Source organism: Amblyomma maculatum, chromosome 6, assembly GCF_055883805.1.
Source record: "Amblyomma maculatum isolate TAMU_Amacu chromosome 6, ASM5588380v1, whole genome shotgun sequence".
NCBI classification, from domain to species: Eukaryota; Metazoa; Arthropoda; class Arachnida; order Ixodida; family Ixodidae; genus Amblyomma; species Amblyomma maculatum.
Genome location: NC_139349.1, coordinates 141,600,396 through 141,672,484, shown reverse-complemented (window position 1 = coordinate 141,672,484; position 72,089 = coordinate 141,600,396). Strand labels below are relative to the sequence as shown.

The 72,089-nt window shown below is 44.5% G+C and overlaps 1 pseudogene; it reads right to left on the bottom strand.

Annotated features, from left to right (window-relative positions):
- Nucleotides 1–42,539: 42,539 nt before the first annotated feature.
- On the bottom strand, nt 42,540–45,055 carry LOC146186909 (uncharacterized; annotated as a pseudogene).
- Between the last annotated feature and the right edge of the window lie 27,034 nt (nt 45,056–72,089).

Below are 72,089 nucleotides of genomic sequence, written 5' to 3'. Positions count from 1 at the left end.
TACCAATACAAGTCTTCCATTGGAAACGTGCCTTGTATTTGAAATACATACCGCTAGACTTGGCGGGGGCCTTAATGTGGACGTGTTTACCATCCGCAGCCCCAATGCAGTTTGGAAACTGCCAAGTACGCCCAAATCCTTCTGCAACACGCAGCCAAGTAATGAGATCTGGATCCTGAAAAAAAAAAGTTAAAGTCCATAAAGAAAGGAAAACAGACACTGAGGCAAAAAGCAATAAGCAATATAGCAGGTATTGATTGAGAGGCCTTATTACTAATAGTAATATATGTTACTAATAGTTTTACGAAGCATTAGTCTTGAAATTATTCTTGAAAGCAAATGGGCAAGTATGAAACGCATGATGCCAGACCACCAAGTGTTTTTGCAGGTATTATGCAGGATTATATTATCTAATCATTAAAGCACACAGATAGGGCAACTTGATTCTGATCTTAGAAGTGGCACCTGTTCAACCTACACACTGAGTGCTTCATTCCACTGTGTGCACATGATAAATAAAGGAATACGTTACATAAACACTTCTATGATTACACATCCTTAAAGTTACCATGCAGAGACAGAGACAGGGATATATTTTAATGGCAACAGGAGATGTCTGCCTGGTGGTAAGCCTAGCATACTACTCCTGATGAGGGTTGAGGGATGAGGGTGACAGATTGTGGGAGGGGAAGGGGAAATAAATGAGAAAAAAAAAGAAAATCGGTGTCGCACACTTTCACACGCACATAAGCACACACAGATGAGTTTTAAAGGGTATTGATCAACCCTGTGTCCTTAAGAAAAGTTAACTTTCATACGCACATAATCACACACAGATGACTTTTAAAGAGTATTAATCAACCCTGTGTCCTTCAGAAAAGTTAGTAAGGCCTTGGTAGCTCGCGCAGCAGACGATCCGTCGCTCCAAGGACCCAGGACATGTTCAAGGCGCAAGGCTGTTTCTTTAGGTAAGCTTAAATTATTGCGCAGTGTCCTGCGATGTGCAGTAAACCGTTGACAGGAGGTTACCAAATGTTCAAAATTTTCACACACATCACAAGTAGAGCACAGAGGCCTGCTCGCTATGCCTATTTTATGTAGGAAGTAGTTTGTGTATGACACATTTAAGCGGATTCTGTGTAGACAGTTTCGATGCCACCTGTTCAAATTGTAAGGAATTCGAAAGACGCAAGTGGGATCTATTCGGTGTAGAGGTCGATATTGATGGTTCGGGTCACACCTCAGAGAGCGTTGCAATCGCCACGATTCAGTTGCTACAAGTCCTGCTGCATCTCTTCGTAAGAATGGTATTGAAATTGTCCTTGTGGAATCATTTAGTTCTTTTGCAGCGGCGTCTGCGAGGTCGTTGCCCGCGATGCCGCAGTGAGCAGGTAACCACTGTAGCACAATGCTGTGACTCAGGTCATAGGCCTCTGTGTGTAGCTTATTTATGTCAATGACGAGCTCTTCCTGAATTCTTGATGATTTAAGCAATTGTAGTGCAGCGCGACAATCGCTGAAGATAACCCATGCTGCAGGGCGTTGTTGTAGAATATATATAATTGCTTCTTTCAGAGCTGTTAACTCAGTAGCCACAGCTGAAGTGCGATGACTGAGTGTTGCCGAGATTGTGGTGTGCATTGATGGTATCCACACGCCGATGGATGAAGAAATAGCTGTGACAGAGCCATCAGTATAGATGTGGCAATGATGACTGTAGCGTGTGTAGAAGACCTTCACAAAGTGCTCCATAAAGCCGAAATAAGGAATCGGTAGAGCAGCCTCTTCTGGTCGTTGAGAGCATACGGAATATAGATACGTATGAAGAGAGTTTGGTCTTAAGTTGTTGAACGTGTGGTGACCATGAAAGGGACCTATCAAAGGTCACACCTAGAAATTTTTGATGGTTGACATACGGTATAGGAGTGCCAGCAACTTTCAGTACATAACGGGAGAGATCACGTCGTGAAAATGAAATTGCTGCGCACTTTTCTGGAGATATAACAAGACCTCGCTTGTTTAAAAATAATGCAATGCCAACTATTGCTTTTTGTAGCCGAGCATGCACAATGCGCCTGTTTCTTCCGGAGCACCATATGCAGATGTCATCTGCGTAGAGGGAGATTTGAACAGTAGGTGGCAAGGACCTGTCCAAAGCAAGAAGAGATATATTGAAGAGGGTTGGACTTAAAATCCCTCCCTGAGGAACGTCACGAGACACATGATGTAAGGACGTGTCACCTTGATCCGTTGACATGTAAATGGTCCTATCCCGAAGATAGTCATACCATGCAGAGAGTAATACCACTGTCACATGGGCATTTCGAAGGCCTCCAAACTGGCAGTCTATAGAATAAAAGTTTATGAGCAGGGCTACACAGGCGGTTTCAATGGCCATCAAGCAAGTAACAGTTTTAGAATAGGGTTGGAGTGCTTAGGCAGGCACTAGCCACACCCTTTGCACATTTAGCACAGCATTCCGTGTATGTGCACTGGTGCCCCGCTATTACCCTAGCCCCTAACCTATAATGCCATGATATTACGAACTTTCCAGCTATGGTGGCACCATAAAACCTTGGTCCGAGTGATGGATTCTCTTGATGGTGATCAAGCTTGCCATAAAGCAGTAGCACAACTCCTTCGAGTTTGGTAGCGATTGAGAATCTTGAAGGCTCTTGACTTAATAGCCTTTGTATCCTTACGACGGGTATAACACAGACTTCTGAATTTGAATCAGAGTGCCTGGCTGATATTCCTAGCTATGAGTGCAGCAAACTTCTTGAAATAGAATAACAAATGCAATGCACGAATACTAATATATGGCTGCAGTGTTCATGTTAAACTTTTTATAAAAAGTTTGAAAATGCTTTGTTTCAATAGGCACATTTTTGTTTGAACCATAATTTCATGTTTATATCACATCTGGCCGCATGTAATGAAGGTCTACAAAATCCGAGTACTCATAGGCATGTACAAAGGCTGGATCCTAGCCCACAAAGCTCGACATGTCACGTGGACTGCGGCTCGTGCTGTAGAAATTCCCACCCGGAAGAACAGGGCTATGTTCCGCATGAGGTCGCCCGATGACAGGTACCTGTAAAATCGGTGTGCAGGCAGTTGATGTAGGGAAAGAATTGAGCGGACTAAGTTTCATGCATGAAACAAATTACTTAGAATGTGATCCCAATGCCTGCCAAAAATTGCAAGATTGATGGGAAATTCAGAAAAAAAAAGCTCCCAGCTGCTGCAGAAGAGTTAAGTGATGGAGTAGTTGGTTTGATGACAATATATTCTTCATTTAGCACAAACAAACGCAGGGCCAAAAAAACACAGCAATGGAGAAACACTGTTAAGCCAAGCGGTCAAAATATTTATGTGGCTTTGCATCCCCTTGGGACAAACTGTCGTATGGCATATGTGCCTCATGTGATGTTATTTTCGATATTATGTTTTCGTTAAGCCTTAAGCAAGCTGTTCGTGAATACACCAGAGAGTCATCTGTTCTTGACCTATTCTTTGACTGAAGATAAAGTGCACGGGATCTTTATCTTCAGTCGCTGCGCTTTATCTTCAGTCAAATTACAATGCACCATCTAGCCCAACTTCAAGTTTTGTTAAAAGACCTATTCTTTGTTAGCGAAATCTTTTTTGATGGAGTGCTTGACGTTGAACCGGGAATCTCAGATCATCGTCTATTACAGTTTTCTTGTACTTCGCCTGCTGCTACCGGGATGCGTCCAGTTAAATAGGTAAAGGACTACGCTCGTGCTGATGATAATGCAGTTATCGACGCCTTACAATCACTGTTGAACAGCTGTGGCGGGAATGACGTTCATAGCTTATGGCTGCATTTCAAGAATGCAGCGTAGTACTGTACTGAACACTTCGTTCCGCTTAGAAAGGTTCGCACCCACCGTCACAATCCTTGGGTAACTCGTGAAATTGATCAAATCAAGCGCAAAGTGAAGCGATGTAGGAAGAAAAAAACAGCTTCCTTACAGCACTTCCAAGTTCTGAAACAGAAACTTGCCTCACAATTAAAACTAGCGAGATCTCATTATTTCAATACGACGCTCCCAGAATTCATCAGAAGTGACCCCCAGAAATTTTGAAATTTTCTAGATCGAAAGGTTGAGCAGTTGAGTAAGGTTCGCATTGATAATGACATTGTCACCGACTGCACGAAAATAGCACAAGATTTTAACCAGTACTTTCAAAGCGTGTTTCTGACGGTGACGGCAACCACAGCTAGAGTTCGAATTAAAGACCAAGGTAACATACCAAATATTTCTGTAAATGGTGTTCTGTCTATGCTGCGTAAACTCGCCGATAAAAAATCTGCGGGCCCTGATGGGCTCTCAAATGTCTTTCTTAAACGTTTTGCGGCGCAATTATCCGAGTTTTTAGCAAAAATCTTTCAAGTTTCTTTACTTTCTGGTGAAGTGCCGGAAGACTGGAGAATGGCCCGTGTTGTTCCAATTCATAAGAAAGGCGATAAGCTAACCATTTCTAATTACCGTCCAATTTCTATCACTTCTTGTTGCACGTTATTAGAACACATAGTCTCTGGTTATCTTAACTCCTTTCTAGCTGAAAATAACATTTTATCCTCCTTGCAACACGGCTTCAGAAAGGGTATGTCCACTGTCACGCAGTTGGTAACTACAGTTAAGGAATTTCAAGTAGTTCTCGATAAATCTGGGCAGATTGATGTCCTCATTTTAGACTTCTGCAAGGCCTTTGACACAGCTCATATAGTAAACTCATTTATAAATTAGTAAGTATCGGCGTCCCTAACTACCTTGTTAATTGGATTAATGCTTATCTTACATACATAAATTATGTTGAGGCATGAAAAGGAAAGAAAAATAAAGAGCCCCTGCCCGTTACCTTACATACAGGAAACAATACGTAGAGGTTAATGGTTTCAAATCAAACGAGCTTCCAGTCACATCAGGTGTACCCCAAGGGAGCGTGTTAAGACCGCTGCTTTTCATAATTTATATTAATGATCTGTCTGTTTCTCTGCCTGATAATGTCTCCTTAAGGCTTTTTGCAGATGACTGCATACTTTTTAAGACCATAAATGAGCCTAACGATAACTACACCTTGCAAAATTCTCTATTAGCTGTTCACCAATGGTGTCTTAAATGGGACATGAAATTAAACCTCGACAAAACAGTCCTATTGCGAATTTAACGTAAAAAACATATCAGTCATTTCTCTTACAGCCTGCTTAATCATTTAATTGAGGAGACTACACATTATAAATATTTAGGGGTAACCTTAACTCATGATTTAACTTGGTCTTCTCATATTTTCGACATTTCTTCCTCCGCATTTTCCAAGCTGTGCTACTTGAGGCGGAAACTTAATGATGCTCCAAGTAAACTCAAACTTCTTGCATACACATCATTTATTAGGTATAAATTAGAGTATGCTTCAGTTTTATGGGATCCTTATTTAAAAAAAGACATACATAAAATAGAGATGGTGCAAAGGAAAGCGGTTAGGTTCATTTACAGTAAATACAAGAGGTCAGACTCACCTACTACACTAATGAAATCTAACCCTATTCCACTACTTGAACTACGCAGAAAAATGTCCCGTTTATTGTTTATGCACAACCTCTTAACACACAAATTAAACATACCTCGCCCTGAAATTCTTAACCAATTGTCGCGCAGGACACATCATTCAAGAAGTAACCTGCTCGAACCCATTTTTGCAAGGACTAACTCTTTCAAGCACAATTATTTTCCACGGACCATTTCCGACTGGAACTGTCTTCCTCAGGCCATTCTCCAGTCTTCCAATTTCATTAAAGCTCTAGAGTTGCATTTTTTTGAATGATAGAGTGTTGTATTTTGTTGACTTGTTCATTTACTCTAATCCCGTGTTTTCATTTTTATTTTTATTTGTTGTTTTAATGCCTTGTATATCCACTCCTGCCTGGGCCAAAATATTGGCCTGCAGTATTTAGAAATAAATAATAAATAAATAAATAAATAAATAAATAAATAAATAAATAAATAAATAAATAAATAAATAAAAGACCTTTTACCTTGCTTCACTAGAATAAAATTTATTTTCTGCATATCTAGTAACTTAGGAAAAGAAATGCACACAAATACATGGACAAGAAGGAAATAAGGACAGGCGCAACTATATGGCAAACGGTTCACGTGAATGGTTCACATATATTTCAAGTTTAGCAACAGCTGCAAGTTCGCAATGTGATGCTTGAAAATAATAAATGAGCCTAGCATTTAATGTACCTGAGCGTGATAGCCAGCCTTTCAGCTGGGCATATTGGTTCTCTGACTGCATGGTTCTTCACGAGGTCCTGCCTCACCAGGTCCAGCACAAAGTCGAATTCTTCACGAGACATGAGGCAATATTTTTGGAAATACCCCAAGTCCCCTTCTCTCATCTTTTTCATCTGAAATAAGAAAAGGGAACAGCGGTTACCCATGCTTCTCACTTCTGGGGAAAAAAATGCGAGGATGACGAGGCGTCATTCAAGTTTGTCCAGCCAGAATTCGTATAATTTTCACATTATTAAAACGCAACTGGTCAACACAGGCCCATGGTTTGAGCAGTAAACATGCATTGATAGCAGCACATCATGGGATGACTGTTCGTGCTCACATGGTTGTACTGAGTCGGATTTTCTGCTTTTATTGCAGTAGCTGACCATGAGCAGCCAGTTGCCTATCTTTGTATGATGCATACGTACGGCTCACGGCTGTGCAATATGCCATGCAGCAATCGAAAAACAAGGGAAATGGAGGGGGGGGGGGGCAACAAAAGCAGAGAAGCGTGAGCGCTCGAGCGGTGAGCTGCGGAGCAAATGAGTGAAAATTGAATGCACCTGCTTTGCTATGAAGAAGGTGCATGTGCATGAATGGTTTGTCATCTAACCGCGGATGTACAGGAGCGCAATTGTTTCTAAAACTCAGTAAATGCTTTCAATTTGCTCCGCAGAGTACCGCGAGCGCTCTAAATTTCCGCGCATCGCCTTTCTGTGAGCATATTGCAGCGTTGTGTGTAGGAAAGCAAGATGCGTTGCTTCGTATGCCAACGTCCTTGATTGATTACGTATAAAAAAATATCGAAGCTGCCCGAATGATTACAACGATTCTTACCGTAGTGAAGAATTCGCTGTCCGTGCGGAGAGCTCTCCAGGCTGGTCGTACCCACCACCTGCGCTTCACTTTTTCTTGTTTGTCTTTTAGGACCAGCAGCTTCTTCTTTAGAAGCAGCAGCTTCCTTCGCCGGGAAAGCTGCACGGACATGTTTTAAAAGACGGAACGAAGACGCCCGAAAATTTACGGCTCAGCTACGTTAGCTGCGTCCCTCAAACGAAACAAAATATAGAATATGATTGTTGCCAGCGACTTAACAAGAGTTACGCTAATGTTAAACATTTATTTTATACTTCCGACATCTTCAGTACCATAACATGTAATAACACCTTTATAAAGTACTAAAAGTGATAAACCAATACGATATATACAATGAATTCTTCGTTTATTTTTAATTACTTTTGTGTGAATGCAAAACAGTTCCCCAGCAATCCAGTAACCGACGCCGCTGACGTGCTGCTACCGTCTCCGCTCCCATGTGTCTCCATATGCAGTGCTGCGGCAGTTCAGAAGCGACGATCCGCGCGGCTCGCCGCTGAAGCTTTCGCACATGTCTCCCGCTTTATGAGCGTGATCCCATGACGGCGTACGAATTGGCTTCTGCAAGCCAAGGCGTGGAGGAATCCTGGAAATTTGAACAATTGTCCCCCGTCCTTAGCAAAATCGTTCTATTCAGCGACGACGGTAACTTACTGGGAAGGATGGGGGAGGCAAGGGGAATAAAGGCGCAGGCATGCGCGAGGACAAAAGAGGAGCTCTTGCTTTCCCGGAAACGAGTTTCGCATGTCGCGGAGAGGGCTGCAGCTGCCCACGCGTGGCTTTTCATTGGTCCCCACCTACGAATCATTTCCGGCATCGAGGCTGAGATGGGGCAATGCTTCAAGCGCAAGAATTGCGCCTTCGGCGACGCTCATTTCCGAGATGCTGACGCAGCTCCGAATAAAGGCTGCCACGTGGCTCGGCCTTTAGGGGACGAAAGAGCTGCTCGGTTTTTCAGCGAAATGCGTTACAGTTCGGGGAACGTCACGAGAAAAAAATAGCTATTTGGAGTACTTGCCAGAATGACAAACAAACAAAGGCTCCTACCCTTTCTCCCTTTCTAGTCTTGCTTTTGCTGCAGAGCCCCAGTAATTTGTCCCTAATGTCAACATAGCCAGGGAAGGGTTGTAAGTCGTCTCAGGACGCACATTTCTTTCACTCGTGGCATAAGCGCCTCCCAGCACACCATTTGTTGGCTCTGGTCGTTTGCAAAAGATTACCTTAGACACCCCCGCCCTTACATACTTGCTTAAAGGAAGGAAGGCAATGACAATTTGAATTTGCTATTTAAGCACATCTAACATGGACTAACACAATGGACTTCTTTCCAGTAGGGCACTCCTTTTGCGGCCACCAGGCGAAGTACGTTTGACGGGTTACCGAGAAATTTTCCAAACAGTATTTTAGTTCAGGGCTGGTCTGGCTTAGCCTTCGCAGAGACGCGTGACTGATGGGTGAGCACACCGTGGTACTCTCCCCAAGCCACACATGGGCTGCCTGGCGCTGGTGAACCTCACCCGGTCTTTTCTCTTCAGGCGAGCTAGGAAAGGCGGGGACAATGCAGTGCGCGCATTCCAAAGGCCTTGAAGGTGCTTGTCGCGGACATCGTTTCGAAGAAAAGCAGGTGCTTCGAACCAAGATACTTTGTTGGGCGAGTTGGTACTTATTCATTATTAATATAAACAGCGCGAACACGAAGACAAGGGACAAGAAACAAGAAAGCCACAGTACAAGCGCTGACTCACAACTAAGCCTAAGCCCTTTACTAAAAAGCCCAGAAAAACAAACATGAAGAAAACGAAAACAGTCACGTGAAACAACCCCTGGGTTCACCTGCTGCATAAAAAATTACTTTAAAAAATCACTTAAAAAAGACACCTCTTTGCTTGAAAGAGCAAGTCTTGCTGACACACTTATTGTCCGTTGAAATAAAATACGATTCCACTATCTCTCTCGTTATCTTCTCTTTGTGGCGATATAAAATCTTAACACTGTCAAACTTAGGAGTGCACTTCTTCTTCTCCTTCTTCATTATTTCACATGACTGGCAATGTGATACCCCCCTCCCCCCGTCTTTCCGTGTGGCATCCGGCCGAAAATGGCGGTCTGGAAGATTTCCCGCATGCGCAGTTGCAAAAAGGTCCATTTGTAAACTACGAATGTCCGATTGACATATTTTGTGCGGCAAGGTAAATAAGGGCCCACGAATCCCTACCTTAAGTGTAGCGGAGCGCATTTAACAAAATGATGTGAAAAAGAAACAATTTTTGATAAAATTTGTCCTCGAGCGTGGCATATATCTTTCACCTACCCATCAGCCTGCCTCTAGTTAAGGCTATAAAATAAATAATTCATAGCGAGGAGAACGCCAAAGTTTTGTCCTGAGAGTAGAAACAATAGCGCCTTTAAATCGCATTTCGATTCCTCGAATTTTTGGCATTAAGAGACGCAGAGTTTGGCAAGGTGATAAACGCTTTTAGTTGGCTTGGTTTTCGGAAAAGGAAGCAGCTGTATCTGTCTCAGTTCTCGGTGAACGCCAACCTTTAAAATGAAAGACATGCGATAGGAGGTACAGCTGTCCAAATCTAACTGACGTGCTCATGGCGGCCGTCTTTTCTGTGCTCCTGCGCCTTAGTGCGGATACAACTTGCCAGAAGGTCAAGGTAAAGCAAGGGCTTTGTAAACCTTTCATTATAATTGGACTTTGCGCAGAAAATGCGGACGCCACGCACACCAGTTAAAAATTGGGGGCTATACATATGTCGTCGGTTTGAACCTCAGTCGCCAACCAGCCTTCAACATGACTAGCAGATGGATGCTAAATGTGAAACGAAAAGGGTATGACACCACCTGCTATGTGAAGCAACGAAGCCACGAGAAGCCACGAAGTGTGTTCCCACCAAGATTCGAGTGTAGTTGCGAGCATACAACTACCCTGTAAGCTCGTAAAAAACAGTTGCATCAAGATTTTGATATAAATAAGAGCGCATATTTTCCCATGTGTTGCAAGTTTTGGCGAAGGCAATAGCGACGGCGATGCCTTTTCGATCGAACGAGTTGTATGCGCTTCGGGTGAAATAAAATATCTGCATAATTTTGTTGCTGACCAATACGGCACCCCTTTCTCTGTTCTTTTAATACCATCTTTCTTCCTTCCCCATGTGCTATGCGATGTCAGTGCACGTTAAAGAACCCCAGGTGGTCGAAATTTCCGGAGTCCTTCACTACGGCGTCTCTCATAGCCTGAGTCGCTTTGGGACGTTAAACCCCACAAACCAAAACAAACCTTACAATATGGTTCAGGTGTCAGGTGTCCGAAGTGTGACAGATACCGAGCCTTTCCTTACCTGTCAACCAACTATTATTATTAATAATAATAATTATTATTATTACTATTAAGCAGCTGAGGGAATAACTTTGCGCAATGGCCCATTACAGTTCGCTGTGCAGTTGCAGCGACTGGACTGCGCCTAAAACAGACCGTGTACTGCCCGAGCATTACTGCCACAAGCAGAAAAAAAAAGGAATCTGCTGTTTCATTACAACTTCGACACATTTTTGCAGTCACGAAGTCATCCCACAAAAATCATAGCACACCTACAGCATGCAGTTCCTGAGTGGGGAGAGGGACCCAACCCCGCGAGAGAAAGACGGGGGGCGGGTGGCACAAAAGGCGTCCTCACTCTGAACGCGACGGAGCGGGATCAAGACGTGGTGACAAAATGCTGCACGAGCTCTCCACCGTGACATGCGCACAAAATATTTACCCTGCCGTTTAAGGGACAGGAGCAGAAAAGCAGTTACAAACACTTGTAAAGAGGGTAAATAAGGTGCTAGTTTTCTAAGAGGGGGTAAGTAAAAAGAGACCTGCTTTCAGCAGGTGCAGAGTTACCCCCATGGCCTTCTAAAGAATGTAAATGTCCGTGCTATGCCCTTTTTACCCCTTCGCACTCTTTTTTCAAAGGTACCTGACCAGTATAAGGCGACGATTTTCCTCTTTCCAGCACTACGCTGCCTATCGCACCGTTCTACACTTCCTTGGCAGTTGAAAATTAGTTAACAAGCTTCCCCTCCCAACCTCGTGTTCTGACCGAGTGTTTATAGGCACGTCCCCATAAAATCGGAGGTTACTCAAAAGTTCACGATAGAACTTTTATCTCCTGCTCTTATCCCAATCCAGTCCTCTGAATGCATCCTGCAAACACGACGAACAGCCAAGAAAAATTTGTCACGTCGCTTTACTTTTCATTCGCGTTTTATCCCTTTTATTAAAGTAAAGAAATTTCTGCTTGTATTACCAATAGGAGTGAGGGCCTCCACAAGACTGAAAATTTTTAATGGGCTTTACGTGTTCATGATGTTTTCGTGATGCAGTTCTTGTAAAGTGGCCTACATCGTCCACAGCTGGAAGGCGGCAACGAAAGAAAAGAAAATACGCTTCAGTATGTGCGGAAAGATCTCCCATGGTCCCCTTCAAAGTCGGCTTTCCCCAGGCGGCAGTTACTCTAGCTATCGCGGAATGGCGTCAACATTGGCGGTTAACATTAACAATCGAGAGCTGGCGCCAGCGTCGCAGAAGCACAAGCGCCACCCCTGATCTTGTCACCGTGCACGCGGACAAAGCCAGCTCTCTTTGGCATCGGGAACTGGACGCGAGCGGACTTTTCCTCGCGGCACTCCGCAGTCGCCGGCGAGGTGAAGCCTCGCGGAACATTTCCCGCTTGCCCGTTTTGTCCGGCCTCGGAGTTTATCCCCTGCCCTAGAGTGGGCGAACATTCGCGCCTGTAGTCTTGATGGTGAGTCAGATGACCTGTATTCATTAGCGTGTTTTACTGCTAGCTGGCGTTGTTGTTACTGCAGCAATAAATGCCTGTTTGTTGTCAGCACCTGTTGTTCCTTTGTTCCCAAGGGCACGGCCCGCAGTGATCGGCGTGCGCTAGGTAGGGCACGCGATTACTGGGTAGGGTCGGCGGTTTGGACTGTCAGCCGCTATTAAGCGGGGAAAACGTATTTATCCCCTTATTACAACTACACATATGGCGCCCAACGTGGGGCCGCTCTTGTAACATTGGACGACTGCTTGTTCGTGGCAAGGGACGTTCTTTATCCGGACATGACAAGTGCTAGGCCTAGTGTGGATTTTGATCGCTAGACCCTCCGGCATTCGTTTTTGAGTACGAGGTGATTCCGCTGCAGCATTTTGAACTTTTCGACATGCTGAGCGCATATTTTGTGCCCTTTGGAGAAGTTTCTTCAGTTTTAAAACCACATGGACCCCACCGAGGAAGCGCGAGGCCTAGCGCCCGCGTAGTCACCCAGCCTGTAGCGAGTGAGTACGGAAACCACATGAGTGGTCCGAGTTTTCTGTACATAATTTCTCATCTGTCGCTTTTGCGACTCCGGCAGTCACGGGCTCTAGGAGCCGAGTGGCCTGGGACCACGGGTGCCACGATGCATGAGCTTGCTGGTATTGCAGCTCGGCACCGGGCGTTCCGTCACCGTCCGGGCGGTGGGCGCCGATCGCAAATCCGCTTCGTGCGGTGAGCGGAGTAGGACCAACCCATTATGCTGATGTCTCCTCGTGGCTGTGTACGCGTAACTCATTTTCTGGTTGTTTAATTTTTTATGGCGGTCTTTGTCATAGTGGAAGTTAGGCCTAAGCTTTCGTAGCTGCCTGCACCACGCCCGAAGAAACGACAGCTAGGAACGTGGTGTTGTAAAGCGGAGGTGCATTGCTGCCCACTTGGTTATTTTTTGGTTTTCTTGTATCCTCGGACGAACTGAGCAGTCTCGTTCAACTAAAAAAAAAGGGCTTTGTTCACTTGAGCTTTGCATTTTACAGCTGCATGACACGTTTTTGCTAGCGGGCTTAGTACGAAGCCATGAGGCCCGTGCGGACACCAGTGCTCCCTCCCACGACTTTCTTTAAAGGCATGTGGACACGTGGAGAGCGTTCTGTAAGTTATGCAGGTTCGCTGGAGCCACCCAGGCTTACTGGCCTCTGCACATTGTCTCGCTGCCGCCATGCTGCAACGGAGCTGCCTGTATCCTGTTCGGCACATCCACCTGGGACAGCGGCGGCACGGACTGCAGTCTCGACAGTGTATCGCCAAATTTCCTCTCCCCAGTGTTCAAGAAACAATACATTTTGGCTAAGAACAACAATCAATTACTTACCCGCGAAATCATTGAAGCCGCCGCTATCAACGAGCAAAAACATTAGTGCGTTCGGACTCCTTCACTTCCGTTGTTAGAAAAAGAATTTTCATTCCTTTCCGCCTAGTATCAGTTTTGTGCATTCTTTTAGCCTTCGCCTTTGTTGGTTAGTACCGCGTTCAGCCGTCGTAATTTTTAATCGAGCAATTCTGTCTTTGCCCCATCGTTTTATTGCCATAAGGTTTCGTGCACCTGTGGTATGTTTCTTTAGCCCGTCCTGTTTTTCAGTGTTCTAGGCGTATGATGTTTTTTTTTTCAGTGTCCTTTTACTTGCCTTTTTCGGTTTGTCTGATTAGATTTCTGAGTTTTCATTTATCGTCTTTTAGTTGTTACTCATGTTTTCCATCCTTTTTCCTACTTTATCGTCTTCACCTTCGCTGACTTATACAGCCTTGCCTTTTAGACTGAGCTTATGCCCGCGCTGTTTTGTTGTTTTTATTATTGTTCTCATGCTTCATTTTCGCTTTTAGCCATGTTATTTGTTGGTTCTGTTCAATTATCGTTTTATCTGGGCTTCACGTGCGCCCCAGTTCCGTTCTTTGCATCTGCCCCGCTCCATACTTTCCGTGTCACAGCGTTAATTTGTGTTCCATATCAAATGCCGTTCCTTGGATGCTTGAGCTCCGATAACCGTTCTCATGCGCAAATTTAGTCTTTGTATGTATATAAGGCGCGGATCGGCTGTTTTCCAAAATAAAATTGTTAGTGAGTGCATTTGTGTGTGTCCTCCTCTTCCCGGTCCGTCGTCTGCCAGTGTTCTTTCTCTGACCAAATGTGTTCCAGCTAATGTTGCTAAAACAACCGAGGGCTGTTGAGAGTCGCGTAGCCTAGACTGCGGCACGTATCGTTCTCGAACCTTTGCTCACTTTCAAATCATATGGTACCACAAAAAACTACTGCTAATGCTCTAGATCGTCTTCAGCTGAGAGAAGTTGTTGCATCTGCTGCCCTTTCTTTTACGTTAATATGCACTCCTGTGAGTTAAGATGTCTGCTATGTTAAGCGTATGTGAGGCGCGTTGTTTCGGACTCAACGTAAAAATAAAAATGCTTCGAATGAAACGCCGTCTATTTCGGTTAAGATAAATGTTCGCGCCGAATGCGAACCAGGGTAGCCCGCATTGCTCTCACGAGGTATACACAAGGAAATGGCCATGAGAGGTAAAAAAAATGCTGCGCGCCCCGGCGCATAAAGCCCCCCCCCCCCCCCCTTCTTTCCCCATCTAGCTTATTAATTTTTATTTTACTCCAGATAGCCCCCTTCTTACCCCAGATGGCTTCAATGCAAAGTCGCGCAGAACAGCGGGAGAGCTGTACAGCGGAAGAGCGTTTTCTCCTCGGCGTGGAAAGGGCAGGGCACTAGCTAGAGCCTACATTGCTATGAGATGAAATGAGCACAAATTTCTGCATCACGCGTGTGTCACATGCTGGTTGCAAAAGTATGCCGGCTCGTCGAAGTGAAGCTTCAAAACTGCGTCGCCACATTTTATATAGACGTGCATGTAACACGCGTCTTTGCGGTGGAAAGATATGGCCATATATTAGCGCTACGTGCTATGCCTGTGGCGTACGGAAATGCTTGTAGATTGCAACAACAGCTTCATTGTAAATGGAGCGAGATTACATGGCTAGACTGCTGGAGCCTTCTAAATACTTGGAGCAGCAGGGAAAGCAAACAAAGAAAAAAATGCTGCCGCTGTGAGATGAGGCGGCGAAAAAAGTATGCTGTGCCAACGCCATTTTTAAATGATACCCTTTGAACTAGTTTCATGCTGTCAATATGCAGCTTTATCCCTTCATGCATAGGGCAGTAATGGGGGCCCTGGACTGTACAGAGCAAACAAATCCCCCCCCCCCCCCCGCATAGCTATCCCTTCTCATAACACTTGCAATATGCCCTGTTTCAATTTAACTATAACGAACTAAAAGAATAAGAAGATGTGATCACTGTGTTTAGTGCAAGAGTGATGTATTAGTTTGGCAACACACATAAGAGCACAACCGTAGCTATGCATGAAAGCTCAAACAAGGAGGTAAATAATAATTAAGAGACTAGTCAGATATACCCTCTGACACGGCCTATTTTCCTCTCCCGCAGTGGGTAATTTCAGAGATGTAAGGCGATGGTAATGATGGAGGCGGAAAAAGATTTTCCTCCTTATGTCATCTATTGTTCCTGTTGCTCACTGTTCAAGGACGGAGGTGTTCACAATAGACCATAAAAAGTAATATTTTTTAATCCCTAAGCAAGTGCAGTGGGGAAGTATGGTTTCTTGCAGATCAAGCAGGTCTTCCCAAAACCTAATGAAGTCAGATTAGCCGGAGGTCCCGTCCATTAGTTCAGGTTTTCTCTCTTTCCGTTATTGGGGTTGCATATATGAAGCAAGTTGCAATAAATGGGCCCCCTCCTTATAGACTCGGCGACAAGGCTCTCGTCTGCAGCCTCCTTAGTGCTGACCTTAATCCAGCACTGCTTCCAGTTATCCTTTCTTTGGTAATGTGGGATCAGGCAATGCACAGATATTGCCGCGAAACCTTCAAAACTGTATTTGTTGTTTTTCAACAGCTGCCGGCATACAGGCTTATCACTCTGATTCTGGATCGCGTATCAGTTCCATAATCTTTGTTAATGCTCGATGTCGCGAGTCACACCTTTATCAGTTTCATTGTAGCGCAAGGTGCACCGAGATCTATCTCGAAGATTCCGGCCACTTGTGTGTCTTTCCACAATGTTCCAGCCCGTGCTGGTAGCTGTTTGCGACTTTATCTAGATTGCTCTGTGCAGCCTTTAAATTGAGCGTTGACGAGTGTGACGGGAATTCTTTGTCCGACGACCGACGAGCACGTTTGTTGCTATCGCCGCCGCCGAGTTGCTTAGTTGTTTTGCGGGCGCAATTCAGCCCTAATACAGAGTTATTTCAGTACCATCACGCCTCTGTCTTCTTTTGGCGTGTGCAGCCTTGTCACCACTACGTGACAATGTGATCTTGTCGTGGGGCCATAGAAAAATTGTGAACTGATATGTGCGCCAGAAAACCCAGTTAATCGCTGTACAAAGTGCACGCATGCTTTGAAGTTTGAGCAAACAGTTCCAGGTGTGAGGAAAATGCGTCAAGGACTAGAGACATGTGAAATGCATTCAACACTGCTTGAAGATGCAATGCTTGTGTATGCCCACTATCATTATCACCCAGCAAACAAGTAATCGTGGGAGTTACAGGTAGTCACATCAAAATGAAAGCAGCAAACAGTACGTTCATACCCATCGATGAACCTAATGGCATCGGAGATACCTCAATTGGAGCACCTTAGCAAAGAAACGCAGCTGAATAGCTACTTGATATCAATAAAGCCGAGTTGACATGGGGTCTGGTAAATGTAGAGGCATCGATGCTATAATTTTGAGAGGTAATGCATGCAACTCGATAACAGCATCATATCAGTATAAATCCTACATCATTTGTTCAAGTATTTGTGTAATATACACTTCAACTGCACAAAAGTATGCACACAAAAATTGGATTGTAAATAAAGTGGTTTGCTAAAATTTTTTTTCCCTTGGGTTTAACCAAGTATGTTTTTATGCACAACATATTTACATACACTTTACTAGGAACCAAAGCGTTCATATCATGAGGCACAATAGTGTGTGGTTTGCCTGCTTTCGCAAGTGTAGCCTCCCGGCATATAGTATTTTCTTGGGGGGGATCACGTCAAATGAAATCTTTACAAAAAACCCTTATGTGGTGACATGTTTAGTTTATCACATACAGAAGTTGTGCTCAGTCGTCTATCTAAGAAATATTTTTCGGCGTATATCCAGCAGGAAATAAAAAAAAGCTGCAGAAAGGTACTCTCAAAGTGACAGCTGAAGAAGGATGCTGTGACAGTTCAAGATAGAAACGAAAGGGCAACAAACACAATGTAGTCAAGCCTGAACCGGCCCAGATACAGCCGGGAAAGGTAGCAAGATATGGAGAGGGATCTACTGGTGAATAACCTCAAGTGTGAACAAGTGCAAACTCTCTTTCCCCCTTCCTTCCCCCTTCTTCTTCATGAGGACAAAGAGTACAATATGGAACAGGGATGTAAAAAGGAAATTGGCAGACCCAAAGACACTACCTGAAGAGCCAGCACGCATGGGCAAACAGCTTATTCCCAACTGACTGATTACTTGGATGCAGTTCATTTATGATACGTTCAAGCTAAAGATCAGAATTTCAGAAATATGTATAGCAATTACTATGTGGGAATAGAGGCTGGATACTTGCCAAGGCTGGCAATTAAGGTATATATACATCACCTGCAGTTTGCCCCTGTTGTTGCTGTATAATTGTTCCACAGGGCATTTGTGCTGCTTTACGAAAGCACTAGTTGTCGGGTGAATGCTTTATTTTCTGCTGAGAAATTACTGTGCAACTAAACACATTATTTTAATTAAAGAATTGCAGAAACGAAATCAAAGCATATTGTGTAATGTGTTTAAAACAGAAGCTGGCATGACATTAACAGAACCGAAGGAGAGCATTGGAGTGTTTTAACACCAGTTGTCCTAGCTTTCAAAAAAAGCTTGTGTGCCTATAGCTAGCCCACTAGCTAGGCGCACCAGCTATGGCTGTTGAGGGTTCCCTGGGAAGCAGTAAACAATCTAAAAAAAACAGCTGGCAGAAATGTTCGTACCCAGGTGCCCTTTATTTTGCACTTTTTTTTTCATAATCTTAAATAGGAACAAGCACAACACGAAAATTTCTGCATAACAGCAAATCCACCGCAATGTCCATACACTGAAATACTCTGCATGATGTTCTTCATGTGCCCTGTGTGATAGATATGCATGAGAAGCTAGTCAAATAATAGCTCTGTTTGGAGGTTAGTAAATAAAGTTATGTAAATCGTGCCTTGATGCAAACATTGCACTTAACTCTATTTCTAGACTACTTACAACTTTACAATTGATGCTTTGTTCCTCAGGCCAATAAATAAAAACTGCAGACTGTGTTTTTGCTAATAGGATAACTACGGCAAATGAAAAGCCACTGGAGGTATGACAGACTAAACCGCCTCTATCCTTAATTTGGACAGACAACTTAACAGTTTTCAGTTGCTTTCACTAGCCTAGGCCACTCTGTCTTAATTAAAGGTTTGATTGCATTTAAGCTTTCCTCTTGGGGTCACCTTCAAATGAAATGGTCATGACACAGTGGTGGTCCCATGAGACCGATGTCCCCCTCTTTTTTTCTCTTAAGCATTTTGTAACAAATAAAATTTCCTGCTGATTATATTTTGAAATCGAGACAATGACCTTGGAAGTAGCACAGTATTATTCAAGCTGTAATATTTTAAGATAAATATAAAAATGATTACATATATGAATATCGCTCATGTATGTATAGCAGTTGCATGAAAAGAATAAGTTAAAGTAAAAAATTTTGGTTGTTCACCATTTATTGTTTAAAAAGAGACCACAAGCATTTCACAGACAAAGGCAGTCTTTTCGCTTCCCCTAGAACCAAACCCTGAGGCTGCCGCTGCCATGACATGTAAGGGATTGATTACTCGTACATTTAAGATGTATGCACGACATGGACTATGTCATGCTTAGCCAGATCATAGTGACTAGCTTGAAGGTTACCGTGCAAAGAAAAGAGGCATCAGCTTTGGTCACGTTGCACATTGGAAATGCATACAATAGCATGTAACAGTGCTCTGCTGAACAAACAGGCAGAAATTCTGCAACCTTTTTACCAACAAAGACAGAGCCTTTGCTTCCGACATATGCTTGCACTCTAGAGATGTGCATAAAGAACTGGCCCCATGATTGCTATTTAGCATTCCACTAGTCAATATACCTTTTCATTGACATGTTGAAGAATGTGTATTACATTTGTTAGTGCTGTTAGATTCACGAGCTGTGCCAGTCGTAATTTTTATGTCTAGAAATCAGCTGGACAAAATACATGTCTTCAATATGAAGTGAAGTATCATTCTTGATTGCCAATACATTCTTTACAGGTCAGGCTATATTGAGACAAAGTACATAGACTGAGCCAGTATAAATAATGTCAGTGGCATATATGCAGTGCGCAATTCAGATGCATGATATTGGAGTTTGTATGCCCTTGGGATCATGATGAGGACAGGCAGCACGGAATGCTATATGCGCCATGGCTGTTTACTGTTTGCTTATGAGGCGTACGAAAAACCAAGTGGTTATGTGCCTTTGCTCTGGAGGGCCACAGTATAAGGTGGAACCGTTGGAGAGGCATACTCAATATTTTGGACCAAAATCTGTTGCATATGTCAGAGAACACTGTGAAGCACCCATACGAAAGTAAAACTGGTGCTTCGTGATTGTGACTTTACTAACATCTTGATATGTGTTCAGGCATTTCTTTCGTCTAAATTAACCCTCATAGACTGTCTTTACAATTGGCTCTATTTTCAGGTGCTCATTGGCTGAGACATAAGATTGGACGCTATGTTTCTACAAAGCCTGCAGGTGTTGACTGGTTGAGGCCTGACATTTGATGAAAAGTGTTTACAAAGCCGTTATTATTCAAATTTTCAGTCATATCTAGTTGCTACCGCAGGTTATCCACTTCTTCAAGTGAATAACAGGTTCCGCTTTCCAGTTCCACTTTGAGCACAGATTTTAACAATGCAAAAAAACCTCCCTTCCACTCTGTGCTCAGTGGCCTAAAAAATTCTTTCCATTGGTGCCTGTAAGCACAGAAACAAGGCTGCCATTGATATTCATTTTCCAGATACTATACTTATAAGTTATTCTATTGCAGTCAATTGAATTCAGTTTATTTCTTCTAGATGTGCGCACAATCTTCAATCGGCAAAGCAGGTGAAAACTACTACTTGAATAGGACTGTGCACCGAATTCACAGTTAATTTTTAAGTCCTTCTAATAAACCACAACAAGAAAAGCTGGCATAAAGAAGGACTAACTGTACGGAATAGTAAGCAATGTATGCAAACTGCAATGAAAAGAGGCAAAATACAGAAGCATCCTTAAGAAACTGCATGTAGACAGTCCAGTATAAAACAAAACTGTATACTGCATAGCTGCGATTGTAACTAAAAGCCCCGCTGGCAATATGAACGGCCTATGATAGGTATAGAACTACAGATTATGTGGCAATATTTGTTATCTAATTTTTTACACTGCACAGAAGGAAGTGAGTAATTTATAATGAAACAAAAGTTGAGTAGGTCAGCAACCTTTGCCTACACATAGTGGTCTGCGCTAACACTGGCAGCAATCACTGCAGCCATGGGAACGAGACACGACTAGCACAAGTTCGTTTTAGCACCAAGAAAATATCGCATATGGGTGACAAGCGTTTAGAATATACTGTAGCCGTGCTTTGTGGTTACTGCTAGCAAACCTGTAATCTCAAGCTGAATTTGCAAAAGCACATTTCCAGGAAAAAACCTATGATGCCACAAAATAAGATGAAATGGTAAGCCGTTTTAGTGTGTGCGCAGCATGCATGCGCATGTTCGCACATAGCTTTACAGTGATATTTCTGGCATTTTTCTGACAAGTAAAATAATGAGGGTGAATGTAATGGTGATTCTTTTTTAAAAATCACAAGGCAATAGATAACATTGCTAATTACTAAGTGGTGTTATTGTCTTTTGAAACTAAAACTTTCAGAAGTGATTTTGGTGGCCGACTAGTAACATTTTCAGCCTAATATAGCTTCTTTTGTTGTTAGTTTGCTTTTAGAAGAACAAAATGCAATTTATCAACAAGCATCAGAAACTTGGAAAAGGCCATGTTGAAGTTAGGCGAAAGAACACCGAGGAAAAAGAAAGGGCAGCTGTGGCTTGCATCTTTCACTGGCATCCTTTGCTGTGTACTGAAGCTTGTCTATTTTCATTTTATTTAACTCTGTATGCATTCTTGCCTGTGTTCAATTCGCCATGTAACTGGGGGACTATTAGCAAGACACACTTTGAGGCCAATGTATGATGATGCGGGTGATCATACAGTGTGCATTACAAGTATACATACACACTGCTTCCTGTACTTTGTCCTGTCATCACCTTGGTTAATATTCAAAGATCTTGATGCAAGTGCACTGTAGGGATACATGGTGGCTAAACAAAAAAGAAAACTGTGTGGGGAGAAAGAAAAATAACAAGAATTGCTTGCCTGTACAGTGGCATTTATTCTTTCCTACTGACCTTCTCCTTTAGCAGTATTTTTTTGCCAGCACCACAGGACATATGGTAATGTGTTGTGTAAAAGTATTCACGGCAGGTTAAGTCGAGTTATTTTGCAATCAACACTTTCTGTTCCATGCAACACAGTGTTGTAATCGTCTCGCAGACTTTCCAGAGAGAAATGCCCTTCTTGAGTCCCACAGTTTAAAAACACACAGCTTGACTGTTTGTCTCATTTCCATAACTAAATAAAAAGTTCACATATAAAGCTGTGCCTCGTTAACATACCCCCTGTTAATATAGACATGAATGACTCTTAATACGAGCAGTTTTCCTGCAGATGAAACTTTCAATGCATTTACGCTTCATTGACATGGAAGTTTGGTACTTGGACAATACACAAGAGCCTATTGGAGCCCTGTGACCCATGTATTCTTCATATATGTGCACGGCAATGCTTGCAAAGAAAATCGGCACTGTGGTAGCGAGGTTTATATTGTAGAGTGTGAGGTCTTTCAAGGCTCTTTCGTTTCATAGGAAAGTAAAACAATGAATCACATCGGCTGTTACTCTGTGAAACTTTCATCATACCGTTCCACTGTGCACAATATTTTCTGAACCCATGAACTGGGAGGCACATTGAATACTTCCGATCACACTGTCTGGCTCTCGAATTACTTTTAACCTAGGCACAGTTTGCTTGCCTCGGATCACCATGGCGTAGTGTTTTGTTGTGCTCATGGGGTCTCGTCAGCTACAAAATGAGTAGCGCTTCAGTAGAGTTCTTGAGTGCTTACATGGTCACCACCGTAAATTTGAATTGGTCTTTGCTCGCATGGTTCGTAGCTGCCGCCGCATTGTCTGTCCACTTTTCTGACTTTTTAGTATGCCTTCGCTGATTTATCTAGATGTTTCTACGCCGAATTTAAATTGAGCCCTGTCGAATCAACACGCATTCATATTTCGACGACCGATGAGCACGATTGCTACTATAGACGAAGCCGTTTTGCTTTATTGTTTTGTTTGCGCAAATCAGCCCAATAAATAGCTATTAGTTGCAAACGTAGCACGCACCGGTCCCATTGATGCCAATGTATATGAGTGCAGTGAGAATAAAAGACAAGAATCTGTATTGGCGACATTCACCAGGCGGTAATATTATGAATGCTGAAAGAAACATTAAAACAGGATTTATATGACGGTTCGGGCATGTATGCGATACAGAAAAGGGGTACAAAAAATCTAGTGGAGCCTCAACCAGCGCAACCCGGGAAAGATAATAATTATGGAAGAGGGTCTACCAATGATTAGCCTCAAACAAATGCAAGCTCTCTTTTGCCTTCCACCACATTCCCTTAAAGGAAAATATGAAATATGGGACAGATGTGTGAAAAAGAAATAGCGACTTAATGTGTTACCTGAAGAGAAAATCAGTTCACTCACAACTGATTGATTTCTTGGATACAGTTCAGAGCTGTAACATAACATGTATAGCTATTGGCAATTGCTATGTGGGAATAGAGCCATGGTAATTAGCGCCCAGGAAGGCAATTAAAGTATTTACATTAGCTGCAGTTTGCCATGTTGTTACTACATGTTTTTTTGCACAGGGCTCTCTTCATGCTGCTGCTTTGTGAAAGCATTGATGTCGGTTAAATGCACTTTATTCTCATTTGAGAAATGTTTCTGCAATAAAACACAATATTTTAATCCTAGAGTTCCTGAAATCAATACTTAACATATTGTGTGATGTACTTAAAACAGAAGGTGTCTATGACATTGAAACAACTAAGAGAAAAAAAGACCATGCAGTGTAATATATACCAGGTGTCCTAGCTTTCAGAAAATGGATGTGCCCTAGCCCAGTGAATTAATCCAGCTGCGGGCTGTTGAGAGTTGCCTGGCCTAGGCTGGTGTTTCATTATTTAACCTTAAAATGATTAGGGCTATATAGTCAACATTTAAATTATTGGCTTCAAGAACAATTAGTATCAATAAGCAAGTAGTAAACTGTCTTCCAAAACAGCTGACGGAAATGTTTGCACCAAGGTGCCTTCTACTTTGCATAATTTCTTTTTCTCTGTCTTGAACGGCAACAAACCCAATAAATAAAGTGTCTGCATGACAGCAATTCCTCTTCAATGTCCTGAAACGTGGCTCAGACACCAAAATTGGCTTTTGTCAGAAGTGCTCTCCATGATCTTGCTTCGCATAATGTGGGTGAGAGATATGTGCGAGCAGCTAGTCATATGGTAGCTCGATTTAGAAGCGAGCTATGGAAATCATACCATGAAGCAAACATTGCGGACAGCTGTTTTTCAGCACTATCGGCAACTTTAGCACTAAAGCTTTGCTCCTGAGGCCAATAAATAAGTCACTAATTAGTTTTTAGTACCTGCAGAAAAACCATGGCAAATGGAAAGCCACTGGAGACTAGGGCAATCAACTCTGAATAGTTCTCGGTTGGTTTCACTAGCCTAGACCAGTCAACCTAATTTAAGTTTTGATTAAGTTTAGCCGGGATACTTGGTATGCATGGTTTTTCTGGGATCTCTTGGGGTCAGCTTCAAGTGAAACGGTCATGACGCAGCGGTAGTCTTAACTGATATGGTGGAAGCTGTCCTGTAGTCTCTCATCAGATGCTTTATATTGTAAGGGGGTGCATGCTTCTGGGCTCATGATGAGAATAAGCCGCACTTTGAGTCCAATGGTTTGGTTTGGCTTGTGGGGTTTAACGTCCCAAAGCAACTCGGGCTATGAGAAACACCGTAGAGGTGGACTCCGGTAATTTAGACCACCTGGGGTTCTTTAACGTGCATTGATATCACACAGCACACGGGTGTCTTGCTTTTCGCCTCTATCTAAAAGCGGCCTAGGCCGGGATTCGATCGCGCATCCTTGGGAACAGCAGTCGAGCGCCGTAACCACTGCGCCAACCCAGCGGGGACTTTGAGGCCAGTGCATATGAGATAGCTAACTATAATGTGCATTACAAGTGCACATACACACTGCTTCCTGTAATTTATCCTGTCGTGATTTTGAGTAAATTCCAAAGGGCTTGATCCAAGTGCACTGTAGGGATAGCTCGTGGAAAAAAAAAAGAGGAAAGTGCATGAAGAAACAAGGAGAACAAGAATTGCTACATAGTACAGCTGCATTTATTCTTTCCTACTGTCCTTGACCTTTAGCAGTGTTTTTGCCAGCTCCACAAGACCCATTTTAATGCGTTGTGCAAAAGTTTTAAGAGCAAGTTAAGCCGACATATTTTCCACTGAACAAATTTTTGTTCCATGAAACACAGCGTTGTATATATCTTGCACACTTTCCAAAGAGAAATGTCCTTCTTGAGTCCCACAGTTCAAAAACACACAGCCTGGCTGTTTGTGTCATTACCGTAACTAAAAAAGAAATAAGTTCACATATATACAGCTGCGCCTCGTTAAAATGTGTTGTTGTCACCCATGTATTTTCCATTAATAAGCACAACAATTCTTGCAAACAAAACTGCCACTGTGGTATCGAGGTTTCTGTTATAGTGTGTGAGGGCTTTTAATGTTCTTTGTATTTGCGTAGGAAAGTAAAACAGACTGAATTACATGGCTGTTACTCTGTGAAACTGCCATCATACCGTTCATTGCACGGTGTACAATGTTTTTGTGAATTCATGAACTGTGAGGCACACTAAGACCTTCAGCTCACACACTCTGCTTCCGAAATCACTTTTTCTTATGTTAAAATAGTTAGTTGTAAGTCACCACTGCAATGCTTGGCAGCTCATTTGCTAGTCATTGTACAAAATGACTTACGCTGCCCGCTTAGATTGTAATCATTCTGTTATAACCTTATGCTGCAAAGCTAACACTCTACATAGGTGCAAAGCAGAGTAGTGAATCTGTGAATGCAAACAGCAAATCCAATCCAAGCAGAAAAGGAATGAATTCAGATTAAGTTACATGTGACCCTAGTGTCAACAAGTCAGGTGTAACATCCATGCCTCAGAGCTTTCATAGTGGATAACATCAGCATTATAGAACCAATACCTATGTGATAATGCTCAACACACGATGAAAAGATACGGTAATTAATCTTTGCAAATGTGGTATGAGACCATGCACAGTGGTGGTTATACACCAAATGTAAACTGATAAGTGAGAAAACCCAGTTGATCACTTTGCAAGGTGCAAAAAAGTTTAGGCGAGCCGCAAATGCAACAAGGACTAAAAAAGAACTATAATGCATTCTACATTGTTGTAAGGTTCGCACACGTACATCATCGATATCACTCAGTAGGCAAGTAATCATATGCGTCACAGCAAAATGAAAGCAGCAAATGGGCATGGACATGAGCATCGACAACATCTGATTTTGATGACATCGAAAATATGTATATTGGTACCTCTTAGCAAAGATATGCAGCAGAATAGCTGCTCAATACCAATGAAACTGAGTTGGCATGCAGTCTGGCGAGAGTAGAGCTGTAAAAACAACAAGTATGGAATGTGATGTGTGCAACTCCATAACAGCATCATGTCAGTATAAAGCGTACATTGCATCATTTGTCTAAACAGTTGTCCAATGAACTTAACTCATCCATGTTACGCAGGAAGAAAGCAAATTGCAATAATTTCTTCAATTGTTTTCTTTGTTTTTAACCAAATATGTTTTCATGCTCAACATGCCTTAGGTACACCAAAGTGTCCATATCATGAGGCACAAATGCATATGGTGTGCCTTTTTTCATAAGCATAACCTCCCGCCATACAGTACAATTTGTTCTGGTATCGCGTCTAAATAATGTTTTTTAAAGACCTGATATGCTTATAAAGTGTTTAGCCCATCACATACAGAAGTGTTCAGTCGACCGATTCATCGCACAGATATTTATTGCAGACATAGGTGCACATAGCTAGCAGGAAATGAAAATAAACCGGAAGGTACTCTCAAAGTGACAGCTGCCGTGAAAGTACACGATATTTTCACAGTGTACACAGTGCCGTCGAGTACCCATATCAGCACAAAGCGCAAACCGCGGAATAGTGGCATATTAGTAGCTCGAAAGCCGTCCAGCTAACGGGAAGGGCTCGGCAAGCGCAGCACATACACGGACGACGATCAACACAGGTGATCGACACGTCGCGGAAACAATGTCGTGCGCTCGTTTCTGTGGCGGTCACTGCGACCAACAGAAGGGGTGCCAGACTAGCTGTCACCAAGTTAATTTCAGCATTAGAAAAACACAGTGTGTGACTAATTTTGCAAACATGGACAGTACTCTTCCTTGCTAGGAGGCAGTCGCTCAAGTCGTAAAAACTTTCGCAAAACATGCACGGGCACTTTTCGATGCGCAGAGGAGCCAATTCGTGCGCATGAAAATCACCGTGCTGGCCATCGGCCGTGAAGATCCTCGCTGCTAGCGCTAATCATAAACACAACGTGACACCGGTGCGACCTAGTACACTTCGCCGGTTGGAAGATCACTGTCTTCAGCTCAGCGCAGATGACAGTGGCCCATAAGATCCGACTTGAGGGGAAATCACTATCGATAGGAACACTAGTATTAGCAGTGCGCGCTAAGTATATTGGTTTTTGCGGGAAAGCAACAACCACAATCTACGCTTTGCTTCGCACCACTGGCGGCCATGTTGCCCTGGCGAGATCGGGGAGGAGGAGCCGGGACGTCGCCTACACTGCAACCAATAGCTGCAATCCGGTCGCCTTGCTGATCATCACGTACGGGCAAAAAGTTCAGTTGAGTCAACGTTTCTGCGAACGAAGGATGCAGGTGTGCGCTATTGTATGCCCCTCCGGACCGGTCGTCTCGGCGCGCCCGCATATGTGCGGAGCGGGTCTAAAAAGCAACTGTACAGCGGCCTTTAAACCGGTACACGTGTACGTTTACACATCTCCCGCAAGCTAAATATCTCTGATGTCCGCGAGTTTTGGCGAATCTAGCCCAGCGAAACATACCCATCGGCCTATCGTAAACGAACCTTTTTTTTTCATCTGTACCCCTTATGCGACGTCGTCCTTTTGCAGTCGAGTTTTTAGTGGCGGTTGAGAAGCTATATTCAAAACGATGCTTTCCGGGAGGGCAGCTACAGGCGCACGTGTGCCGCTGCAAGCTCTAGGGAACAGAGCATGCACCAACGAAGATGTGAACGAGACAACCGCTGGATACCGCCGGCCGAAACTATTTCTTGACGTCCACTGGACTATTCCTTTTTCGACCAATATTTCAGAGTCGCATGACGTACACAACATCTAAACGATGGATCATATGCGTGGTACGCCAGCTGGCGTATCGTGATGTCACGTGCGAGCCTTTTGCCAGCACACCATGCAGCACAACGTGGCGACATTCGTAGCACTCGCTGTCAAACACAATCTCTAGATTTTGCGAGAAATACAACTAGCTACTAAGCGCACACAAATTAAGAACCTCACTTTATCAGCCAGACTGCAGGGCAGTGTTGTCCTACTGTTTGACTGTACGCATGTGAGATGAGCTCGCCTGAAAGATTTAGGTGCACTGGGAACATGTCGTCTAAGCAACCTGCAATCTGTCAAGGCATGTCTTCATTTTGATAAAAATGCAGCTTTGTCGCCAGCTGAAAAGAACGCCCGAGACATGTAAATTTACCGCAAGATTCTGCGCATTCTGTTCTGTTTTTGCTAGCCGTGTCACTTGCTGTGCGAGCCTGAAGCTCCCAGCGAAATATGAATGCATGAGGGAGAAAGTACAGGGCCAAAAGTATATTCAGAAAAGCACAAAACGGCGCGAAGCCCCCAGCTATTGCACGTGAAGGTTAGGGGCTTAGCACTACAGGCGAGCGTTCACTGTAGCACACAATGCAGGGGTACAAATGGTGATTCGATGACCATGTTCAGGACCTTAGTGCGCGCGAATAGCCCCCGCATAAACAACAGTGTACCTGGGCGTAAAACACATGCACGCATAAGCAGTGCTTGCACGAGCGTGCGTGTCACGTCTTGTCAACTAAAAAAAACAAACCGCTCAGAGCACTAAACACAGCAACCCTGGATGCCAGGAAGAGGGAGGGGGGTAATTGAATACATTCCTTGGTAACGCACGTGGGGCGGCACTACGCGGGACTATCTGGCAAGGAGCAGTCGGGGTATGATGTCATCTGCTCGAAATACAATCAAAGGCTCACCATCGTTCGCTCACGGGTGCACGCACTACCCCGTGGCCATAAGAACTTTGTAAGATTTGTCGGGATTACACCGAGCGCCTTATAGACCACGAGCACTGCACTGCAATGAGAAGACCTAGGTGGCAAAATATAGTAGAGAACACTGCACATATTGCCACACGATATTCACAGCTTAGCGTAGCCTAACAGTCGATCACACAGGATGAGAATTACGCCTGTCTCAACAAAGAACTGTGAAACAAATCCCAATTAAATTTATTCAGGAAAAGGACAGGAATCAGGACGTCATGAACTACCGCAATACATCGCATCTATTGTTTGCTCCGCTATGCACTCCGTCGACGCTTCGGCCCACGCCAATCCATGAGCAGCAATTGAGTGCAACAACAAATACTGTCGACGAGCCGCATCCCCTTCCGCTGCCGACGACGCCCCCTCCTTTCCCTCGCCGACCGTCCCATCGCATATCGCTCTCGTGAAACGCCGCACTGGGATTGGCGAGAATACCCACTGTGATGTACAGTGTCCACACGAGAAAGCGCTCGGAAAGAGCCTAGAAAATAGTCGAACGTTCAGTCGTCTTTCAAAGCGCCCTTTCTGTATTGTTGTCCACCCACCGGCTCTCACTGTTCCAAGGTCGCATAAGCCACGCGATATTCTTGGCTCGAGTCGGGTGTATCTGACCCCTAGCCAAAACAGATGCACATTGAAAAACACGCATACCACTTAGGATAGAAATAATTGACGCGTCCCCATCTCAAGCAAGATAATTTCGACTTCTCCACTTTTGTAGAGAAAACAATTACATTGAAAAAATTTCCCCGGTTATACACATCCTTGACAGTCCTCACTAGATATTTTCCGAATAAGGTAAGCCGTGGCAGTCAGAGAGCCCTATGCACGCATGTCAATATAGAACACGAATGTAGCACGTCAAGCGTTGCACGGCAATGACTCCCTCAGAATGACAGCTCTGCTTGCTTAGGAACTACGGCGTGAGACAACAATGCTTCCAAACAATACAATTTATTTAGTTGCTACTGTGACGAAAACATCGAAGACGGCGCCGATCCCTATGGCTTTACGATGAACGCCGTCAGTTCGCCTGTCGGCGCCGATCCTCCTGAAAAAAAAAGGTTATATATCAGAACACTGCAAAAAACATGGACAACAACCTGACTTCAACAACATGTACATGCATTTTGAAACGTGCGGAAAACCAAACGACAAAACAATTGCTGTGCAAATTGGAAAGCATGGCGACTCCCGTATTAGTAGTCCCTAGTTCAATTTCGTTATCAGCTCAGGAGCTGACATTTCATCGGTTCAGCGCAAGAACGGCAATAATATGGCATGTGTTCTCACGCGTTGTGCATAAGGCGAACGTTTTTTTTTTGTGTTTATCGCTTGGCCGAAGCGCCTTACATCCGTATTGTCCGCTTTTTTTTGCGCCAGTTGTTTGAAGAATGTCGAACCAATTACTCGCCCAACAGCACGCTATATAAACTCTTACATACCTCTCAAAAAACCAATAATTCACGCGCCGCTTGCCGCGCACAAAGTGGCGATGAATCTCCAACGCCAGCACGCTGCCTGCGAAGGAATGAAAGTGATCATTAACATTTGCTGGATTAAACGCTCATGATCCCGAGCTTACCTCTGCTTTGTTCTAGGATCCATCGATTGACAAAATTTAGAATTCGCCAGTGCATGGTATTGCGGGCTGCGCGGGCGACTGGCGGCAACGTCAACAACACGACGGCCGTACAGCGCCCACGCAGCCACTCCACAATAAGTGCCAGGCTTGCAACAAGCCTGTCGGCATCGCCCATGGTCCGCACCTGCAAGTAAATAAACACAGATATGAAAACGCGTGCACAAATGTTACTCATCCCCAAAAGCGTGCCCTGGTAAGGTCGTTAGTCCCGACCAGGACGACGATCATGGGCTTTATTGTGGCCACCCTGCGCAGCCGATTGGGGATCTGCTCTGCTCTGGCGCCCGAAATAAGAGTAGGACTTTCTGTGCGGTGCAAGTGTTAAGAAGACAATGCAGGTTCGGTACGTAGTGTGGGGCTCCGCAGCCCCTTGAGGTGTTTTAAACCGCGCGCGCGTCTTTCTATTTGTATTGTGTTTACACGGGCAGCGGGAGTGCGCGTGAGCAAGCAGATAATCTTGGGGGGCGTGATGTTAGAGGCGACAGATGAAGGGAAGATAAGAGCGTCGGAAGCGAGTCGCGGGGCTTCTCTGCCCCGGCGGAGGGTCCGGCGCGGGGTAACCGGCGAGCGTCATGGGCCAGCAGGGTGTGCACGGACGACTGAAAGAAGATCGCCGACTCGAAGATGGAAGCAGTGCCTGCACAAACAGCCTAGGCGTATTCCTGTGAGTTGCTGTCCCGCGAGGAGCAATCTTTCTTGTGCCGTCGTTAGCGCTTTGGCCCCATTGCTCGTTTGATTCGCTCCGCAGTGTGTCTTGTTTCGCCGCGGTAAGGCCCTGACATTCTTCCCGCTTTCCGTTGCTGTTCTATTGTCGCGCGCATGAACAGCCTGTTCTGAGCGAAGTAGTGCCTTATGTTTCTTTGTTCTGCTTTTTTTTTTGCTTATCCGGAATAAACCGGTGTTTTTTAGAGACTGGATTTGTCACTCGTCGGGCGAGACCATGGCTCGCGAACCTGTTTTTGGAAGGCGAGGCCTTCAGTAGGTAATAACCACAATTTACACTTCTGTACATGGAAGAAGTAAACAGAAAGCATTCTTACCGATGTTTCTGTGCCTCAGGCCAGAAACCTGCTTCGCTAAACGCATCAACATACTGTCTCCAATTAATTGGTGATGGTGTAGCGAAGCGGGATTGTTTTGAAACATCTGCATCAGAAAATTAAAAAAAAACTGACAATTTGTAACGTGGTTTCAACAGCAGGGAGCAGACGGAAAATGTTGATGAAAATAAGTGTACCGCGGGATCGAGGAAACATTGCCCAACTTAGGCGAATTCCACTTAAAACAGTGCTTTCGTGTGTCGCAGAGAACCTTTAAATACTTGGTGGAATCGTGCAGGCGTGACTCGTGTCAACAGGACACGAACATGCGGGCTGCAATCTCAGTCGAAAAGCGAGTAGCCATCGGACTGTACCGTCTGGGGTCAACCGCAGAAGATAGAACTATTTCGCATCTATTTGCTCTCGGCCGGTCAACCGTAAACGAGATCTACAGGGAGCTTTTCAAGGTCCTCCTCGAGAATCTGGAGGCTAAATGGCTTCGCATAGTACGTCGCGACGAGATGGCGGAGCACGTTCTACAGTTTCATGCTGTCCACGGTTTCCCGCCCGCCGTCGGTACCCTTGACGGCTGCCACTTCGCGATATCGCCACCAAAAGAGCATGTTGCCGACTACTTCAACTACAAGGGGTGGTAAGTTTTTTTTCAAATATGATCCCTTATTTTCAACCATTTCGATTTAGATTCTCAAAAAGATAAAAGAAGAGCCAGTTGCATGATTTTTCGTGTCAGGTTCTTCACTTCTGGAAAAAAATTTTACCTATGCAGTCCGTTCCCTAACTAGAGTTATTTTATTGAAATTTCATCAAAATGTAGGAATTCTCTCTGCAACATAAATTTCATGGTTATTGATTTAGTTGTAGAAAAGATGTCTGTGTACACGGTGAAGCTTATTTTATTTTATTTTATTTTTTATTTCCATTCAGGCACTCGTTGACCACCACTACCGCTTCCGTTACATAAATGTCGGAAGCCCAGGCAGGTGCCACGACGCCCATGTGTACGGCCGTTCGCAGTTCAGCAAAGTGGTTGAAGGGGAGCTGTTTCGTTCCCCTGTGGTGCTGATAAGAAACACCTGTGAAACCAATAATCTTGTGTGACTAGGCATTTCCGCTCACAACCAACTAGCTTAAGCCTTATGCAAATGCAGGAAACGGCACTCCTGAAGCAGCATTTAACTATAACCTCTCTAGAACTAGGACACTTGTAGAAAATGTTTTTGGACGGTTAAAAGCTCGTTCACGTTTTGTTCTCAGAAGAAAGGAATGTTGACTTCAAAACGCAAAGCAAAAAATCCGGGCTGCCTGCTTGCTTCACAATATTTGTGAAATCTTCAAGGACAGTGTTGAGCTGCTGTGGGAGCAGGAAGCGAGTGGACATGATGCCGCCAATGGGCAACAATCTCACATTACCACAGTAAGTGATGTGCAAGGCGAAGTGGTGCGAGATGCTCTGGCCAGTTTTTTCTGGAAGCAAGCGCAGTTCACAACTTAACGTGCTGGTAGTCAGTGATGCCTATGTGTGCTTCGGCGATGCACAGGTTTGCCTAAAGGCACATTCACGTTTTTGTGACTTTTCTACAGTCCGCACAAAATACCCCTGTAACTTGTCTGACCGTTCGTCGTTTTAGTGATGTGCAATACTGTTTTCTGTGTAGAAATGTATACTAGGCTAGAAGTCAAGGATGAAGGCCCATCGCTTCCTCTGTATTATGGCGAGCTGCCAGCGGCAAGAGCGACGATGCAGAATGTGTTCACTTGCAGTTGTTGCTCAATGTCGCTTATTCTGTCCGCTTGTTTGTCGACGGTTAACTGCAAGGCTCTGTGTTGAAAGTGACGATGCGCACGAATACACAAATATGCTGCGAGCACGCTTTTCCAAGGACCTCCTTCAGATAATGGTGTTGGCAGGTTCTCATGACTGCTTGCATGACAATTCAAGGGATGGCACATGCGAAGCTGCCTTAGGACAGTGCTCTCTGTGTAATGTCATGCCACTCCCTGCATTGTCCCGTTCGCAGGGTCATTAGAATCGGTCAAAGCCAGGAAAAGTAGCTTCATTCTTGAGCTGCATCCGAAAATAGTGGTGTGAAGCTCACTAGTGTAATAAACATTTGAAATGATTTGCTCCCTTACAGCTGGCTACATTTATTTATTTTATTTGTTTACAAGTTTTTCAAGGATATCGATGAGCCGGTTTTCACGAATGGCAGCCCGTTCTTCCAGAGCTAACTGCCCATACAAAAATTTCCTATGGTCAGCTATAGAAAATCTTTTGTATGGTCGGCTATAGAAAGTTGGCCCAAATTCTATAGCCGCTTCTATGGCTCTGTCTTTAGGTTTTTCTATAGTCTGTTCCATAGAAGTCTTTAACCTGTTCTATAGACTTATGGCTCCCTATGTACTGCAGTTTTTAGCGTTTTCTATGGTCGCATACAAACGTTTATGGCCAGCTATATAAAATCCTGTGTATCGTCGGCTATAGATATTTGGCCCAAAAAGGTACAGCCTGCTATAGAATTCTATAACCTATGGACTTATTCCGGTGTCCTAATTTAAGTATTTGCAGTCTTCAGTATTTTCTATGGTCAGCTATAGACAATTGCGCGCGCGTATGTATGTATGTGCGTGCGTGTGTTTGTGTATGCGCAAGTGTGTATGTGCATGTGTGTCATGCTCTATATCTTCGGTTTTATTTTCAATTGGATTAATATAGAACTAAAAATTGGCCAGCAGCCCCCATGACTAAAACCATCATGTGTCCGAGGTACTCACTGCAGGCGTATACTTCCATGCGGCGACATTGCTCCCACCAGTTATACCATGATTGTGACGTAATCCTTTTGTCGTACAGCGTTGTAGTTGATGACATACGGTTTCTCGTTGCATACAGCACACAACTCTTAATCAAGCTAGAGTACAGGTTGCGCGAGGGATTCGAACCGACGATATATGTAGTTTCATATAAGGGTGTACGCCTACTGGTCTATTTGTTTTGGTGTATACAATATTCTATAGCCAGCTAAAACAGGGTTTATGACTTGCAGTCTGTAGCTTTAGAAGCATTGACATTTGTATAGACTGCTAAAGATAAGCTACTAGTCTATAACTTCGAGAACATGCACTTTTCTATAGGCAGTTAAAGCAGCTTATATGAATTGCAGTCTGTAGCTTTAGAGGCATTGACATTTCTATAGAAAGCTAAAGATAACTGTATGACTACTAGTCTATAGCTTCAGGAGCATACACTTTTCTATAGCCAGGTAAGCAGCTTATATGGCTATGAGTCTGTAGCTTTAGAGCCATTAAAATTTCTGTAGACAGCTAAAGATAACTGTATGACAAATAGTATATAGCTTTAGGAGTATTGGCCTCGAGATCGAGCAGAGTCGCCACCTTGCGGCTCAGCGGCGAAACCTACTCAGTGTGGATGCGTTTTCGCGTCGCGTACCAGCCCGCAGTGATTTAAGCGCGCGCATGCGGCGTGTACAGGAGTGTTTTTATTTGTTTCGCAGTTCCTGTGAGATTTTGCTTACCTATATGCCACTTGAAAAATAAATATGAACACCCTACAACCCTACGCTTCATTAAAAAATATATATACTTGTCCGTATCGAGCATGTCATGCTTGGATAAGGACATCATCCATCGCGGTCTTGTTGTGGTCTTCGGCGTTTGAGATCCTTTGACATGCAATGTCTCAAACGAAGTGGTACTGTCGTTACCGCCGTGTCAAAGCAAAACAGGTCGCTGCCGTCAATAAAAGTTAATGCAAACGCTCAGAAATCGCATATTCCCGTTTCTGTTTGGAATACCGCAGCTACTAAAACATATGCCACCGCAGACTGCTTCATATAGCAGAATGCAGTTTGAACAGGCCACTCTATGCCTGCTATGCCTTCTGTATGCACGAAAGAGTTGTGTGAGTACTTTTTTGTTTTGCTTTTAAACCTCTGTCGCGGTGTCTCAATGGTAAGGGCTCTCGACTACTTATTTCGAGAACGGGGGATTCAATCACAGCCGTTTCGAAAGGCGCTCCTTTGCTGTGGGATTTGACTGCACAATAAACAATCCCACGAGGTAAATGTGGTGTTAATAATGAAAAAGAAAACGACACCAAAACCAGCATCTGCAATCATCCGTCATAGCCGATGCCGCTTGCATGCGTTACACCCGGGCCAATATGCATTTATTTTCTTTTTTTTTGTTGTTGTTGTTGTTGAAGGCTTCTGTGCATTCGAAAAAGTTTTAGTGAGCACATTTTGCTTTAGAGAAGTGCTCGAAGGTTTGGGAAACATTCCCTGCACCTAATTGTTACCCTAAATATTACATAATACACCTAGATTAATATACTTTACTGGTAGCCTATTATAATTATTATAATCCCTTTTCGTCCAAGTGCTGTCTTCTGAGCAAACTTGTCGTTTCTGACAAGGGGAGTAAAACAGCTTCATGCGGGCTTAAATATCAGTGTTTATATCGGGAATAAATACATCTTTATAGTCGCATGATAAGATGACCTCCATTTCTTTCGGAATAGTTTTATATCCGGCCTCTATTTTGGAAGCAACCCTAATATTTTACTTCGTATAAGATTCAGTCACTGGTAAATAATTAGTGAGAAAGAAATTTTCAGCCTGTAAATTGCTTCCCAGAGCATGACAGTGCCCATGCGCAGTTTATAACGATGTCTTCGCAGCGAGAAATTCGTAGCTTGCACTTTAACGTTACCGAAAATTAATCGCTGATTATTGTAAATTCTGTCAAGTGTGTAAAAGTTCTCTCACATGGTGTAATTTATTGGCATTGCAAAACAAAATAATTACGCTACTAATTTACCGTTATATATTAACGTCACACACATCAGAAATCCCTTATACTTTCGTCAGTTTCAGGAAAGCATTTATAGTTAGTGGCGCATGCAGTAATACGCTATCACATTCTATGACAGTGGCCACAAAAAGCATCTCGGCAAATTCAATCCACTCAGCGCTGTACACGTGAACAATCAGCTTTCCTGTGCGGCGAGGTTTCCTGTATAGTGTCGGTGTGATCTCATTTTTGGGGAATACTTGTGCGTGGCTGTCTGGGCCAGAGTTGATGTGCACTCAGTCCAAAGCAACTCGCCATGCAGTGCACTGCCAGTGCAACATCTAACCTGCTTAATCCTCGAGTCAAGTACGATATAATGAACCAGGCCTTCTCGATTCAATCTAAAGTACTGCAGGTATCTGCGTGGGCTTGACACTAAATTCGCCGGTCTCACTCGCATGATACACGCGCAAACTGTTTAAAAGTCGATAAGAAAAACAAAGCTGTCGTTAGGCACGTGTGCGCGGTACAGCGCAAGAAACGTGCAAAGTAAATCGAGAAGTCTGGTGGTTGCGTGCTTTGTTTTCCTAAAATCCGCTCTTCTTCTGCTGCATTGGCGAAATTCATCAATTTTTTTCTGCAATATTGCAGAAATACAGCAAAAGACACGTTTTCATCGCCAAAGAACCCGCCGTAAACTCGGAAGCAGACCTACGCATCGTGCGTTTCTGCGTGCGCCGCCGACCGCCGATCCACACTACCGGAGTGACGGTGGCGCCACCTCTAGTTCGATCTCGCGGCGAATACAATGTTCCATAGCCAGCTAGCAGCTTATATGGCTTGTAGTCTGTAGCTTTAGAGACATTCACATTTCTATAGACCGCTAAAGGTAACTGTATGACTAGTAGTCTATAGCCTCAAGAGCATAAACTTTTCTATAGGTTTGCTAAAACTGATTCTATGGCTTGCAGTCTGTAGCTTTAGAGGAGTTCAAATTTCTACAGACGGCTTAAGATAACTGTATGACTAAAAGTATATAGCTTCATGGACATATGGTTTTCTATAGTTAGCTAAAGAGGTTTTGTATGGTCCAGAAGCTATAGACAAAGTGGTATAGAATTTTCTATAGCTGCCTATAAATATTTTAATGGCACTTTATAGCCGACTATAAAAGTCCGTAGATAGACATAGCTGACCATAAACTTTACCATTGAAGTACATAGACCATTTTTATATGGGTGGCGATCCTTGAGCGCTCGATCCTTGGTTCTCTGTTTTTCTGCAGCACAGCGTAGCTGCCGTTGCTATTCAAGCAGCTGCTGCAGGGCAGTTTGGGCTGCCAGCCCCTTTGCAGCAGCTGCCCTCTACCTTTTAGGTGCATGAGGCAAGCTTGCCGCGTTGGGGCTCTCCACTGCTGAAGGCAGCGGCGAAGCCGTCGTGCATGGGAAGTTCTCAGGCTCTTCTGGAGTCGCAGCTGGAGAAGGAGCGTCTTCATTTTCATTACACACCGCATCTGGTTCCGCGGACTCCCTTTCTGCTCCCTCCAGCATGCTGTAGAAGATCTGAAACAGTACACATGTTCTGCGTTAAAGTAGCAGATATGGTTCTACATGCAGCTGAAGGGTACTGTAATTTCAAAAAAATTTGAATCACGGCGTAATGAGGTTTCCCCAAGTATTGCATGCTGTTACTTCAAACACGGGCCGCATACAGAGAAATCTGTTTTGTTAGCGATCTTTCACACTTACTACAAACAAAAAGTCACCACAACTACACACCAGCTCAGCAGATTCGTTCTCCTTCTGACTGCGCGGCCTGATTCCTCCATCAGGCTGCAGTCATTGACTGGCGAGGAACCCAGGAACCTGTGAATGTCCCAATAATAAGGCCAGGAAATACCTCCTGACCCTGTAGTTTTCCCACGGCTGAGAAACCTGTAAAGAAAAAAGCATTAACTGTGATCTACACCGCTTTACCTCATGGACTTTATTTTAAATGAAGTTTTAGAAAAATACGGAAATTTCGCAACTTTAATGCATGGACTGCTCTTATTGTTGGCTATTAATTTCTGAATTGAAGATATTGCTGCAACGTAACGTGTAAACACGGGAAGGAACATTTGCATGACAAAGGTTTCCAGCAGTTCCATGTGGAGGGAAATTTATGAATGCATATAGACGCAGAAACACCTTAGATAAGTTGTACATACAAGCAGGTGTGAAGCTCTTCTATTTGCCGCGGTCACTCGGTGCCTATAGCAGTGGGTTGCTAAGCCCAAGAGCAATGGAGCATTTTAAACCGTAATCGATGTAGAGTATACCTGAGGGTGATTATGACCATGACAGAATATAGAAAATAGGCTAGCTGACCACAGTCTGTGGTGTTCACCTGACATGCGAGGTGTGCAGCTTGTTCAAAATCACGCAAAAGAACACGCGGGAGCATTACATATCATGCCAATCTAGGCGAGAAAATAAGTTAGCTGACGCATATATCTGGCTTGCACGTGCAGCGCGCGAGGTTGCATCAACAAACATGGAGGCAAGACTGCTCAAAACAACACAGCAGTTTACGCGAGAGCGATCCAGGAATAGGGCTTAGTCGGGCTGGTTTGTTCATATTGAACGGAACGACGAAACTGCTGATAGACGGGATGCGAAAGGAGACAGACACATGTGCCTCTCTTCGCCCTCGTCCCCACCTGTCAGCGCCTTTTGGTCATTCCGTTCAGCAGAGGCGATGGAAATCATGCCATTTTATGAGAGCGTTTAAAATATAAAACTCACCTATATTTGTTGCTCAAGTTTTCAATTTTTTTCACTTCCTTTGTTGTTTTCACAATGCCGGCGGCTTGCAGTTTCTCGGCGATGGCCGCGTATACCTTTGCATTGCGCTTCGTGCGCCGGAGGTCGCCGAGGCTGTCTTCCCAAAGCCTTATCAAGACATATATGTCTCCGACTCCGACCATGATTTCCGCTTTCTGTTTCCCTCGGCCGCTGGGCGGAATGCCATCTTGTACACTGCTAGAAACACGCTGCCTGGACAGCAGACGGAGCAACACTGCCGCAACATAACCATTAACGGTCGCCGCCATGAGAGCAATCAGCCATCGTAGCAATGTCAATGCGGCTCCCCTCACGACTATTGCAGCTGAATGAACGAATATTGATTGCAATTTTTGCTATATATATATATATATATATATATGTAGATATATACATACATACCCTACAGTTAGCGTAAATTAAATTTAAAAGGTCAGAAAGGTAAAAACGTTAGACAAAGAAAGTTTTCTCGGCAACGTTGCATTTTATTTTTGGAAAGCTACTATCGGGACTACACACTCACCTGCCGGACAAAGTGTAGTGAGTTCCCCAAAATCACTCCGCGCTGAGTGCATTCAGCAGCGAGTGTCATTAAAGTTTGTCATCTGACACGATACGAATGACACTAAAGGCGAGTGCACTCGTTGAAAGTGACACGAAACTTTCTTATCTGACATGGGTAAGTCAGCTTCTCTTCAAGGCTTGTTTTCCAACTAAAATGTCTAGTTCCCAGACGCCGCACTCGCATTATTTGAAGAAGTGAGCAGAGGCAAACTTCGCCTTCTAAATAAACTGTGGAATGTGCAGTTGACTTCAAGATGACTCAGGGAGACGCACCAAAAAGGTACAATGGTTGAATGCCACCCTTTCATATGTAAAAAAGAGGATGAAAGGGGTGGAGATTGTCAAGCCCCTTGCTGCTCCAGTGTGAATGGTTTCGGCCCATTCGTCACACTCACTCCCTCCTCACTCCCTCCTTGTCTCACTTTCGCCAATCGCCAGCATGAATGCACCATTGAAAGGCGCATTCATGCTGGCGATTCATTGCTTCTTGAAACAACTTCTTTCGGTAGCAGATCCGGTTTCAAACACTCCACAGAGGAAGAATTTCGACAACTCTCATGCCTCTTTTCGTTTCAACAAAGACTGCGAGAGTGGCGTCTGGGAACAGGGCCTTTTGGTTGGAAAACAAGCCTTGCAGAGAAGCTGACTTACAGATTTCCGCAAATCGTCTATTGTCCAAAAAGGATGAATTTGAACTACTCCCTCACCCCATGTAAAAGCTACAATTGACATTATTGCAGTAGCGCAACTGTCTTGCGACCGCCAAGAAGAGTATGTTTGACAGGACGGGTTACCGAGAAAATGACACAAATTTGTTTTCCAAGCAGTGGTTCAGTGCATGGTTGGTCTCGCCTAGCCTCCAAAAATTTTACGGAAGGGGCTCGCGGGGGTAATGGAAACGCTGTACACACTTTTCGAAAATTCATTGCTTCTTGAAACAACTTCTTTCGGTAGCAGATCCGGTTTCAAACACTCCACAGAGGAAGAATTTCGACAACTCTCTCACCTGATGCAGAGGCTACAATTCATGATCTAGAGAAAAGCAGAGAGTGTCAGTCGAGTGAAAGGAATGAATGAATACCTGAAGGCACCACTCGATTGAGGACGTGGTGCGAAAACCCCGAGACACCACTGGTTCTTAGCACAAGGAGACGCATCCACATTAAGTGGAAACACAAACAGTTTATTAGGGAAGGACCGCGGAGTGAGTTTTTTTTAGGTGACAAGGCATGAAACGCACGCTGCGTGCGTGCACGTGTTTTGCGCGCATACACTGTGGTTTATGCGGGGTCTATTCGGGCGCACGAAGATCCTGAACATGGTCACCGCATCACCCTTTGCACCCCTGCATTGTGTGCGAACAGTGGACGCTCGCCTGCAGTGCTAAGCCGATAACCTTCAGCCCAATCACTGAGGGGCTTTGCGCTGTTTTGTGCTTTTCTAAATATACTTCTGGCCCAGTACTTTTTCCCTCACGCTTTCATATTTCGCTAGGCACTTCAGGCTCGGATGTTTAGGCCCAATGGCCTAAACAGCTGCTTTTCCCCATCCCGCCAGGTGCTTCTGGACAGTCTCTGCTGTGCAGGGTGCCTTCTCAACATTCCTAGTTGCGTCAAGTGTTTCTTCAAAAGTAGTTACTTTGGCAAAGTCACGTCATGTGTAACATTGTGCTTGGTTCCCCGCCTAAGTAGTAGGCCAGATTATACATCGTGTGATGCTTTTTGTTCAAGGTACTGTATTTGGCACAGTGAGAGTCCATACTTTGGTGATTATGTGTTCTTCCTTATTTATATTCTTACTAGGTATGGAAAAACTTCTGTTCACCCTATAATAGTCTGTGGTAACCCCATCGCTTATTAGCGGACTCGACGAGTTCACGGGAGAGTATGATGGCTGCATACAGTCAGCTGCCTACTACTGGACGTGTTTGCGCGCCAAGAGATCCGGAGGACCATTGCACTCTTTGGTGTGTTCCAGCAGGGTTTCCTTACTCACCCTTCGAAGAGATCCGCATTGCTGTTTGAGAGACGGACATTACTGTTTTGTTTCGCTGCAATGGATGACAAGAGCTATCTATGGCTATTTCTCCCACTTCCATTGCGTTCTGTACGCTGATTACTTCGCTTTTAATGAAAGAGCTTTATGGCATTGCCATCCTTATTGTGGCTATTTAATTCAGCATCTACGTGTAGTGTGTCCTAGAAACTGGATATATATTTTCTTTTTCTATCACTCCTTTGCACAGGACTGGGTGGATCTTTTTTGATACGCTGGAGCTTACAGGTCGTTCTTTCTTGCCAACTACTCGATATGATATGGCGATCTTTAGCCTTTGAAGGTTTTGACATAGGCAGCCTCATTATTTGGTTCATTCGGCACTCCTCGTTACGTTCTTCAAACATATTTTGAATGCCGAGTCACATGAGCCTGTTCATTGGCATGCAAAGTGGATGTCATAGTACCGCTTTGACTGCACTCCTGATGTCTAGCTGTCTTCCTCAGCTTTAGGTGTGGATAGCGAACGTGATAATACATCCATCCTTGCAGTGCCATAACCATCAAACTTCAGTCGTTTCCTCAATTACCTCAAACTCTCATTTATGTTTTCTACAGCGATTCACAGGCTGCTCTCCGTTATAATCGAAATAGTATGTTACCCTAGACTTAAGAGGGGTCTCTAAAAAGCACTGTCGGCTCTCCATTCATAACCCATCACTCTTAGGTGAATTCCTGGCCATAAGGTATTGTCGGAAATGATATGGGTAATCAGTTAGTCTGCAACATTCAATACTGGGCGTCGTCAATCCTCTGGGACAGCCCACCTACAAGTGTTGAAGCACTGGCCAATTTGGTCCTGCTTGGACCAAGTTGGTCCGATGATATGACAAATAAACAAAATGTATAAAGGTGCCTCTTTGTCTCAGGTTAATGGGTGTGAATTTCTGGTTGCATGCGTTTGATGGTCTTTCTGTTAGAGATGAAGTGTGATATAGTGACAACGCACATATTTCTACACAGTGATTACCGTGTTTATTTTTCAATGCAATTCTACGCGCTGTGGCAAATAATGTTTCAAATATACATACTGCAGTCTTGGAATTAATGCATCAATAAACTGCACACATTTCCTTACAGTTATTGCTAAGGATTCCACCTTGCGGTAGGCGATAAGGTGGACTTATTCCAAATGCAGGAGAAATAGTCCCAATTGGACTTGTGTGTAGTAGCAATGTGTGGGCCTCAAGGCATAATTTTCACCTTCAGGTAAAATATACGGCACTTTCTTTGCCTCACAAGGTCAGAATTTTTTTGTTTTGCCTAGAGTAGGACTTTTCACCTCTAGCAAGATGGCTGGCTTTCGATTTTTAAAGACAATGCTGTCTTGGCTGAAGCCCAGTCATGGAACTAGAGGGTTCACACAAGGCCCATTGATGACATTGCATTGCCTGTGTTCAACATATACTCCTCCATAGCTGGCTTTTCACGAGCCTTCCCATATCTCGTGGCGTCGTTGCCTGCAAAGTTCTGTGTCAGTATTTTTCTGACCTTGGCTTCCCAGCTCTGATCTGGTGATGGCACAAATCTGTAAAATGTGTGTGCCTTGCTTCCAGTTATCTGGAGCATTCGCTCCCTTTGGCATTTTGTGCTGTTCTGGCCAGCTGTCTGATCACAAATGTTTATTGCCTGTGCTGAACTCACAGCAACCATGTCGGCATAAAATTTTGACAGACGAGGACACAGGTCTGTCTTTAGCGCTCTATAAATTGTGCATTCATTTCAATCCTGAAATGCAATTTCGTGAAACTGAAGTTCCTCAAACATCTGGGCATGTTGGCTGGCAAGGATATGCTGCAATCATAAACTGGGCTCACATCTTGTGTTTGTGTCACACATGTCCGCAGCACTTTCTTCGACATTATAACTCTGAAGGCAGCGGCCCTTAACAAGCCTTGCTAGGGCGCTTCGTGGAGCAGCAGCAATACGCCGCTGTCGGATGTCAGCAAGTTTTTGAGGCCCCAACCGGATTCTTGCTTTGGAGACCACATGACACAAGTCCTTAACCTTTCTTGGCTGATTAATATTCTTTGCTTTCAGCTTCCCCCATGATTGCATCGTCTGTGGACGTTAGTACGTCCAAGTTCTGGATGCCAGTTCTGCAGCAGTGAACAGATGGCATTGCATAGTAATAAAGCATTTGCAACAGCAACTCTGGAATTTTGTTTGAAAAGAGTACTACATCCACACAGACAAGATACAGCCCACAAAACTGTGGCAAAAATGTTGGAAAATAACAACATAGGCAGATTTATGTGAAAAGATCCTATTCGGCTCTGGGATCATCGCTGCGCATCCTTACCTGTGTGTAAAAAGCAACAGTGCAATCATGTGCTTGCAGCAGGAAAAATTCCCTGCTTTGCACAAGCAGTCGCCCTGTAAAGAAACACCAAAACATTCACTCCCTGGATTTCAGGAAAAGCATTTTCATGTTATGATTCATTACTCTCCAGTATGCTTTCAGCAACGTGCATATATTTCATATTTGGAGTAAACAGCATAGCTAATCTCCACAATATGTGCTATTAAAGTATTCAAAAATGACTCAACGCCCGCGAGCCAATATTAAAACGACGAATTAGTAATGGAGGCAACATGTGCGCTAAGGGGCGTTTTGCAGATACGTTTCATCGAACGATGAGCAGACCAAAGCAATGCTCGCACTGCATTAAAATCTGCTTTCTATAATGCGTGCATGAGTGAACGTTCGACTTGTACTGTACGACAAATCCCGCTTTAGTGATCACATGCAAGCAAATGCATTTCTTTACAAGCGCATACAAACGGTGCCTGTTTTTGTTTGCAACGCGATGGAAGAGTTCGAACACCGTTCAGGTTGGCGTAGCTTAGCCTGCTGCCACACCTTGCATAACCTCAGGCGCACTTCTTTTGCAAGGCGTATTTCGGCCCACTGCCCTAAAGATATTTCTACACCTGAACAGCAGACGCGAAGAATGGCCTACTTTGTTGACGCAAGTAAACGGGAATTCCATTGTTGAACAACGGCGCGACATAGCAAACAAGGACAACAAATTCAGCTAGTAAATAGCGCAAGCACCCACCTTTATAGATTCGCCGCTTCCATACTCGAAGCACAGCCCGTGCGGGCTTCGCCGTACGTGTGATGTTTGCGGGCATAATCCTTGGACGGTATACGAGGAGGCTGTACATTCCTTCACAACGGCGCAAATAATATGCCCTGCATTTAAAACTTCTCCTTCAACAAGACACCAAACACGTGTTTCTGCTCATCCGATGTGGGACATAATGCATCCTAGTGTCAGTGGTCTTTTAAATAAAGACATGCCAACATTTAAGGCGTGGGTACCACGGCGGCCATCTTGGTATTAGTTCAGATTCTGACACCAGGCTACGCCACTGATTCACGACTGAGAAAGTGCCTACCGGTCTCGCCCGCAGTGGCTGAGCGACCCAACCTTGGCTATGTAGAGAAGCTTTCTTTTGTTGGAGGGTGGGTCTTCAAAGCCCCATTCTTCTCCTCGCCATGCGCAGGGGGAAGCTTTCACCTGTTCCTGTAAATATGAAAGCAATCTGCACTCATTTTTCTTTTCTAGGCTGATTTTTCTTGCACATTGTTTATATCAACGGGATACCAATGCAGATCAGGTAATAGACTTGTATCAGCTGCTATCAATTGATCTGAAAGTACCTCTTCGGGGGAGGCGTTGGTATCCGAAGGAGGCATAGATTCCTCATGAGCCTGGGATCATTTGCTGGCAGCGATCGGAGAAATCTGTGGATTTCCCAGTAAAACTTCCAGGGCATGCCCCCGGACCTCGTCTGAGTACCAGTCCTTGTCAGCAGCCTGAAATATTATAAAATAAGATTTGTAACAATACAATCGAAAGAACATAAATCGTGAAATTACTTAGCCGCTGCTTAAAAATAGCCATGAGGATATCTCCAAGCAGTGACTGTGTGAATGCTACGGCAGCGGAAAGTAGCTGACGACTAATGAATTAAAAAATAGATTTTCAGAAAACTTCAACCTGTATTTGTTTCCCAAGTTCTGGATTTTTTTTAAATCTCCCTTGTCGACCTATATATGCCAACGGCACGAAGCCGTTCGGCCATGATGAGATATAGGTTTCTTTCGGTTCGGCGGAGGTCCGATAAGAGGTCCTCCCAAATTCTATTTAACGCTCGCGTTTCTTCATCCGTCCATGTGGTCCTTTCTTTGCATTGGCCGTTCTTCTCAGCTGCCATATTTTCCCGGCGCGTTCACTGCAAAGGTTTTTACTGCCCACTGAGAAGACTGCACGGCAATTCCCGGCATAAAAGATCTGCCGGAAAGCTTTCTGCGACCAATAATGCAGAGTATACATGTGGAAAAACACATACCGGCGATGAAACACGATCACGGCAACGATCCCACGGTGAACAAAGAAGGGAACAGGGCGCAGGAGGATTTCGCACTTCGCACAACGCAAACTATACTGCAAACACAGGTAGCATACAGGCCAGCAACAAACCACCACTATCACCACAAGAAACTCTATGACCACCACCGCTGCCTAGCTGCAAATGGCTTCGCTGCAGTGGCGCGAACGCCGCGGTGGCTGCAACGCGACACGACACGTTCGCCGGGTACGCTATCCGGCAGCCGGTATCCCCTCAACGAGAGCCATATTGAATGAGTGCCGCCCCCTATAGGAGGTGAAAGTTGCGAATAGCTCCCCTCTGCACTTCCCCTCGCTATCCTCTACCCATGATTTTGCTTTCCCGCCAGCTGCAGCTCGGGTGCTTCAGATTTTAGATAGCAGTTGATGCGGCCGGCAGCACTCTTTTCCTTCATTTTGTTTAAATAATCACCACCCACACAACCTATAATAGGCAATTGTTCTCCCACTGTCATCCTTGTCGATTCGAGGTGTGCGTCGGAGCACAATTATCCATTACAGTTCGCATTTGAATGGGCCAGGGAGCCCCTGCCATTCGCAGGGGTGCAAATCTGTTGTGAGTCAAAGTATAGTATACAAGGGCCACATAAATATTTTACATCATGTCGCACCTTTCCATTTTTGGTATCCACTTGAGCTATCGTGAATGTATGTCGACCATGTATTATGAACTCGTTCAAGCTTCCACTCTATCAAGAACAGTGAACAACAACAAAACGAGGTGACGATTAACGTACTTTTCATTTACATTACGCACATTCGGTCATGGCCGAATCGAGCGGCGGCGGTGTGCGTCGTCGCTCAAGTTCAGCCGTGGTAAGCAAGCTAGCACCCCGTAGTCCTGATATCCGCTGTAGTTAAGCTAAGAACAGGTGAACGCTTTCCCCTGCGCACGGTGGGGAGAAGAATGGGGCTTTGAAAACCCACCCTCGAACAAAAGAAAGCTTCTCTACAAAGCCAAGGTTGGGTCGCTCGGCCAACTGGGGGCAAGGCCGGTAGGCACTTTCTCAGTCCTGAATATAGTGGCGTAGCCTGGTAGCAGAATTTGAACTAATACCAAGATGGCCACCGTGGGACCACGCACCACTTTGGCCCACGCTTCCCATAGACGGCACCTCCGTCCTGACCCAACCGGGGGAAACCGCGGCAGTCGCCCTTTCCTATCCTTCCCTACATCTTTCGCTTTCCTATCTTGTACTTTGCAATAGTCCTGTCTCCTCTTCCTTTCCTGCTTTTTCCATTTTTTTCTGGCAGCTCGGGTTAACCCTGTGTTGCTAACCATCCTGTGTTACGCCATATTTGGTTATAGTCAGGGTGTACGGCTGGTGTGGGCAAGAATGCCTTGCACGTTCATGTCCCATCCCCTCGTTGGGCTCCGTGGTGGGCGAACTCCACCCTGACCGAATAACAAACTTACCTTTATGGCTATAAATCCTCTAAACCTGATCGCCCCGACAAACGGAGGCGGACCAAAATTGCAGAGGAATTCCTCGGAAAACCAAAGAAAAGCTATGCCAAGTTCTCTTTCATTCACTCCAAACTTAAAGAAAAACCAGCCCGAACATTGTCCCCATTCTTAGTATCAAAATGTTTAACAAATGCCTTAGGCCCAAAGTATAAAGTGTCTAAAATAGCAAATGGAGACTTGCTTCTAGAGCTATGCCACGAAGTTCAACAAGAGAAACTGGCCAACATCCAATCTCTTGGGGATGTCCCGGGGACCGTGACCCCACATAGATCCCTAAACACCCTTCGGGGAGTAATATCTGATTCTGACTTCCTTGAAATAACTGAAGAAGAAATGCTAGATGACCTCACTGAACAAAATGTCGTGAATGTCCATAGAATCAAAATTAGAAAGGACAACAGGAAAATCGGAACAAAGCATCTGATCTTGACCTTCAATTCCAGCTCACTGCCAAAGACAATTGAAGTAGGATACCTTAAAGTCGAGGTTCTTCCATACATACCGAATCCCCGAAGATGCTTCAACTGCAGAAATATGGTCATGGATCACAAAGCTGTCGTGGACAGAAAACTTGTGCTTAATGTGCTTCTAAAGAACACCTTGCGGAAGACTGTGATGCTCCAGTGCCACACTGCATCCATCATATTCACGATCATGTCCAGCCTGGAAGAAAGAAAAAAAATTATCACGATAAAGACAAAAGAAAACATATCGTTCACAGAGGCAAGAAAACGGCTAGAAAGAAAAACAATCCATTCATCTTCACCGCTAAGACACACTACGCGGAAATGGCGCGCAGGGGCGGAGCGCCAGACCGCAACCTGGCACCTACCAAGGCGTCGTCGCACCCTATGGAAGGGCCATCCATGCCGCCCCAGGCAGATGCAGCCAAGGCTCCTCTGCCAGCTCCGAAAGAGGGTCTGGCAACCTTTGAGCCGGGAATCTACAAGGTTTCCCAATCCAGAGGGAGGCCGCTAGCTAGTTCGTCCGTGGGATTGCCGCGGGCCTCCAGCGCCTCCAGTGAGGCGATGGCGTCATCCCCAACACGGTTGTGTTGCAGGGAGGCGGAACTCGTTGGAAAAAAGGGAAAACCGAGGGTAACTCCTCCCGAACCTAAATAACTTTTATCCCCCAACACATCAAAATATGGCCTATATAGTACAATGGAATTCTAGGGGTTTACTCCGAAATAGTACAGACATCACAGATATACTTACAATAATGGCACCTACAGCTTTGGGCCGCCAAGAGACAAACCTTGATCCAAAGAACACAAATATCCTTAAGAAATGTAAAACCTTCCGAAGAGACCGAGAACAGGCAAAGAGACTCTCAGGGGGCGTTGCGATCATAGCACAAAGCGACGTCCCTACCACAGAAGTACCACTGAAGACTAAGTTTGAAGCAGTGGCAGTTAACATAATCAGCCACAAAACAATACCAATATGTTCTGTATACTTACCACCACACCTAACCTTTACAGTAAATGACCTAGAACTCATTCAACAGTTACCGGATCCATTCGTGGTAGTTGAGGATTTTAACGGGCACTCTTCCTTTTGGGGGAGTAAACGAACCGACCCGAGAGGGAAAATCATAGATTTTATTTTGTCTAATAACACAAGTCTATTGAACATTGGAAATCCGATATATTGCTGCCCCAGCTCAGGAAACATGAGCTGCCTTGATTTAGCTGTTTCATCATCATCCAATAATGATTTTAACAGGGATCTTTTAGTTGACCTTAGGGGGAGTGACCATTTACCCGCTATTTTAAAACTATCATCCTCTACCCCATCATCCAATCACGGCCACCGCGTTGGAAGCTTCACCTCGCTGACTGGTCAGTTTTTAAATCAAATGCCACATTAGAAAAATAATACTCTGAAGAAATAACTACAGACGAAATAAATGAAAGGTTCTCCACATGCATAATATCAGAAGCCTTATTAGCAATCCCGCAAACATCTGAATACGCAAGTAGAAAGCACAAAATATGGTGGACGGAGGAGTGCAAAGCAGAAAAAAAGAAACAAAAAAAGCTTGGGGCATCCTCCATCGATACCCGACTGCAGCGAACTTGATAACCTTTCAAAAGGTAAGAGCTAGAGCGTGATACGTCCGGCGAAATGCCGACAAAGCCTCTTGGCATAGTTATGTATTATTCATTAATATCTCAATCCCTGAAAAGAAAATGTGGGAACAGGTTCGAAAGTTCACCGGTGTTTGTGCCCTATTTCTTCTTTCAATGTTGACACCTGGAACACAAACAACACTCGAAGAACAGGCGAAAACTTCTCCAATCGAACCATCACCAACTCGCCTACGCTTCCACTCTTGCACTTCTCTAAAGTTGCGAGCTCTTCAAACTATATAGACACATTTCAACAACACAAGGTAATAACAGAGAAACAAAAATTTCCCTTTCGTACAGGCACAAATGAAGAATACAACAGGCCAATCACATTACAAGAACTAGAGACAATTTTATCCCACGGTAAAAGAACAGCACCAGGCCCAGACAACATACACTATACTATGTTTGCACACCTCTTTGAAGCTGCCATAGAGGCCCTGCTGCAATGTTTGAATAAAATTTGGGACACTGGAATAATACCTTAGGCGTGGAAAAAAGCAGTAATAGTACCGTTTTTGAAACCAGGAAAGCCCCCTACAAAACCTGCCAGTTACAATCCAGTAACCTCGACCAGCTGTATCGCAACATGGTTTGAAACTATAATAAAAAACCGACTCACTTTCGTTCTCCAGTCCCGGAAACTACTAAATATACATCAGTGCGGGTTTAGAGAGTCATCTTCTACAACTGATCACCTGGTCCGCTTTGAAAACACAGTCAGGGAAGCGTTCATCCACAAACAGCATTGTATCGGGGTCTTCTTCGACCTGGAGAAGGCCTACAATACAACGTGGGGGTTTTGCATCCTGCGTGACCTAGCCGAACTAGGTGTCCATGGCAGAATGCTAAGCTGCTGGAGTGACTTCCTTACCAACCGTAAATTCAATGTCCGCTTAGGCTCAACTTTTTCAACTAACTTTGTGCAGGAAAACGGTGTTCCCCATTGCTGTGTCTTAAGCACCATGCACACTCTTCATAATTAGGATAAATTCCTCAGCAAAACTGATCCCAAAGTTCGTAATGTATTCTCTTTATGTAGACGATGTCCAAATAGCATACACGTCGTCCAACATGTCAGTCTGCGAGATGCAAATACAAATCACTATAAACAAAATGTCCGCGTGGGCAGACAACAACGAATTTGTTCTCTCCAAAAAAAACGGTAGACGTTTTATTCTCGCTCAAACGAAGATTGCAAAGAAACCCTACACTTCACCTGAACTAGAATCCATTTCTCGTTAAACAAGAACATAAATTTTTAGGTGTCACCTTTGACAAAACCCAGCCTATCTTCCACACAGAAACAACTTAAAGAAAAAAGCATCCCAAGCCCTCAATGTGATGAAAGTACTAAGAAAACGCTGGGTGTCCGATGGCATGTCTTTTACATATTTACCGTTCTCTAATACGCTCTCAGACTATGGCTCAATATTATATGGCTCGGCCAGGCGATCCTACTTAAAACGGCTAGTCTAGTTCACAATCTTGGTTTACGTTAATCATTTGGTGCTTATAGAACTTCTCCAGTAGCTAGCCTCTATGTGGAAACTAATGAACCTGCTTTAAAAGATCGAAGAACTGCACTTACGTGTACATACGTCCACGAAATTCGTTCTATGCCTTAACATCTATGTCACTCTATTGTCACAAAATGCCCTTCCCGAATACTCTTCAACAACAAGCCTCAAGCAATTAAGCCTTTGCTCTTGCGCTTCGAAGAAAAATGCCGAGAGCTGGACATATTGAATGAAACTGAATGTATTGCACCAAGACACGAACCACTCCCTTCATGGTATACTCTCCCTGCAGTTGTTGACCTCACGCCACCACAGTTTCAAAAAATGCACACTCCAAATGCTTCGAAGAAAAATGCCGAGAGCTGGACATATTGAATGAAACTGAATGTATTGCACCAAGACACGAGCCACTCCCTTCATGGTATACTCTCCCTGCAGTTGTTGACCTCACGCCACCACAGTTTCAAAAAATGCACACTCCAAATGCTTCGAAGAAAAATGCCGAGAGCTGGACATATTGAATGAAACTGAATGTATTGCACCAAGACACGAACCACTCCCTTCATGGTATACTCTCCCTGCAGTTGTTGACCTCACGCCACCACAGTTTCAAAAAATGCACACTCCAAATGCTTCGAAGAAAAATGCCGAGAGCTGGACATATTGAATGAAACTGAATGTATTGCACCAAGACACGAACCACTCCCTCCATGGTATACTCTCCCTTCAGTTGTTGACCTCACGCCACCACAGTTTCAAAAAATGCACACTCCAAATGCTTCGAAGAAAAATGCCGAGAGCTGGACATATTGAATGAAACTGAATGTATTGCACCAAGACACGAACCACTCCCTTCATGGTATACTCTCCCTGCAGTTGTTGACCTCACGCCACCACAGTTTCAAAAAATGCACACTCCAAATGCTTCGAAGAAAAATGCCGAGAGCTGGAGATATTGAATGAAACTGAATGTATTGCACCAAGACACGAACCACTCCCTTCATGGTATACTCTCCCTGCAGTTGTTGACCTCACGCCACCACAGTTTCAAAAAATGCACACTCCAAATGCTTCGAAGAAAAATGCCGAGAGCTGGACATATTGAATGAAACTGAATGTATTGCACCAAGACACGAACCACTCCCTCCATGGTATACTCTCCCTGCAGTTGTTGACCTCAAGCCACCACAGTTTCAAAAAATGCACACTCCAAATGCTTCGAAGAAAAATGCCGAGAGCTGGACATATTGAATGAAACTGAATGTATTGCACCAAGACACGAACCACTCCCTCCATGGTATACTCTCCCTGCAGTTGTTGACCTCACGCCACCACAGTTTCAAAAAATGCACACTCCAAATGCTTCGAAGAAAAATGCCGAGAGCTGGACATATTGAATGAAACTGAATGTATTGCACCAAGACACGAACCACTCCCTTCATGGTATACTCTCCCTGCAGTTGTTGACCTCACGCCACCACAGTTTCAAAAAATGCACACTCCAAATGCTTCGAAGAAAAATGCCGAGAGCTGGACATATTGAATGAAACTGAATGTATTGCACCAAGACACGAACCACTCCCTTCATGGTATACTCTCCCTGCAGTTGTTGACCTCACGCCACCACAGTTTCAAAAAATGCACACTCCAAATGCTTCGAAGAAAAATGCCGAGAGCTGGACATATTGAATGAAACTGAATGTATTGCACCAAGACACGAACCACTCCCTCCATGGTATACTCTCCCTGCAGTTGTTGACCTCACGCCACCACAGTTTCAAAAAATGCACACTCCAAATGCTTCGAAGAAAAATGCCGAGAGCTGGACATATTGAATGAAACTAAATGTATTGCACCAAGACACGAACCACTCCCTCCATGGTATACTCTCCCTGCAGTTGCTGACCTCACGCCACCACAGTATCAAAAAATGCACACTCCAAATGCTTCGAAGAAAAATGTCGAGAGCTGGACATATTGAATGAAACTGAATGTATTGCACCAAGACACGAACCACTCCCTCCATGGTATACTCTCCCTGCAGTTGTTGACCTCACGCCAACACAGTTTTAAAAAATGCACACTCCAAATGAACAGGTATACTCTCCCTGCAGTTGTTGACCTCACGCCAACACAGTTTCAAAAAATGCACACTCCAAATGAACACATATTGCAGGCATTCCTGGCCCTAAAAGAAAATATATGAATTACATTGTATTTTACACAGATGATTCAAAAACAAGTAACTGTGTTGAAAGTGCAGTAGTACAAGATGAAACAAAAGCAATAACAATTCTACCTCCTTATACATCAGTTTTCACTGCACAGTGGTATGCTGTTTGTACTGCTGAAAAAAAATAATGAATGAAAACATTACAAATAGGATCATTTACTCAGACTCTAAGTGTCCTTACTGCATTAAACTCTAAAACTACAGTTGAAGCAATTGTTGGCAACATAATACACATGATAGTACAGCGTCCCAAAAACATGATATAACATTCTGCTGGGTCCCCAGTCATGTCGGGATTAAGGGTAATGAGAGGGCAGACGCATGTGCTGCACAAGCAAGATCCAGAGAAATGAAACGTGAGAACATACCACACAGGGGTTGTATAAAGTTGGTGCACAGGAAACTAAGAGCTAGATGGCAAGCTGATGGGGAACATTAAAAAAAGGAAGAAACTAAATCCTGTAAAGCCCTTTTTAGGGGAATGAAAATTGTGCCGATATCAGGAACCTTTTATTGAGGTTATTTTATGCAGTCTACGCATGGGACACACACACGTCACTCATAATTTTCTCTTCACAAATAAAGACCAACTAGTGTGTGAATTGTGCGGAGATGAGCTCAGATTCAATCACATTTTAAACTCATGCATGCAACTTAAGAATCTCACGAAAAATATTCTACTGTATTTTATAATGCACACATTCTATTTCATCCTACATTGCTTTTAGGGGAACAAGCATTCGTCGATTTCTCTCTAGTTTGTACATTTCTTAAGGAAGCCAATGTTTTAAATCGAACATGGAACCACAACACTTAAGCACTTCACATGACAAATCATCTAACCTTGTGTTTGGCGCAATATAGCCATAGCTGCTCTTGGGCCATAAACCCTCGTATAACTAACTAGCTAGCCATGAACTGCTGCACAATAATTGCATGCAGTGCTAGCATCTTCTAGGCCTTTGGAATGGATGAATTGTAAAGTGTCAGTCTCCCGCAGCCTGCCTAAAAAGAAAGACGTGACCAGGTTCACCAGCTTTCTATTATTGTAGTGGAGGGGGGTATGTTCACAGATGACTTACGTGTCTCCGCATAGGCTAGACAAGACCAGCCCTACGTACACTGTACTGTTGGGAAGATTGCACGAATTCTTGGCAACGCGACCCGTCAGTGTACTTTGCCTGACGCCCGTAAGAGGAGTGTGCTATTGGAAAAAGGTCGCGGTGGTCGCGAGACTCGATTCGTCATGGAGGTGGAGACCCAAACGATACCCTAGCCATTGTTTGGACGTCCTCCTCCATGACGAATCCGCCGCAAGACATTCCATTGTGTCCAGACTCACGACGACAGCGTTTATATGCTTTCTGCCGCGCGGTTAGGCAGAGTCAAACCCCCCCTGCACCGGAGTTCGACTCGACCACTCGACCCGACTCGCCAGTGTTTACGTCCCTCTCTCGATGGAAAGGAAACTGCAGAGTGAAAACGTTGAGAAAACATCATATCTTCTCGTAAATACCCCTTGATAAAGGTAAAGCCCTTTGATAATTTGAAAGTTACCGTATTGCAAAAGCCAGCGTCTTCCAGTGTCTTCCAGTGCGAAACCAGTAAGATTTTCGCACTGGTTTTCCACTGGATCAGCTGGGCACGCTGGAGGTCTGCGATATTCAATGGAGCAGTAACTGGAAGACACTGGTTGCACTGGTGCGATGGGAGAAAAACGTTGGGATTAGCTTTTTGACGCTGGGTGTGTCGCTGGCATCCGCGATGCACTGGGAGAAGCTCTGTATGTGCGCTGGAGCCGCACTGGTCCCAGTGCCCCAGTATAGCCGGTGCGGCCTGCGGCGTCAACCGGAGTAGCATCCCTCAGGGGCCAACATGGCAACAGCGTACACGCAATCGACCATCGTGGCGCATGTGAAAAATGTGGCTCAAGCAAGCGCTTTTTGCTGCGAAGTCATTGCGCACATGTATGAAAAAGGCAGTATTTTTTTTCTACAGTTTTCATGTTACAATAGGTCGTTTCGAGACAGACAACGACCCCCGCGTCTCTGATATCTCATAATTGTCACCTGACGCTGTGTTTTCTATTCCTCCTGCTTGCTCCTTAATATTTTTGCAGCGTTGCATAAATATAAGGTTGTTCTCTGCAGCATGCTGAATATTCTGCGAGGCTCCATCATTTCGTACGCTGCCGACATCTGTAGTCAGAAATACAGCACTGTAATCTGCCTTTTGCTGTCAGTGATAACTGGAAAAGTACAGCCTCTCGATTGCATTTGTCACGATTGTGCCAGGATCCCTGGCCTCCTTTGCTAAAAATCAAAATTGGGGCTTGTAGAGGAGCTAGTCTTTCCAGCTTGTATTTGTAGTGTGCGTCGGTTACTTGGGAGCAATGAATGCTAGCCCTGAAAATTTATTTGGCAAGTAAACCCGCGGTATTGTGGGTAATCAGCACTGGCTAGGTCGTACTGCATTTTTTTTTCAATTCTTGAATATGTCTTGTCATGCCTCCATGCATGCGTGGGTTAATAAGTATGTCTTCGTTTTATCAGGAATACCGCCAATGTGCAGGGGGTGTTCACATGATCACACACGTTTCACTTTGAGCATGACTACTAGGAGTTGGCAGGTTACCTTCACTTTGAAAGATGGAGCTCTTTAACCGCTATTCCGCGTATTCATTTACTGCGGGAAAAGTTTTCCCATCGATGTGAAATCAGCCGGAATCATTGCATCAATTTGCATTATTTACGAAACTTAAACAATCAATAATTAATATAGATATGATGTACACATAGGGAAAAATTTTGCGACCAACTATTCTTAGCACCGTAACATATTACTCATCTGTATACAAGATTTTTTTTTCATCTAGCCTGAGTGATTAATTCATCGCTCTATGCTCTAGCTACATTTCACTGAAGACCAGTTTGAGTCGCGAATATTACACGAACTCGAAAAAAAAAAAAAGCAGGAGCCCAGCGCAGTTACATCAATCTTCTCTGACCGACCTGTCCCGAAGCAAAGAAAGCCTCCTCGACAGCGACATGAACCTAGCACTGATAGTAGTCAGTTATTTCTGTGGCTTGCTGTTTCACACCTAAATTCATGAGAAAACAAGGAAGTATAAGCAATAAAAGTGAATGTATAGTTGTCTCGTCAGATATGATGAGATAATAGAGATATGACTGACAACGTAAGTCAATGAAAATTAAGTTATATCAATGGGTCATGCATGGGACGTCATCAGATTAAATAGTGATGGTTATGAATAGTGATAGCTAATGATGGTGTCTGTTAGAGATATTAACAGTAAATGATAGTAATAGCATCACTAGATATAGTGATAGATGGGGTTGCAATAGGTAACGATTTCGCAGTTATATGCTTTCGCATTTCCGCACGTTGGAGACTTATGTGCACCCTGTAATTTTTTTTATTTGATTGTTACGTTCAATGAAATTATTCTCTTTTAATAGCGCATGAGGCCACAGCATGCTTGCCACAGATCTGCAGTGTGTCGGCAACAGGGCCCGCCACTTCTCCCAGTGTATACTGATGTCTTTTACCCACACGCGAAGTCAGTGAGTGGCCGCGTACTCATACAATTATTTAATTCCTTCATCAGCATCATATCAAGACTGCCATGGCGAACCGGTTCTTTTCCCCGAAGCGGCAAGGAACAGCTCAAAGTTTGGTTTTATACAAAATAAACTAATTAACGCAGATTAATGCGAATCGCTAACTAGAAGAGTGCCATTACACTTGGCGTCAGCTTTCCAATAGTATACGGTTCGATGCTGCAGCTAAAATTGTGGTTTTAACTGCAATTTACTAAATATCAATTAGTTTGGCCCAGTAATTGATTAAAATACATGCACAATTAATTAATAATCCAAACTCGTTGTTGATCACGTGACATTTCCATTGCAGAAACCAGTGCCACTGAGTGCCAGCGCCCCAGCGCTATACCTGACTATGGTCCCAGTATGACACTGGAAACTGGGCGCACTGGCACGCGGCATACTGGCACGCTCCGCACTGGCGGCACTGTTCGCCCGAAAAAAAAAAAGCCTGGGATAAAAGTTAAAAGGTATAAAGTAACGAAGCAAGTTAGGTACATAAAAACACAAAAAAGTAATAAGTAAAGAATAGCACCTAGCGCAATTCGAACTCGGTACTTAGGCACCTATTCAATCCTTAACTCTCCACGCTAACCACTCGACCACGCCGAGAATTTTTTTTTCTTTATTGCATGGAAAAACTTCCGTAAAAAAGGAACAACTACACTTACTTAAACATGTCTATGTCTAAAGTTACCGGGCTGCTTAATACGAGCCCGTCATATCCCCAGCCCGACAATGCACAATCATCAGAACATCAAAAGTCAGGGAGACATACACATGCGTCTAGATACGGCATCCAGTTTGGAGGTCCTTCCCGTGCAGCATATACACTTCTCAGCAAAGCACACTGCTCCCGAAACACGGATTTGGACTATCTTGGTGGCTCTGCATGCCTGTCGTTCATGTGGCTTTTCCAAAGGCTGAACAGTCCCATCAACACAAATAGACCGTAAGGCACGACAAAGTTTTTGTCAGGAGGCAAAAATCTAATTGTATAAGGCGTAATTTCAATGTCCGTCTCAAGAGTTCTCTGTAGTATGTCCCAAAAGAACATAGCATCACGGCACAGAATAAAGCAATGGTCAATTGTCTCAGGCACGTTACAGAGACGACAATTTACCGACCAGGGCACAAACATCTTATTGTGAAGAAATGCCTTGACAGGCAACGTCGCTGTGTGTAATTTGAAAAAGAACGTTTTTGCAGCTGCCTCAATGCACATTTGCCTAACACGCTTTAGAACAGTGGTGTCCAAAACCCCTAGATAAGGCTGCCGATACAACGGTGTAGGGAACAAAGACTCAGTGAGAGCCTGGGTCATCTGCTTTCTCAAGAGGCTATACAGGTAATCTACAGAGAAACACACAGTGAGAAATTTGAAAGTGTCAGCAACCTCCTTAAGGAATCCCCATAAACGCCCCTCACGAGCTTGTCCAGTTGGTGCGAATAGGTAAGGCAAATGTGGACTAAGACGCCTAATGAGCACAGTTACAAGAAACAGATGGTTTGCCGATTTGAAAAAGAAAAAACGGGAAACAAGTTGATGCACAAACAAGTGAACAAGGCCCACTCCACCAGACTCTAAGGGAAGAAAGTTGTCACGCCTCATGGGCTCCCATTGAGAGCGCCACACAAATGTTGCAAATATTCTGTGTATAACTTGTACTTTCCTCCTCGCACAATGCAGGACTTGAAGGACATACGCAAGCTCCGCAAATAAAAATATGTTACAGACTTGTGCCCTAGCAAACACTGAGAGTTTCCTACCCATCCAAGCCTGCGTTTGTCTCCGCATAGGTACGATTTGTGAGTCCCAGTAGGCTGCGCTGTTACGAACTTGGTGCAGCGGAACCCCTAGGTACTCAAGAGGACTACAGTCCCAGCATATGCCTCCAAACTGGCTTGGTCTAGTGCCCCAGTGTCCCAACCAAAAACCTTTGGTTTTATCTAAATTAAGGGCCGCGCCTGATACATCGCAGAACTGTTCAATCAAGTGTAAAGCCTCAAGTACACTCTTTTTGTCAGAACAAAAGAGGGCGATATCGTCCGCGTAAGCTAAAATCTTAACTTCACATTGACCCAAAGAGAAACCACGGATGGCTGCACTTTTAATTATACTGAGACAGAAGGGTTCCAGATGTAAGGCAAACAGTGCAGACAGTGGACATCCTTGACGAACAGATGATTCCAGTGGTATTGGTTTCGTTAGCTCCTGATTAACAATTAGTCTTGTATACAAGTTCCTGTAGCACAGCCTTATGCCTTTGAGCAAAACGTCACCAATGTTTGCATTCTCCAAGACCGCGGACAAGAAATTGTGCCGAACTTTATCTAACGCCTTCGCCAGGTCAGTTTGAATCAGAGCTACTTGGCCTGTCTCATCTGATACTGTCTCGATTACTGAACGTGCAATATGGATGTGTGTTTGAATACTGCGCCCTCTGATACCACATACCTGATGCGAACCTATCAAGTCCAAGATAACCAGCAGCAAACGAGAACAAAGGACCTTGGCAAAAATTTTGTAATCAACATTACAGAGGGAAATTGGACGATCTCCTTCAACAGTTTTCAACCGATTAGTATCTTTGCTTTTGGGAATTATTATTGTGTGGCCTGAATAAAAAGTGGGAGGCAGAAAACCCACATCATAAGATGCTTGGAATACTTCCATCAAAACAGGCGTTAGGCAAGGCGAAAATGTTTTATAAAATTTGCTAGTAATACCATCTGTGCCAGGAGATTTCTGGTTCTGAAGGTCTGAAATGGCTGATTTAATTTCGTCCAATTTCGTCCAACTACAGCACACTTCTCATCGTCTAGTAGCGGAAAGTTCTCAAGTAAGGAAATATAATCGAAACCCTGATTTGGATCTTTACAACTGCCGAACAGCTTTCGATAATAATCATAGACAGCAGCAAGAATACTAGGAGCATCACTATATGTGCAATCACCATACTGAATTTCCAATATTTCCTTCGTAAGAGCATTCTCTCTTTCATCACTGAGGGCCCGACGTGAAGGTTGCTCGTCGAGAAACCTTCGAGTCCTAGATCTTATTAGGGCCCCCTTGTATCTTTCCGTCGCAAATTGTTGAAGCTCTGTCCTTACGTTATTAATTTCTTCAACATAGGCACCCGGGCTAACCCTCTCTAGCTCATGTAGCTCAGAGTGCGCCCAAGCTCACGAAGGTGGCGTCTCTTTAGGAACGTGATTCTTGCAGAGGCTTCAATTGCTAAGTTTTTGGTTTCCAGTTTAAACAAGTCCCATTTTTGAAAAACCGACAGATCATAGCGTGACCATATGTCTTTCAAACAAGTAGGTACAGCACGCTTAAAGATTTCATCTGAGAGCAGACAGTTATTCATCTTCCACAGTTCCCACCGAGGGTGAAGTATCTGCCGACTGTACCTCCCTACCTGAAGAGACACCATACAATGGTCACTGAAGATGTGCCGCACCCAGTAACCAAACACATTTGCTAACGTGTTTGCAGAAACATAAATTCTGTCAAGGCGGGCATAAGAGGAGAACTGAAAATGAGTGAAATGAGTACTGTCGCCTTTTTCCTGCCCCACATCCACAAGGTTATATTCACAAGCCAAATCGTTAAGTAATGCAGCACTAGGGTCATATCTCTTACATAATGCTGATCGGTTCTCATCCCTACAAACACAATTAAAATCTCCCAACAATACAATTTTGCGTTCTGTGCACAAATGGTTAACTAATGAAAGAAAAAAATGCCTTCTGTCTCGCTGTTTTACAGGGGCGTAAACACAAGTAATTCGCCACTGCACACCTGAGATTGTGAGGTCACAGCATATAAGTCGCCCCTCGTCATCTATGCAATAAGACATGGCTGTCAACTCTAGTGTTGGAATAGCATACACCCTCCGGACAAGCCTCTAGCGTGGCTAACAATAATGTTATATTCCGGCAAAAACGCCTCAAGAGCAGCTTCCGTCTCTTCATCGGAGGACAACTTTGTTTCCTGAATTGCTGTACAGACACACTCCATTTCTTTAACAGATGTCTTAACTGCTGCTGTCTCCGACGATTACGCATACCCCTGACGTTAAGAGTAGCGACTTGATATGCTGCGACGCAAGCCATTTTTGGTACTAGTCCTTTTAAACATCATCCCCTGGAATGGGGTGGCCTGCCTGAAAATTGGCGGCCTTTTGGGCAGGCACCGCCCTCCTCTTTAAAGTCACCCTTCCAGTGGCCTCTACACAGTGTGCCTTCTGGCCAGCACCATCGATACACACCTCATCATCTGCGGGACGCTTCAACGGCACTGTGTTGCCCATGTCCTCCTCTGAGACACTCAAGGCTTCGGCCCACGAATCTGATTGGAGCACATCGCTGGCTGCGACACTGACAGCCGACAGGGAACCGGACGCACCAGAGATCGGCGCCACAGACGGCTCACTGTTGCCCTCCAACGACGAAGGAGAATCAATGACGAAGGAAGATAGGCGAGCATCCACTGGCAGTATCTTCTCCATTGACTCCATAGGAGGCATATCCGGACGTCCTTCAATGACAGGTGGTTCTTGGGCAGCAAGCGCAGCACTCTGAGTGGCACTCACAGGCGGGCCCGGATCCGGCGGTTTTGGCTCTGGAGACGCTGGTTCTTGATGGCCAGTCACTGCAGATTCTTCTGAGTTGATGTGAGGTGCAGAAGGCTTCTGGTCCCCATCAATTTAAGGTTCACGACTTAACTCACCAGTTACATCAACAACCTCTGACACATCCATGATATGTTCGGACGCCACGTCATCTTCTCGTGACCACTGGCTTTGACGCAGTCTATCGGCATAACTTAATGCACCCAATAAACATTAAGAGTGTGAGGAATTGTACTTGCTGACACTCCGTCCTTGAGCGTGAGGGAGATTTCACGGTTCGCCGTTTCCATGTGCTCCATCCCTGGGCACCGCCACTTTTCACGCTCCACAGATTGAATCGTTCCATAAGGCTCGAAAGCTTCCACAATCCTCCGTTGCTCCATATAGCGGGGAAGCCAAAGGAGCTTAACCTTGACATTCTTTGTATCCGGGTCGAACACCATGCACAAACTAAGCTTTAGTACAAACTTTCAAGGAGAAAACTGCGACCAAGCTTTAATACCGGCAAACGCGGCAGCGACGACACGATTTTGCATGTACGTAAACCTAATTTGTATGTAAACATTTCGGGAAGCGTTACGATGAATAGCGCTGTATGTTTTTTTTTCTCTCGTGGGCCCTCGCTCGGTAAACTACTCTCTTCCTCGTTTTATTTTTTTTTTATTTCTACTGTTTATAGTGGGCCGTGGTGCAGGCTACGCTCGCCTGCGATTGAGCCCACATTGAACATTTTGGCAGTAATCATTGTGTTAGAGTGCCCTTAAAATCAGCTGTGAAGTTTGTTATGCATTGTAGCCCACATTATTAAATTCCAGCTTTAGTTGTACGTTAATCGTCAATGTGCCATGAGATATCAGAGATGCGGCGGTCGTGGTCTTTCTCGAAACGCTCGAAATGACCTATCGAAACATGGAAACTCTAGAAAAAAATACTGCCTTTGTTTTCTTACATGTGCGCAACGACTTCGCAGCAAAAAGCGCTTGCTTGAACCATATTTTTCACATGCGCCACGATGGTCGATTTCAAGTACGCTGTTGCCATGTTGGCCCCTGAGGGATGCTACTCCGGTTGACGCCGCAGGCCGCACCGGCTATAGGGGCACTGGGACCAGTGCGGCCTCAGCGCACGTACAGCGCTTCTCCCAGTGCATCGCGGATGCCAGCGACACACCCAACGTTTTTCTCCCATCGTACCAGTGCAACTAGTGTCTTCCCGTTACTGATCCATTGAATATCGCAGACCTCCAGCGTGCCCAGCTGAGCCAGTGCAAAACCAGCGCGAAAATCTTACTGGTTTCGCACTGGAAGATGCTGGGAGACGCTGGTTTTCCCAATAGGAATATACTATGCTTAGACAGATAGCTTGACAGTAGCCAAATAGACTAATGCCCCTGTCAAGCGTGCAATATAAAGTGCACTTACGGCGAGTGTCACTTACGAAAAGTGCACTCTACCGCTGTTGAACGGCGTAAGGGAAGTGCATTTGCCAAAGCGCGCACTCAGGTCGGAGTGCGTTCCCAAAACAGACTTTGAGGGCCGAGCTGGGCCGAGTGCGTAGCTTCGCCGGCAGCAGTTTCTTCGTCACAAAAATGTATCATGTAATAAGATACGCATACAAGCTGATAATACGTGTTTTATATACATTCTTATTTGAGTATTTTGACGGGAAAAATATCACATAAAGAAAAGACGATATAATCGCGTACGCAACTTTTACATTAAGCGCCGTGCGCCACTTCGGCGACGTTATTTTCAACTAGGCAGCGGTGGTATTCATAGAGTTTCTTGTGGTGGTAGTGGTGTGGTGGTAGTGGCCTGTGTTCTACCTGTGTTTGCAGTATACTTTGCGTCGTGCGAAGTGCGAGATCCTCCTGCGCCCTGTTCCCTTCTTTGTTCACCGTGGGATCGTTGCCGTCATCGTGTTTCATCGCCGGTATGTGTTTTTCGACATGTATACTTTTTGCATTATTGCTCACAGAAAGCTTTCCGGGAGATTTTTATGCCGTGAGTTGCCCTGCAGTCTTTTCAGTGTGCAGGGAAATCTTTGCAGTGAACGCGCCGGGAAAATATGGCAGCTGAGGAGAACGGCCAATTCAAAGAAAGGACCGCATGGACGGATGAAGAAACGCGGGCGTTAAATAAAATTTCGAAGGACATCTTACCGCACCTCCGCCGAACCAAAACCAAAAGAAACCTACATCTCATCATGGCCGAACAGCTTCGTGCCGTCGGCATATATAGGTCGACAAGGGAGAATAAAAAAAAATCCAGACCTTGGGAAACAAATACAGGTTGAAGTTTTCTGAAAATCTATATTTTTTTAATTCATTAGTCGTCAGCTACTTTCCGCTGCCGTAGCATTGGCACAGTCACTACTTGGAGACATCATCATGGCTATTTTTAAGCAGTGGCTAAGTAATTTCAGGATTAATGTTCTTTCGATTTTATTGTGACATACCTTATTTTAAAATATTTCAGGCTGCTGACAAGGACTGGTACTCGGACGAGGTCCGGGGGCATACCCCGAATGTTTTACTGGGAAATCCACAGATTTCTCGGATCGATCGCTGCCAGCAAATGATCCCAGCCTCACGGAGGAAACTAACCCTCGTTCGGATCCCAATGCCTCCCCCGAAGAGGTACTTGTCAGATCAATTTGTAGTAGCTGATGCAAGTGCATTACCTGATCCGCATTGGTATCCCGTTGATATTGCCACCTGACGGTTCGAGGTAGCGCTTGAACGACGAAGAAGTTGGAGACTCTCGCGCGCTTCGGCTAGCTAGGACTGTGGACTCCAAGGGCCCGTGTTCGGGTGGAAGGCCCAGGTTCCTCCTGTTGACGCTATGAACTGGCGTGTCCACAGGCAAAAGCTCGGTGTCGTTGGTTCGCGGAGGGGTGTGCGACATTGAGGGGACAATTACCCAGCGGCTCCACCAAAACTGTCACGAAGACAGGGATTTATGGGTATCAGCAACAGGGGCAGATACACACAGTCAAGACAGAGGTTCCCTGGAAACGGTAACACGAAGACACAAGCTCAAGAGTCCACAGTCCTAGCTAGCCGAAGCGCGCGAGAGTCTCCAACTTCTTCGTCGTTCAAGCGCTACCTAAAACCGTCAGGTGGCATTATCCCGCCCCACCCCCTCGAAAAAACCGCAAGCTCACAGAAAAAAAAAAACTGATCCGGATGGCAAATGCGACTTTCAGCGGGTAAAATACGGCTTCATGCGAAGCACATGCAACAGGTCAGACGAGCACTGACGACTAGAACTCGGTACAGTTCCGTCTGGAATAACCTCGTACGTAACTTCTGAGAGGCGACGCAACACTCTGTAGGGTCCGAAGTAACGATTGAGAAGTTTTTCTGACAATATAAATAATGTGCAAGAAAAATAAGCCCAGAAAAGAAAAATTAGTTCAGATTACTTTCATATTCACAATAGCGTTCTTTTGAAGCTTTCTCTCTCTGGCATATCTGTTCGCACGACGATTGCACATTTTTCTGTTCTCAGATTTTCAACAGCATGGTTCACGGTGGGGTGCAACTTGTTTTAAAAATACACAGCGCAACAAACATTGGACAGGCGAGTAGACGGGAACAGCGCTGGCTAGTTGGTGCTTCATGTTTTAAAAATACACAGCGCAACAAACATAGGACAAGCGAGTAGACGGGAACAGCGCTGTTCCCGTCTGCTCGCTTGTTCTATGTTTGTTGCGTTGTGTATTTTTAAAACATGAAGCACCAACTAGCTCAACTCACAGTTCTTCTGGGGTGCAACTTGCTGAGGATTCATGCGACGACCCTCTAGAGGTAGGCGACTCTCACCAAGAACAAGTACCCACTACTCCTGCCGTAGAATCAAGTGTACAACTTGGCCTGAAGCCTGGTGTGGAGCCTGCAGCTTCGGACACATCACTAGGATGTGCTGCAGCAAAGCAGTGGCTGGCTGTGCAATCTAAGCTGTTAATCCAGTTTTTAGATGAACAGCAGCAGCTCCGCTGTTCATTAGAGCAGCGGAGGAATGCTTCCCTGCAATTACAGAGGGAGCATTTAGATATCATGAGACGCAATGAGGAACGCGACGGCAAATTCTTGGACATTTTGCAGAAGATGCTCAAGTGAAATGTTTTTTTTTTTTTCACAAGTGCTGAAAGCTAATTGAAAGTAAAACGTTTCACACATGTGTTCTTTGAAATGCTTTTTTTCTTCTTGTCACAACAAACTAGTTCTTTATTGATTAAAACCATGCATACAATTGCACTTCTTTGATTTTTGACACTGGCACACTGCAGTTAAAACAAGTCTGCTTATGTCACGGTGCACGCTGTTTTTTGACGAAGTACCTGGCTAATGCATCCCTTACCTCATGCCCCCTCCCACTACACGCTTCATTGCTGTGGGATGGCTGTCCGTACATGTCAAGTGCATGTCGTTCTTGCTCCCAGTGTGGATCCACATTGTCACTGAATTCCTCGCATATATTGTGCAGAACACAAGCTGCCCTAATGCTCACTTTTGATTTCTTTATGCGGCATTCCATCCTTTTCATTACATACCGGAATCGTACCTTCAGTCGGCCAAAAGCATTTTCAACAACTCTTCTGGTCTTCGAGAGGTTGTAATTGTGAACTGCCTCTTGAGAGCCGCTTGCATTTGGGAATGGCTTCTGCAAGTTGGAAGTCAGCGGAAAGGCTTGATCGCATAGGATCACAGGCGGTATATCGCTGCCCTCTATCAATGCCGCAGGAGAGCGGAAAGTGTCTCCTTCGACGAGTTCATGAAGTCTTGATCTTCTGTACACGCTGGCGTCGTGACACCTCCTTGCGGAGCCCACATTTGTACATCCAAATCGATACCGGTGATCAACTAGAGCAAGGCGTATGACGCTGTACCTGTTCAGAGAAACAATGGAGTCTATTTACACGTGGGCAATGACAATAAGCAGCTAGCTGCAATAAGAATGGCTGGGAAAGGAGGTAAGGTCGCAAAGGAAAATACAGCTGAACTGAACACTAGTCCTACATGGCAAGAATGCATTGGAATCCCTTATCGGCAGTTAAAGTGCAGTGAACTTTTGTTAACTGCACCTGACTGCCCATAACTGCTTCTGCTGAATGGAGGAAGGTTTTCAAATTCGACGCAGAATTGCATGCAGCATGACTGAGGGGTGCTTACCATAGTTCAGAGAAATAAAGCCACCGTAAGCAATGCATGCGAAGCTGCAGTGAAATGTTTACTGCAACACGACCATATATAAGCAGCACCCCCCCTACCCCCCCCCTCCCTTTTATTTACGGTAGAAAGCCGCAATGTGCTTGTTCCCGAATACTGACTCAAAACAGTCTTGGGAGATTTTTATAAGGTATGCCCACATTCACATAATGCCACTGCCTCGAAAAAATTGATAACAAAAAAAAACACTTCTTTTAACATGCATGTTTGCCCCTGATATAGCACCGTGAGGGTTCCCTTTATTGCGAACCCATCGTTTAACTAAGCAAAAAAAAGTGAAAGAAGACACCTACCTGCCCTTGTAGTTGTAATAATCTGTGGCGTGGTCCTTAGGAGGCGAGCAGGAAAGTGGCACCCGTCAAGGGCACCGACAGCTTGCGGGAACCCAGTGAATGCGAAAAATTCCCGCATATGAGCGATCATCTCCTTGGGGTGCACCATTCGCAGCCACTGGGCTTTCAGCAGGTCGATCACGGCGACACAGAACTCCTTGTGCAGTACATTTACAGTAGAAGGACCGATTCCAAACAAATGCGCGATGTTTCTGTCCTCAGCGCTTGAACACAAGCGGTAAAGCCCCACTGCAATGCGCTCCTCGACCGAAATGGGCTCCATCATGCAGGTGGTCTGGCGTTCCAAAACAGGACGGAGTGACTCTACCAGATACCGAAACGTAGTAGGTGTCACACGAAGTGCCTGTTTAACATGAAAATCGCTGAGATTAGGCAGGGTGTCTTCAAACCACCGCTCCTTCCTCACAAAATGCTGCCTTCCACACAGGAGGTACTCGGCCATTACTGCCGCGATGGTGAAGCTGTTCGCCAACAGAAGATTTTCTATATTCCTTGCAACGGCTTCTGCAGCTTCTACGACCATCTGAAATTGATGTTCCTCGTGCTGGCGTTGCGTTCTCGCGTGCTGATATGCTACTATGACATTTTTCTAGTCCATGCTTGCAGTACAGAACACAGGCTCGCTACCGTAGTCTGCCATGCTGTTGTACTTCGTTGTCGGGTGGTTGCCGGAATACAGCGGATTCCGGACATGCTACGAATTTGTCTTGACTAGCAACACTATTACCCTCTAAAATTTTTGTCAGTCATGACCTGATATCAAGCTTTACATAGTTTTTTTGAGTGTTCTACTACTATAAAAGCAATATTTGGAAGTTTACGCCTGTATATTCTCATTTCAAACACAAAATGTATTTTGTTGAGTTGCTAGTTTCGTATCTACGAGTGCACTCAGATTTCCTGTTTAGCACCACGTTGCGTAAAGTGCCCTTCGAACTGCGAAGTGCACTCCCGTAAGTGCACTTTAGTTTGCACGCTTGACTGGGGTATAAGTCCTGCTTTCACCTTCTCTGATCTTGAAGTTCAAAGCACTAGCCTGGGTCGTTTTCCGAAGTTTTACTGTGGTGACAGATTTCACGCTCTAAAAAAACACACAAAGACAGTCAGAGGCAGTACCGGATTATGCGCAAAAAATAAAGCACCTTATCATGCGACTTATAAAGTGTCCGCAGCACAGAACTCGCTTGAATGCTTTGTTTATCAGTACTCCCCATTCAAACAGTTCTAAGAAGAAACCAATCTCTTCATGAACGTTACTTTCGGCATTATGAATGCTTTTCTGGTAATTTTTCAATACTTTTGTGCACTCCTGGAGCGCAGACCTGGCACAAAAGCTCGCGCTTAACTCACTACTGCGGCCGGCCGGCGGACGCCAAATAGAAAAAGCGTGTCGTGCGCAGCGCTCGCCGCCGCCGCACGAGGAGAGTTGAGGAGGAAAGCGCGGCGCGGAGGGGTGTCGCTACTTTCAAATTATCAAGAGATGGATGGATGGATGGATGGAGTGATTGATTGATTGATTGATTGATTGATTGATTGATTGATTGATTGATTGATTGATTGATTGAATATAGGAGCGTCCCCTTTGAAACGGGGCGGTAGCAATAGCTATCATGCTCATTTTTCTCCTTATATCTTATTATTGCTTTAGATTGGTTAACTATACCATCATTCTATTATTTAAATTTTTGTTTTTACGTAACTAACATTATTTCACTTCTCTGCTTTTAAGCCACCAATCTTCCAGTCGTTTTTTCTAGCTTCAACTGCCGGTTTATTCACCCGGCCACTGGCATCTTTAATCCCCAGAGCTTCAGAAACAGTGACTGCGCCTGCATCAACTACCGGATGGATACCATTACATTCGAGTATAATATGGTCAATTGTTTCACTAGAATACCACATACAGCACATGTGTCATCTTCATTGTTACTTTTTTTTTGTAGCTTGTGGGGCTCCACAGCCCCTTTAAATGCTTTAAATCGCGCGCGCATCTTTCTATTTTTACTGTGGTTACACGGACAGCGCAAAGTGCGCATGAGCAAGCAGATAGTCTTGGGGGGCCAGATGTTAGCGGCGGCAGACGAGGGTAGATAAGCACGTCGGAATCAAGACGCGGGGCCTTTTTTGCCCTGGCGGAGAGGTCGGCACGTAGCAGCAGGCGAGCGTCATGGGCCAGCAGGGTGTGCACGGACGACTGAAAGAAGATCGCCGACACGAAGACTGAAGCAGTGCCTACAGAAACGGCCAATGCGTATTCGTGTGAGTTGTCATACGCGGAGCAATGTTTCTTGTGCTACCGTTTGCACTTTGGCCCTATTGCTCATTTTATTCACTCCGCAGTGTGTTTTGTTTCGCCGCGGTAAAACCCTGAATTTCTTCCCGCGTTCCGTTGGTGTTCTATTGTCGCGCGCATGAACAGCCTGTTCTCAGCGCAGTAGCACCTTATGTTTCTTAGTTTTGCTTCTTTTGTTTATCTGGAATAAACCGGTGTTTTTAAGAGACTGGATATGTCACTAGTTGGGCGAGACCATGGCTCGCCGACCTGTTTTCTTGAAGGCAAGGCCTTCAAGCTGCGTGTTCTAAGGCACCCTGATCTAGCTTCAAAACATAGGGTATTGCCTCTTGATTTATCAAAGAAAGCTTCCTTCCTGATCTGCCTTTTGTACTTTCGGTATAATTTTTTTCATAGAATTTATTAGTTTTTACCTTTTGGGTTTTATACCTGTTGCTTAACGCTCTTTATTTCTCCGTCCTTTTGACTAGCATACTTACTTGTTAGTTTCCTAGTTCTTTTCCTCTATTGTGAGTCAACGCTTTTTAAGTATAAGTATAGGTATTTAAATACTTTAGCTGCCCATCTGTTACTGTCCAATTTCCTCAGGCGTTCCTCATATAATATTTTACTCTGAGCTTCCCGTACTTCGAAAGATGCCCAGCCCATATCTCCCTGTAACGCCTCAGTTGTGGTTTTGCCGTGGGCACCTAGAGGTAATCGTCCAACGGCTCTCGGATTTACTTCTAATTTCGACTGGTACCTCTGATTTTAGGCACGAAAGCGCATTTCCAAAAGTAAATACGGCCACCATAATTCCTTTCCAAATACCCCTCAAAACCACACACTTGTATCCCCACAATGCCCTATGCTTCATTATCCCGGCATTTCTTCGCCCTTTGGCCTTAAGTGATTGCTCATGCTTTCCAATTTATGCCAATCCTTCGATTACCCCTACCCCCAGATATTTATATTCTGCTGCTTTGGGTATTTCATGGCCTTGTATTTTAAGATCCTGAACAATTGAGGCGTTGAAAATCATCAGACCCGAATTAACTGCTCTAAAACGGAACCCTAGAGCGTCGCCTTCGTCTCCGCAATACTTAAACAGAGTTTTCAATTCTCCCAGACTCTCAGCTAGCAGCCCATTATTGTCTGCATACATCAAACCGGGCAGGCGCTGCTCTACCGCCTTTCCACCTAATCTATATGACAGGTTAAAGCCTACGTTACTGTCTTGTATCCACCGTTCCAGGTTTATCATATAAAGCATGAACAGCAGTGGTGATAGAGAAGAGCCTTGTCTTAGTCCTTTGCCTACTGTGACATCTTCCGTACTTCTTATCCCTTCCCATGTAATTTCTACTTTGTTATCCAGCTATATTTCTTGTAGGAACTCTATTACCTCATAACCGATACCACCTTCTTTTAATATGTTCCACAGGTGTTCCCTGTTTACGTTGTCGTACGCCCCGTTTATGTCCAGGAAGGCCAAATACAAAGGTCTCTTTTTGACTAGATATTTCGATGCATTGAGTAAGCACGAACAGGCTATCATCTAAGCGCCTACCATTTCTAAAGCCGTTCTGAAGTTCTCCGAGTATCTTTCTACCCATGCTTGCACCATTATTTCACCGCCTGCATGGCCAACCTGTACATAACAAATGTTATGGTAATCGACCTGTAGGATTTTATGTACATCGTTTCTCCTTTCCATTTATAAATCAAATTCAATTAAGAGTTTGTAGCGCCACTCTCGTGATTTTTCTGAACTGCGACATTCTTAATGCATGTACATTTCGTAGATGGCGCTACCTACTACACTTATCGTGCGTGGCTCTGCTATTCTACTATTATTTGTTTTTTGTACACTTGGTAGTCGATAATTGTTACCAATTGAATAAACGAACGAAAGTCCGAAACTAACAGAGAAAAAAAAACAAGCCATGGAGCAATTTAATCGGGCTTAAAATATTGCATGAACAGCTCGCGCGCTTCAAGCGAACCACGAAGAAATTAGCTGAAATCATCATGGCCGCGCACATTCCTCGAGAGTCGTAGAGCAAAACCGATGCTTACCCTCTGACAGCGAAGTGTGAAATTTTTCCACGCGAAACCTCAGCACCGCTAAAAGCTTGCTACTTCAAGTTTAGCATTTTCTTTTAGCCATTTTATAAAAAACGCTAACTTTGATCACAAATAACGCTTACACTAAATGAAGCAGACGGCTGATATTTTCAGGAAAATGCAAACCCTGCAAGGCCTCCAACTGTGCAAAAATCTCCGCAGCAGAATGCATATCTAGAAAGTTATTGTATATATAGTTTTCTGTTTCATGAACTTTTCAAAGGCGCGTGGCTAATAACCAAAACAACACTATCTAATAAAAATGCTTAATTGTGTTCG